We start from the raw sequence: 60,948 nt of genomic DNA, 5'->3' as shown, positions 1-60,948 counted from the left end.
ATATTCCAAATAAACCTTGTCACCAATTAAAAGGAAGGTGGAATATTCCAATTCCTAATAAAATTTTTAAAAAATGATGTCACTTTTAACGCAAAGCTAATAAAAATGACTTGTTCTCCTTGGCCTTTTAGCCAAGATCAAAGTGTAGTATCTGTTCCGGCAGATACTGCACTTAAGATAATTTGTACCAGTCAATGGAGGGGAAACCCTCTATACTGGGACAATTATTATTTTTGGTAACCAGAGTGCCCCCTTTTTGCCTACTTTTAGGGGAGCTGGTTTTTACCTCACATTAAAAACGGCCTTGTGCCTAATTTGCTCAGTGGGGGAGCAAATAAATACCATCTGTTCTTCAGATGCTACATTTCAATTTCTCGTTCTCTCTCAGTGGAGGTGAAATCCTTCACGATTGAGACAATTTTCTGTTCATTTGTTCCACATTAAAAAACGACCCTGTTGTCTAAATCTGTTCTATGGGGAGGCATTGTGAATAGGTACTATATTTAATGCAACAAAGTTTTAATATTACAAAAGTAACTGTGAAAAGAAATTTCTGATTTAATTACAAAATACCCTGGAAATATCTTTTATGATTAGTTATAAAATGCCCTGGAAATGTCCCTTCTGATTAATTATAAGATTCCCTGGAAATGTCCCTCTCATTATTTTTTTTTGTTTGTTTACTTGCCTCCCCATGAGGGCAGAGTTAGATATGAGGTCGGTTTTAAATTTGGGGGGAGCTTCCCAATCTGATCAGTAATAAAAATAAAAATTGTATCAGTAATGAAGGATTTCTCCTCCATTAACCAAGACCAAAAAGGGGGGATTAAATCACTGATACTACACTCAGAAATTCATGTGGAAGTAATGGTTGCCTAATCCCTAATCTTGTTAATGTTTTTATGTATTAATTTCGAAAAGCTGCTAAAACAGTTTATAATTTAAACATTACTTTATTTCAAGTATATTTTTAACAGTAGGGTGGGGGGGATATGAAATCAGTCCCGGAAATGGCCGAAACAGTTCCCGATTTAAACATTACTTTATTTCATGTATATTTTTACAGTGGGGTTGGGAATATGACGTCAGTCTCAGAAATGTCTGATACAGTTTACCATTTAGATATTACATTTTTTCATGTATATTTTTAACAATGGGTTGGGGATATAAAGTCAGCCCCGGAAATGGTTGAAACAGTTTACAATTTAAACATTACTTTTTTTCATGTATATATTAAACAGTGGGGTGGTGGACATGAAGTCAGTTCTGGGATTAGATAAGTGCAAATATATACTAGCAGAATGGTCACCCAGGATTGAATGTGGAAAACATATAGTCGCAGAATACCCAGAGTCGCCCAGGATCGAATGAGTATATCCATAATTTGGAACTTATGGGTATTCGTTGAGATTGTTTCCTTTTCTCCTATTCCCCATACAATTTTATTTATTTTTTTTACCCTCGCTAATAATCTATGGTCTCTTGACCACGTTTTTAAAATATGTTTTCTCCCCCGTTGCCAACGTTAATCTTTAAAAGCGTTGGCTGAAAGACGTCTCAATAGGTTTTTTTCTGTCCCACCCTTTATTTACCGCTTTTATCTAATTGTATTAGAGATTAGTAGAAATATACTTCTTCTTTAATGGTTTATGTGATAACTATAGGAAAAAAATATAAATAAAAAAATAAACCCTCAACAATTAATAATGTCACTACGTTCGGTGTTATCAAATGTTATATATATATATATATATATATATATATATATATATAACATTTGACTTTAACTTTCTTGAAGTTTTACATTTGGATTTTACCGTCACTGGATTTTTTATCTTCCACCAGACTATCCATTCATGTGTAATCACCTTTTTCTTCACCATATTCCCTCTGCTTAATTTATTTTGTTTTCAAGTAAGATCTTTGACTTACTTGTTGTTTCATCAAATAATTCCGCATGCAAAATCCGATCCCGCATTTTGCTAATTCCTACCCTCTGATGAGAAGGAGAGTATTTCTTCGAAACTCCGCGGATTAAGGACTATCCATTTATCTAGTGTTTCCTTTTCAGATTAAATATGTTTTTAACTCATTTCAAAGTGTTTTTTAACATATTTTATTAGCTGTTTGCTCATATATATATATATATATATATATATATATATATATATATATATATATATATATATATATATATATATATAAAACAAAAAATTTGTTGAGGGTTTATTTTTTATTTATATTTTTTTCCTATAGTTTAAACATAAACCATTAAAGAACTGAACAAAACGTAAGTATAGGTGTTTGAATTATATGATTTTAAAAATTATAATTGTAATGATTAATAGGATTGATTATAATAGCTAACAGAATTGAATTATGTATGCTTTTCAATTCAAATTAATTGATTAGTTATGATAACTGACCGTAATGATCAATCATTTTTTTTTTTTTTTTTTTTTTTTAGCTTAGTTTAGTTTCGTATATACAAACAAGTATAATAGTTTATAATTTGTTGATATTATTTTCATAAGTATGTTTTCACAAATTAGAATTAATAAATTTGCTAATTATAAAATAGAACATTTTGGTAGAAGATTCATAAATTAAATAAAATTGTTAGTAAGAATAGTTGAGTTTAATGATTTTGATAAAAATTCAATATGGTGTAATGGAAAAATAAAAAGGTATTTGCAGTCTCTCGTCCAATTTTTGGATTTTAATCATGTCAAATCACACTTCGATTCCTTTTGCCGGATTGATTGTTGCTATTTCTTCTGATGAGTTTAGGGCATAATAGATTCATTGATTGCTATAATAATTATGTGATTGATTTTGCGCTACGAAACAGATACTGTTAAGAATTGTATAAGTCAACTGAATTAAATTAATAAATTGGTCAATATCATGAATTTTGGAATATAACTTTTTATCATTTATTCTCTCTCTCTCTCTCTCTCTCTCTCTCTCTCTCTTTCTCTCTCTCTCTCTCTCTCTCTCTCTCTCTATATATATATATATATATATATATATATATATATATATATCAGTAAACAGCATATTTATACTGATCGTAATTTTGTTCACATATGTTTGTTCGGTTTATAAATGCTATAATTAAAAGCAGGTTTAGAGGCGCGGATATTGTAGGAGGACACGTGCTGGCATGAAGTTTTTATTTAACATCTGTCAAGTGAACCTACTCATCCGCTTGTTACATCATTGTTTATGAGATTTGTTCTTTTTTCTCACACTGTGGTGCCTTTTTTTTAAATGAAAATTCTTTAAGATCAGATGAGATCAGAATCTTGTGAAAAATGGATAATAATTTCGAATGGGCTTTTCTTCTAATATTAGAAAAGTTTTCTTCTAATACTAGAAAAGTTTTCTTCTAATACTAGAAAAGTTTTCTTCTAATACTAGAAAAATTTTCTTCTAATACTAGAAAAGTTTTCTTCTAATACTAGAAAAGTTTTCTTCTAATACTAGAAAAGTTTTCTTCTAATACTAGAAAAGTTTTCTTCTAATACTAGAAAAATTTTCTTCTAATACTAGAAAAGTTTTCTTCTAATACTAGAAAAGTTTTCTTCTAATACTAGAAAAGTTTTCTTCTAATACTAGAAAAGTTTTCTTCTAATACTAGAAAAGTTTCTTTGGCAATAAATTTTTGTTTGTTTCAATTTTTTGTTTCATCGTCATTTTTGTGATCGGATGTAAATCCTTCATTGCATTCTCCTCTTTCTACTCCTTCTTCATTTACTGCAGGGCTGTCTTTTTTGCAAGTGATTCTCCAACAAACAATCTGCATAAATAACGCAATGCCACAAACGGTCATGCTGGCCAATCCGAGAATGCGAATACTGGAATCAAATGAATGAGTCGCTTCACCAACAGAACCTGAAATATACAATCATTACAGATTACAAAAGAAAGGTTTTCTATGGGATTATTTTCAGCAGTGAATCGAGAGGGGGCTGTGGAATTTTAAATAGACCCTGGTTATTCCCACCTTTATCATTACACTTTTATACTATTTGATATATGGTTTGTAGTTAGAATGATAATTTCTTATTATCGAGGAAAATACTATTTGCAAATGTTTTGATTTAGTTGTATTTTATTCTAATAAAAATATATTATATTTCGAAAATCATTTATTTAACTTGTGTATATCAACAATAAAAACACAATGTAGTCTGCAGAGTTTAATCAATCGTGTTGTCTCGGTCATGTGTCTTTGGAACAAGTTTGAATTAATTTTTGAAAAATATAAACCATTTCAAATATTTCAACCGTGCCAATACTCTATTTACTTCCAATTTCTTCTTTTTCAGGTTTTTAGGTGCTTTGACAATTATTGATATTACAGTGGATTCATGTTTCATATTCCCTTCAGCTCTCTGGCAAGCTCCATCTATTTGCTTAATTTTTCTTCAGAAACAACAAAATCTAATTTTTACAGGTTTATTTCCTTCTTGTGGACTATTATCACTTACCTGTTCGCATGACTATTTGTATAGCACCGTTAGGATTTAAAACCTTACATTTTCAAATACTTGTGTGTATTACTACGATTATACATTTCACAATCTATCTATACATACATAAAGTTGAGTTGTTTGTCGCACTGACATTGATATTAAAAGCCCATTTTTTCTATTTTAAAAGTGAATACAACTTATTTACTTAGTCATGAATATACCAGCGACTTCAAAAAAGGTAACTGAATTACATATGCCTTTAAAAACGAACTTTTATTAATTTATCATGCCATTAGAGAGCTAAATGTTTTATTAATTTATCATGCCATTAGAGAGCTAAATGTTTTATTAATTTATCATGCCATTAGAGAGCTAAATGTTTTATTAATTTATCATGCCATTAGAGAGCTAAATGTTTTATTAATTTATCATGCCATTAGAGAGCTAAATGTTTTATTAATTTATCACGCCATTAGAGAGCTAAATGTTTTGGCCTCAGTTATAGCTGATGACACCTAAGGTATATTTTTAAAAACTTTGGAAATCATTACTATATAATACAATATATAATACAATATACAACACAATCATTACTATATAATACAATATATAATACAATATACAACACAATCATTACTATATAATACAATATACAACACAATCATTACTATATAATACAATATATAATACAATATACAACACAGTCATTACTATATAATACAATATACAACACAATCATTACTATATAATACAATATACAACACAATAATCTATAGAGAATTGAGTATGTAATAATGAATACATAACATACATGAATTAAAATATCACATTTAAGTGTATTTTACGGCCGGGCAACGCCGGGCAGCCTGCTAATAATTTAATAATTTCATTTTACTATTTTTTTACTTGCTCTTATTCATCCCAAACAGAACATTTTAATGTAAGGGGCTATTGTTTTTAATAATATCTAAGAAGGGACTGTTGTTCACATTACATTTAAACTTCAGCAGATTAATACAGTCAAGGAAGCAGGAAACAGGGTCGAAAAGAGTCTAGCAGTTTGATGGAAGAAACTATTAGAATAGAAGGCTTTCCGGCTCCTAGGGAGCTCAACAGTGAAGGGGTGGGATTTTGCTGCTTGTAAATTTAGTCAGAATTTTGTACGTCGAAGGGGCACAAGTGCTATGAGTTCATCAGTATTAAAAAGTATTTTGAATTTCCTATAAAATGAATACATATCGTATGTTAAAATATATATTATTTTTTTATAAAGAATATTAATGCAATGAACTCACCTACGACTGCTCCCAGAATAATGTTTCCAATGCCGCACATCGTTTCAGCAAAGCCCATAGCAGTCGCATATTTCTCTGATCCAATAATATCAAGTACAACCAAATTATAAATGGATAAGATAATTCCCGCTGTAATGCCTATGAAACAGGTGCCCGAATACAAGGAGATGCGACCAGTGAGACTTGGGAAGAGAATTAGTGAGGCTGCGAAAAAAATGCTGGCTGCATAAAATAAGATCTGGCTTGTCAATCGTTGAATGCAGACTGAGCAAAAAAAAAAAAAAATAATAATCAGGTTAAAAAAAAATAATAATAATCAGATTTAAAAAAAAAATAAATAAATAAATCATCATCATCATCATCATCATCATCATCATCAGGTTTAAAAAACAAATTATTCAATAGAGATTCTCGCATTTTCGCTTCATGGACCAATTAAAGCAGTAATCAATTTGACAGTGCAATTGTGACACGTGTAACAAAATTATTCGTTTCATCATTCTGTAGTTATACACTTTTTTGTCATTCTGTAGTTATACACTTTTTTGTCCTTAAATTAAAAAATGAGTTTCAAATCTGAAAATGCCTTTCTTGCATAAGTAACCAATGAGAAGTCAGCCTCTTCCTGAGCAATTGTTACTGATTGACTAATAATTTGTCTATGTCTACAACAGTAACTATTTTTTTAAATGCTGACTTAAATATATGATGAGTTTGTATGTAATGATCATATTGGAATTGTGAATGAGCCATTCAGAATTATAAATGAGTAACGCTAACTAGCAGTAACGATCATGATTGAAGCATGAAAAGGAGTAAAAATGGATGAAAAGAAGGAATCACCTGTTAATGATGACGAAAGAAAACTGGTTATTGCTATTGTTATTAAGCAAATCGGACTTCTGCATATGAAAATCGTTTCTAAGGATTATCTGGTCTGCATGAAGTCTCCCTTGCTAGTCACAAAATTGATTCATGTGTTACATGTATTACATATCTTTGCTTGCCACATGCAGTGACAAAGACAGCAAGAGAACGGTGGATTCTGATGCCGACTCTACCTTGATTTTCATAACATTTTAATATGAAATTCAGCTTTTGTCAATTTTAAATTAGTTTTTTTTTTTTTGAAGTTGGGTTTTTAATTTGAAGGTAAAATGGTGCAGAAATCCAGAATCGATTATTCATTTTCCCTTGAAATTATGATTTTGAAGCAATGAACTTCTCTTCCTCCTTTAAATATCACATCAAAATAATTTAAACAAATGCCGCGTTAACCACCGAACGTTCTATTGAAAGATTTACTTGTAATTTGAATAAGGGACACCCACGATCCTGTGACAGTTGCATTCATAGCCTTTGTTTGATATGAGCTGTGTGTTTCTCTATAAATATTGTCAGCATTATTCATTTGACGTGTTTTCCTCTTGCATTTATCTCTATCTGCTAACCACGTGATCATTTATTGTTTTTTTAACTTTTAAAACACATGTGTGTTAAGTTTCTCTTTAAAGAATAAATGTGTTTCTTTGTGCCAGATAACATATTCAGAAATGTTTTAAGATTGCTTATATTGCTGAATATTCTATTTCTTAGAGGTGCTAAATTGTCTCTTTCAAGGTCCAGATGATTTGATCCTTAAACTGTATTTTATTCATTTAAATAAATAAAACTACTTCCTCAACTAAAAGTTCTTTCTAAATACATAGTACATAAATAGTGTCTTTCTAAATAAATGCATAGTACTATAAATAGTGTCTTGGTGTGTCCTTATTTTTCAGGATCTTACTTGACGTTCGAATTCAGATACAAAATTGTTATACATAATAATAATAACAAAATATAAACTTAATATAATACAATTTACTATTAGTATTCAATCACATAGTGCACAATACAATTTCTGTGGCGCTGTAAAGTATGTTTTAATTGAAACTAATGCAAGCAAAATTTGATACAAAATCTCGAACCTGACAAATATGAGATTGAACACATGGTTGCATCTGCTTATCAGCTTACATTATGTACTTCATATGCGTATACATATAGTGGCAGGTAGTTGGCTGCTTAGATGTGTTCTATCATTTGGATTTCAAGTCTCGACATCTATGCACTTGCGATGCCTATCCACACTGATGAGTCGTAAAAGACGAATCAGCTGTCTGCGAATATCTATCTATCTATCTATCTATCTATCTCTCTCTCTCTCTCTCTATATATATATATATATATATATATATATATATATATATATATATATATATATATATATATGGGGTTTTTGTGTGTGTATTGATATTTATATTAAAACCCCTTTTTTCTGTTTATTAAAAAAAATATATAACTTTGTTATATATGGGTTGTGGAATTGCATTCATCTGCAAAAGATCTAGCTAATTTGCATATTCTTTTAACATTCATTTTAATTAATTCCCTATTGTTTTTTCGGTTTTCTTATGGGATGATCATCTTTAGTTAACTATTACGTGTGATTATATTTATGCGTAAAAAGCTTATGATAAACACAAACCTCTTTCTATATATATTTATGTATGCGTACATATATTTGCTTATAAAATTTTGCCTACTCTGTTAGCTTTTGGTCTACAAACACGAAACGTAATATATAGGGTATTCAAACCCATGTGGAACTTTATATTTAGGTTTTAGCCAGTGAAACTCGGTGCAAAAGTGTGAAAATTAAGGAAATGGAATTTGCCAGATGACGGTCGAACGACGGCATAACAAATATGTACATGTAACGTAATAGCTATTGTATTGTGTATCTTAAAGCCGAAGTAGATATAGCAAAGTAGAATATTTTTATTAATGTCATAATCTGATGTTGCTGCTTTGATAATTATTTAAAAATATTTCCATTTTAATAATCTTCCTGGCCGGAATAAGTGATTTTGAATTATACTAAATAGATATTCGATTGTTTATTGTTAAGAAGATGGTGCAAGGCTAAAAAAATGAACTAATTAGAATCAAATGTCGATTTGTCAGATTCCATATTACTATATGAATAAATAAATTATATGAATAAATAAATTATATGAATAAATAAATTATATGAATAAATAAATTATATGAATAAATAAATTATATGAATAAAAAAAAAATGCCGGAAATTATTCTCTAGAGTAGATAAACTTAGGACTTTATAAAAAAAAAAACTAGAATTTTTTTTTTTTTTTTAACAAAAAAAAAATGTAAATTAGATATTGTTTACACATAGAAACGTTACGATTTTTATTCTATAGATAGGCACTCGATCAAGTCATCCGGAAATAGAAATCTCCTGTCACTCTAGTAAGCCATGCTAGCTAACAGTTGATAAAAAACCGCTGGCGGAATCTCTAGTGCAAAAACGTTAAGTATTTTTATTTATTTTTTTTTTTCTAAACTAATCCTAAATGTTTTGTTACATTGTTTTAAATTTGCTTTTCGTGTTTTATGTATTTTGTCTGTATTTCTCCTGTCTTTTTGTCTGTATTCCGTATTATCCGTCCAGCCCTCCTGCTACAAAGCTGAACGTTTTAAAACAAACAAAATGCCGGCAACTAACGATAAAAAAAAAAAAATAAAAAATAAAAAAAAAAATGCCGGAAATTATTCTCTAGAGTAGATAAACTTAGGACTTTATTTAAGTAGTATACTTAATATATACTATTACTGCAAGCTTGCCTGTATTGAAAATATTTTCTTCTAGTTTTCGAATCCTACCTTATATAGTTAGCCTTATGTTCAAGTACATTCGAAATATAATACAGCGCAAAGAAAGTCACTCATGAAAACGGACCTCCTAAATTAAAACCTTGAAAAATAATTTAAACTCTAATGTAAATTAATATTAAGCAGTCTTTACAAATTGATAATAGTTAATTATTGGATTTTAATTAATTATAAGATGAAACTTTTATGATTCAAACTAGATAGATAACGACAAACTTCCACCCATTAATATGGGAGGGGAGATTATCACCAAAATGCCATGAATTATTAAGTTCGCACCGGACTTACTACTTAGATATAAGTCACTTGTACCCATTCTCCTTTCTCCCCCCCCCCTTTTTTTTTTTTTTTAAATGGAGAGTAGATAATACAGTGGATGTGTTATCGGCAGCTCCAGTAACTCTCGCTTCTCCTATTTTGTCATTCAGTCCTCATTCAATGAGTGATGTTTCTGACAAAGGGTGAAGAAAAAGCTGCTTAAAGGTCGGTACTACTCGGTGACCAGTAGTCTGAGATGTCGGATATTTTTCTGTCTTTGTCTGTCCTTGTTGCCATGTCACTAGTAAGGGTGCTGGAGGTAAACGTTTTGTCTGGGCTGACGTTATCCACCTGATAGTCAGGGACCCGAACCTTGGATTAACCACTAAGGAGGCTGTCCTATCAGCAGGCGCAAAGTACTGGGACTGCTGTATTGCCATTTGGTGAGTGGATCTGGACCATGCAGTAGTCTCTGGTGGGGCCTCTCGATGCCATACTAGTGGGTAATTGTTACGGCTTTGCCTTTTCGTGTGCTACAAATAAAAAAAAAAAAAAATTTTCCTGTCTTTTTCTCTCTTACTTTCCCTCTCTGTACTGCTCTAACCAAGTATGCCGACCTATTCCACAAATCCCCAAACCTCAACATGAAATATCACCAGAATAAAAACTCGATTAAACCTAGAACCCCATCTTCCAGCGTAGACCCCTACTACCAGGTCTCCTTCCCCAATATCAGGGGTCTACGTTCCAACCTTCCAGAGGTTGAAACCCAATTACAGGAGACGAAACCGGACATGTTATTTCTATGTGAAACTGGAATAGGGCCGACCACTTCCCTAGATGAGTTCATAATTAATGGATACTCCAATTTAACAGCTAAATCTGACTCCCAAGATCGCCATGGGCATGGAATATGTGCCTACATTAAGGATGGCTTCCCATGTGGCAGGGATATCTCTAGAGAAGATCCTAATTTACCCTATATGTGCTTCAGGGTTGCACTTGCTAACACCACTGCATTTATATTTGCCCTCTATAGGTCCCACAACAGCGGAGTTACTATCTTTAAGAGCATATCTGAGAAAATAGACCACATACTGTCTTCACATCCCTCGGCTAACATCCACATCTGTGGTGACTTCAACGTCCATAACGTGGAATGGCTGACCCATTCAAATAAGACAGATGATGAGGGGAGGTTTTGTCATGATTTTGCCATTGCTTATGACCTCACTCAGATTGTTCGCGAACCCACCCGTGTGCCCGATACACCCAATCAATATGCAAGCCTCTTAGACCTTTTTCTTTCAACTTCCCCTGAGCTATGTTCATGTACCGTTCATTCTCCTTTAGGATCCTCTGACCACTCCGTCGTATCAGTTAAGATAAAAACAAAATGTAAGAAGCCATCAGACGTACCCCTCCACCGTACTGTATACCGATACTCTATGGCTGACTGGGATAGCTTCCGTACATTCATATCTGATTTACCTCTGCACTCCATGTTTAAAAAGGAAGTGTCCTCTATAGTATCAGATTTGACCGAATGGTTAATTGTAGGCATAGACCAATTCATACCATCAAAAAAATTCCAACAAAAACCTAACAGCCAGCCATGGTTCTCCCCAGAATGTGCTGCTGCTATCGCGCACAGAAATCACTTTTTCCATAACTACCAACGTAATAGATGCACTGAGACTAAAGCTGCTTTCAGGACTGCCAGCAACCACTGTAAAAGAGTAATAAAAAATGCAAGAGAGCTATATGCCCAGTCTGTTAAATCCAAGGTAGCTGATCAGCGGCTTGGTTCCCACCAGTTTTGGCAAATAACAAATAGGATCCTGAACAGAAGTGTGCGTTCTATCCCAACCATTATCAATGGACCAGAGGTTATCTCGTCAGCGTCAGACAAGGCCAAACTATTTGCAAAGAACTTTGCAGCTAATTCTACCCTATGCGACGAAGGCCATCAACTCCCCATATTTCCTCCTATAACACAGAACAAGCTAGGTAATATACAAATATCCGTGCATGAGGTCGCCAAGCTAATAAAAAACCTAGATTCCAGTAAAGCAACTGGCCCTGATGGCATCCCAATTATAGTGTTAAAAAAGCTTCAACCAGAACTTGCTCCCATACTTACGAAACTATTTAAGCACTGCCTTAAGGAGAAGTGCTTTCCGACCCCCTGGAAGACCTCATCAGTTTGCCCTGTATCTAAGAATTCAGGTGATAAGTCATCTCCCTCTCAATACAGACCAATAAGTCTTCTCTGTGTTATGAGTAAGTTACTGGAATCAATATTAAATAGAGAAATAGTCAACCACCTCAGCAGAAACAACCTTCTTAGTGACACACAATATGGTTTCCGCTCTGCAAGATCTACCGCAGATGTGCTGACGGTTATATCCCACAGGATTAGTGAATCTCTTGACAAAGGCTTCCTTTCTAGGGCAATTGCTCTTGACATATCAAAGGCCTTTGACAAAGTATGGCATAAGGGTCTACTTCACAAGATTTCCAGCTACGGTATAACTGGAAATGTTTTCTCAATCATTAAATCATTTCTCTCCGATAGGCTCATAAGAGTAGTGGTAGATGGACAAAAATCGGAGGCCTGCAATATAAATGCTGGAGTCCCTCAGGGGTCAATCCTCGGCCCAACTCTCTTCCTGATCTACATCAATGACCTCCCTAAACACATACTTAAATCATTCGTTGACATCTATGCTGATGACACGACCATCTACGGCAACACATCAAAGGCTGTAAATGACGAAGTTCTCTCGGATTCTCTCTCCTCTGATCTCGAGCGCGCGGTTCAGTGGGGGAAGATGTGGCTAGTTACCTTTAATGCATCTAAAACCAAACTCCTATCCTTACATCATCAACGCTCTGATCCCCAGCTGGCATCAATTGTGATGGATGGCTCTCGTCTGGGTGAGGCCCCGTGTTTTGACAAGCTTCTGGGTTTGACCTTTACTCCTGATCTGAAATGGAACACGTACATCAAGTCTGTTGCCAAGGTCGCAGGAAAGATGGTGGGATCCTTCTACCGCTCCAGAAGATATCTCACTACTGATGCAATTCTCTATCTATATAAAAGCCAAGTACGGCCAAGGATGGAATACTGTTGCCATATCTGGGCAGGAGCTGCCAAAAACAGCCTATCATGCCTTGACAGAGTACAAAATAGACTTCGTGGTTTAGTGGGGGATGCCCTTTTCTCTACCCTGCAACCCCTCTCCCACAGAAGAGACGTTGCGAGCCTATCCTTGTTTTATCGTTATTTTCATGGCAGGTGCTCGTCTGAACTCCAATCCCTGGTCCCCCCTCGCCAAACTTTCACGAAAAACACCCGTCTAGCTGAATCCACTGTGAAAAATTCCCCCCACTCTATATCTGTGCCTAAATCAAAACGCGGATTTCATGAGCAAAGCTTCTTTCTTAGAACTGCACGCCTGTGGAACTCTGTTCCGTCTGCCTGCTTCCCTCCGGACTACAACTTGGATGTCTTCAAGTCTAATGTTAACAAATTCCTAATGAACCGCCCCCCTAATTAAACACTTCATAAAATCTCCTCACTAACGTGATGTACTTGCAATAACCCTTATCCCTGAGTGGCTTCCTTATCCCTGAGTGGTGATCACTGTGTAAAAAAAAATAAAAATAAAAATAAAAAAAAAATAAAAATTATATGAATAAATAAATTATATGAATAAATAAATTATATGAATAAATAAATTATTGAATAAATGAATTATATGAATAAATAAGTAAATAAATAAATATACAACCTGGCACTAAAATTCGACCAACTATATCTGCTATGCTTTCCACAGAAAGGAAAAACGCTGCATTTTGGGATGTATAACCTCGCGTTCTGATTATATCGGGTAAGGTAATTAAAGCGGACGTTGCAGATCCACTTATGACGCATAAAACCACCACATAGAGGATGTAGGTTTTGGATCTGTATTAAAGAAAGATAAAAACAAATAAGTAAACAACATTGAGGATGTTTAGCAATTGATCATGTGACCACAAAAAGGAATAGCAATGGAAACGAATAATATAAAATTTAATGCTAATGTTAAGCATGCTATATTATCCCAAAGTTGAGTAAATTTACGTTTGTTTCCCAAAGGTTTATTTCCTATATATTTTAATTGAACAAAATACTTTTAAAAATCTGATCGTAAAACTCTTGGATGGGAATATCTATTAAACTATAGAAAGGCAAGAGATAGGGTTAGAAATAGATACCGGTAGAGAGAGAGAGAGAGAGAGAGAGAGAGAGAGAGAGAGAGAGAGAGAGAGAGAGAGAGAGAGAGGTGTATAAGAAGATGTAGAGAGGTGTAAAAGTAGCAGAGGAATAAAGATAATAAGAGGGGGGATGGTAAATAGAACAGTAGTACAGGTTTGATCAGTTTTTAATAAGAAAATGTTGTAGATGGAGATATATAGTGTAAACATTGAAATATTGTTGTTGAGTAAGAAATGTGAGATAAAAACAAATAAAAAAGTTTGAAAACTTATACTATAAATTATTTTTAACAAAAACATAATTTTGATATAATGAAACATCATTTGAGGCCACTAGTTGTTTAAATATTTTAGATGATTTTAGATTTGAGAGACTTAGAAAAACACGTGTAATGTAGTTATAGATTATGCCATTATCGTTTTGCCTAGATATGTCCACCAAGAACTTGTAATTCCCCTCTCCCACTAATTAAAACCTTAAGTAAAAATCTTATTAAATTAATTGGTGCTGAAACATTGTATTTCTTCATTGTATCAAATGCAGTTGTTTGAATATTTCTTATTAAGAATCGTTGTCTTGACTAGGAAATTTTCATTAGAGTGTTCAATAGAAAGAATTTTTATTTACTCTTTGGGTTTAGGAAAATCATCATCATCATCATCATCATCATCATCATCATCATCATCATCATCATCATCATCGATTTAACATTCGTCTTACATACAAGTATGTGTTAGACGGCTTTTAGAAAGTGACTTCCAAACTCGCTTATCCCCCTTATCTCAGCTTATCTCTCTTTCTCTCCATTCCATCTTTTTCATTTTATATTTGCCTCTGTCAGCTGATCCTATTTCTACAAATAATTCAAATCTTTCATTGTTACTATGCACATAAAGTCTTTCATGTTCTGCGCATATCTCTCTATACTGTCCAGATTTAATCTTCCATTAGATTAGATCTTTTCACGTGTCCATTGTATCATTCTCATATCATTTCTCTCCATGCAATCCATGTCAACAACCTTCACATGCCTGATAGCCTTTTCCCTTGGTCAACACTAGTAATTATCTGCTGGACAGCATTAACAGGAGTTCTCTGAACTTACTTTGCCCACATGAGATCCGAAAATAAAGCATTCTTCATCAGTCATACTCTTGTTCCTCATTTTTGGATTCGTGCTACAATTACATATATATTTTTTTATTTTGTCTGATGTAGATAATGCATATTTTATTGCGATAAATTACTAATTAGATATCAGACATAAGTGATTTAAATACATAGCAAATTAATTAAATATTGACAAAAACCAATGTCACAAAACCAATCGCAAAAATCCCATCAGATTAAAACGTTCCTTACTGCATCTGCAGATTATAATTTTGAAATCGAATACACTAAAAGCAAACTAATGCAAGTTGTTAACACATGCACCCGCACGACACAGAAATACAATACATCAGAAATGTCCAACAAGGAAATTAACTATTTTGTACACTCCGTAATGTTCTCAATACTCATCACTGATAAAAGTCGATAACTGCTGATGATGAAACATTGCAATAGCTACAACAGCAAATTATGGTCGGATTGCCAGATCACCGACATAGCCTCAATGCCAGTTTTCATCCTTATCGAGATGATCGTTCATGCCAGAAGAGGCTAATATTAAAAGTACAACAAATTGCTGTACTAACCAAAATGTGAGCAAAAATATGTAGGATCTTGCACAGGCACATCTTGGAATTGAAAAAACTAATTCCAATGCCAGGCAGGCTCTTTTTTTTTTTTCTTTTTTGGCCGAACATGAACAAAGAAATAGATTAAAAAAAAAAAAAAAACTATGATTAATGTCAGCACTGCAGCAATCAACAAAGTTCAGAGCCACTGATGACGCATGATATACCAGACCAAACTTGCTATAAGGTTGAAACAGACATCTTCAGACTGCAGGGGAAGATTATGTAATGGTAGTGGATTACTACTCAAAATATTTGAATTCATCCAACTTAATGACACAACCACGTTTAAGTCCCATGATTACAACAAATTTGTGACAAAATGGGATTTTCCCCCTGTTACAAGCAGCTGAGATCCACAATCTAATGACCTAGTGAAAGGGCAATTCAAACAGTGAAAAAAAATTGTATAAATGCTTCCAGAATGTAGATGATCTACACCTTGCATTGCTAACTTTGCATACAACACCTGGCAAATACAACTCTACTTCCTCATTGATCAAATGGATGACCCGTAAACTAAGAATATTGCTATTAATCATGATACTAGCAACCCATCCTCAAGTATAAGACAAAAAAGTGAAACTGCATAACAGCAATCAATGATAGCTAGTTCCACTGAGGATTGGGGACTATGTTCGAAAAATTGGTCCAGGATAGGCTTCCAACCAAGATCATACATGGTGCTGATGGATAATGACAACAGAATATGTTGAAACCGCCAACACTTACTGCCAGTAGCTTCTCCAAAGATACCAGCATCACAATCTTACTCTGACACAATACTCAGTTTACCCAAGCAGGTTCATCAACCAAATCTAGAAGCAGCAAATCCAACAACTCCAGAACAAGGAGTCAGATCCAAATCAGGACATACGTCAACTAAGATGGATGAAAGATTAAACACACTAAAGATAATTTGAATCTTCAATATCAAAGACTCAAATAATATCAAAGATCAGTATCAATGCATTATATACTATAATATCAAATATCAGTATATATATATATATATATATATATATATATATATATATATATATATATATAACTACTTCATTTATTCGCATAAATTTAATATATGAAAGTATAGATTTATGCGTAAACTTTAAGTATTTACTTCAAAAGTGCTCAATACGTAGGTAGAGCTAGTTAGTAATTTATAAAATATATATGGCGATTAAGCTTAATCGCCATATATATTTTATAAATTACTATATATATATATATATATATATATATATATATATATATATAGAGAGAGAGAGAGAGAGAGAGAGATAGATAGATAGATAGATAGATAGATAGATAGATAGATGTGTGTGTGTGTGTGTGTGTGTGTGTGTGTGTGTGTGTGTGTGTGTGTGTGTGTGTGTGTGTGTGTGTGTGTGTGTGTGTGTGGAAAAACATTTACTACAAGGTTGTGATCAGTAACTTCTGATTCCTTGGGGTTTCTTGTAATGGTGTGAATAAAGACATGTATAGAATACTGCTATTCTTTATCTCTCCAGTTCTTTACTGTTACAGAACATCACAATTTCATCTTAAGTTTCTTAATATTTATGATCTTCTTATACGATAAGACTATATTATTTTTTTATCAATATGTCTGTCACAAATGATATTATAATCACGTGTATGCGAAGATAAAACACTGTTGAACAATTTAAGGAATCAATGAAAACAAGATTTTTATCCTATCTACATGATAAACGCTTGTTTATGTCTAATTTCGAAGGTCAAGGTTTCGAAATTAAAGTTTCAAAATGACACGGAAAACACCATTAATAATTGGATTCTACATATTTTACATTCTACTGATGATAATAAAGCAGAATCAGGATATACTTATTCAAGCTCTGTTGATGTTCAAGAAAGTCAAAGAGAAAGTAAAACTATATCTCTTTCAAGCCTGTTTGATGAATTAGCTTTAAGTAAGTCTACAACAACAAATCCAAATTTAGAGCAGATAGCGGCTGAGTTAAACCTGGAAACTGCAACTACAACAGAAATACAAGAATCACAATTTAAACTCAAACGAAGTAAATCCCTTATTCATAAGTGCACAAAAGAACTTGATCATTGTGTAACTTTACCACTGATCGCTAGGGGTGATGATCTATTTTAATGGTGCAAAATACACAGGAGACTTTACCACTGCTGAGTGGTATGAGGAACCGGCTGTATCCTAAGTATGGAGAAGCTGTAATGTTTCTACATTACAACTTAAGAGTATTTAACTTTAAATGCTGATGAGATTAAGAATGCAGAGGAAACAGGTCACAAGAATAGAAGAGGAAGTAGAGCAGAGGTAATCACCATAGCATACTCGAGTGGAAGCAAATCTTCAACTTATAGTTATTCACTTAATAATTGCAATTTATACTTTGTAGTTTGTGATATCTTTTTTCTTATCTAGTTGTTTTATTATATTATTCAAGAATTAGAAATTGTACTTTGTATGTTGTAATTTCATTTGATAAAGCAAAAGCAGACAAAAACCGTCATAGAAGCCACACAATTAACAAATGTCAAGTTAAATTGGCAGTTAGTTTTGGCATTGATGAAATGGTTTCAATTTAATAGGACAAAGAAAAGTAATTAATTGGCGAATTAACCGATGGAGCAGCATAAGTGGCTGATAAGGCTGATTACCTGCCGATTAATCAGTGCACTCCTATTCACAAGTGTCACAAAAAAAGTTTCAACCAAATTTCTTTTCACAAACTAAACAGATGAAATTTCCTCTTTCTAGAAGGTTCCAATATTACAACCACTGATCATCATTTTGGTAACATTCACTTTCAGAACTTTACTTTCTATAACATTCCTCCAAGTCTTTCAGTTAATAAGTAAACCTTCCATAGCAAATACTAAATCATCAACACATCTTTTCCAGATATGCCATACGAAACTCTCTATTTCTAAGACACAAATGAAAATCACCAAACTCAATATAGAACTCTGATATACTCACATTTTAACATTAAAACTCTCACTAAATGTGCTGCCAATTCTAAACGACTTTGAGCATTTCTATACATTGAACAGCTTTCATTTAATTTACACAAACCTCTCAACATCTCTGGCCACTTATATTATTTGGATTCTTGTTCTCGTGTGGAGTTTTCACACACCTTTTGGACCTTCAATTTGGGTGACTAAAATTACAATTGCGAATTACTAGGACTTCTATACAGTCATAGCTGATGGAACGAGAGTATATTATCCCCGTGAAGTAAATAAAGGGTTCTATTCGAAATTCCGTGCAGATTTCTGAGTTCGACAGAAAAATTACTGAGTTCGAAAAGATACACATGAAGAAGGTCGGAGTTTACACCAATCGAAATGTTATGAAACTTGCACTCAAGATGAGAACAGTAGCCCAAAGAATCCAAATAATACGGATAATCAATCTTCATCTCCAAAATTCAGAAACGTAATCTCTGGCATTTCTATCAAAGGATTTCTTAAAATCTACAAACGTAAAATATGAGTTCTTTTTAGTAAAATACTTCTCTTGCATTTGTCTCAAGAAAAATATAATATCAATGGTATTTTGCCATTTGTCATAAAACCAAGTGTTATTCCATTTAAGATTGTCTTACTTTCTATTTGTTGCACAATTATTCTCTCAATTACTTTTGGGGCCTGATTCATCGACCTTAAGCGTCTGTGATTTCTTCTGTCATTTTAAATTCCATTAAATGAAGTGCAGTGGTTGATATGAATATGCTAAGCTTTATCTCCAGTTTTAATCTATTTAAACGGCATCTTTACGTTAGAGCGCTTGTGTTGTTAAAATCGGATAGGCTTTTTCAGGACTAAAAAGATCGGATAGCTTTTTAAATGATCGCATGTGTTTCAAAAAGAAAATCAAAAATGTAATGGGATGGACGAAAGAAGTAAACGAAAGAAATGAAAAAAGAAAAATCTCTCACCGAAAAATTGTAAAGTCGAACCATGTGTTTCCTTTTTTTTCTTCTGTTTCAGTTTTGTGCATTTGAACTGTTGATTCAGGTGGTGTCATCAGAAGAGTAAATACAAACGAATTTAAACAAATCCCACTTAGAATCATGAGAGCTCCACGCCAGCCAAAATATGCGATGCATTCTGTGAAAACTGGGGGAAAAATCATAATTCCAACAGGTGATCCCATTGTGGCAAACACAAGAACTGTGTTATTATCACCCGGGAAGTATTTGCCCAGCGTTACCAAAGCCGACACATATACCAATGAGTATCCCAATCCTAAAATATCATAAAAATCATACAGTTAGAAACACGTCAAATCAAAGAACATTTTCTTGCCAATATGAATTTAACGGTTGTTGCCAAATTTTGGTAGAACATATCAAAAAGGGTTAACATTGGTAATACGTTGTCTATTTTATTTGCCAGATCATTTCATTTTCCTAATTTTCGTAATTTTCCTTTTGGTAAAATTTTGACGACTTGCACACACGCTCGCGCGTGAGCGCGCGCACACACACACACACAAACACATACACATACAGAGAGAACGGTTTTTAATCTGGTAGCAAAAATTAAATGATCTATGACTTTGACACACACTAAACTTTACGGATTACCTCCTAATATCGATGAACCTCATAAGACCAGTGAACAGTCAACTCTAACCCAACTGATTTAGGGATTATTCTTCTTGCCACCACCATATATAAATTTATTCACATAAATATTATATGACTTTCTTTGTTTGCAGATTTTATTCTTACAACAACGTCGAAACACAGCATGTATAAATTTCTTTCCAGTAAATAAAATTAGCATTTGAACATTTATCAAGTCGTCATTTCGTTGCTGTGTTTCTTTTTATTGTTTATTATTATTATTATTTGTATTAGCCTATTATCCCAATGTGCTCTATGATCGTATTCAAATGTACTATATGTTCATGTTCAAAACTTGTTATTTTGGAAAGTAGTCGAATTGGAATTGAATGTTTGTCATTCCACATCTGGTAACAATGTAATTTGATTAGACAAAAAATCGACAATAAGTTTCTACTTATTCAACACAAACTGCATTCTAATAGGCACACTTTTTTATGGCACAAGAAGAGAAAGTAGAAACCCTAGTTTAAGTCAATGTATCTAACTAAATACTAAGATTTTATGTGCGACATGAAAAGAAACTAGAATCTTAAGAAGATCTCAATCATTCCGGTAATCATAAGAGCAATCGGATGCATGAAAAAATTTTTCAAAAACTACCAGGGAATCTTGCTTATTTCCTGTGACTATAAATCAAATTCAATGCAAATCTAAAATATTTGAATTTTCAAATGGAAGTTTCTACTCATATTCTGCTATCTTAAACCCCTCAAACACTCCAATGATACCAACATTTTAGGAATATTTATTAATTAATGTTTAATAGCCATTGTTAAAATTTCACAAAATTTTCACTTTCTTTTTACTTTCTTTGTATAAAAGAAAATTAAACTAAATATAGCCAACATTACGACCCCTTACCATTAGCAGCTGCGTTCCAAAATTAGTAAAAATCGGTTGATTAGTTTAGGGGTGCATCCTGTGCATGCAGCTGTATATAAAAATATGCACATATCTAAGTTTATGTAGATAAAGATATATCGATAGTTTTATGCAAAATAGTGTTCATTCAATCCATATGACGTTTCAGATATGTAACAACTGATAGTAAGATATTATAAATTCAGTGAACGTTTATTATAAAACGAATTAGGTGCAAATAAGAAGGAGCTAAGGTAACTAAAAATGAGCACACGTGAGCGAGAAAATATATGGTGGGTAATAAAACAAGAGACACCTTTTTTTTAATTTGCAGATTGGAAAAAGATGATAGAAAAAAAATATATCATGATATTTTGGGGGAGAGAGGAACAAAATTTTGATATTGCAATAGTGAAGGAAAGACTTTTTTATATTCATGATTAAAAGAGAAGAATAAAAAGGATCAGCTTACCGGTTTTGTCCTAACTCCTAGAGAGATGAATCAAGGAATTTTATTTATGATTAAAAGAGAAAAATAGAAGGGAAACTATACATACTAAAAAAATGCAGTGTTATATTCTATTTAACGGGAAGGAAAAAAAACAGGGAGACACTATATATCAAAAATTAAAACTGTGTTATTAACTATGTACACTGCTGACATCTCCTAGAGGCTAATTATGTTCTAACCTAAAAGACATTATATCTGTTTACAGAGAGAAAGTTTCTTCAAACGAACTTGAATAGTCTACAAGATCTTTGGATGAAAATTATATATATATATATATATATATATATATATATATATATATATATATATATATATATATATAATTTTCATCCATCCATTTCATTCATCTTTGGATGAAAATTATATATATATAAATATATATATATATATATATATATATATATATATATATATATAATTTTCACCCAAAGATCTTGTGGATTATATATATATGTGTGTGTGTGTGTGTGTGTGTGTGTGTGTGTGTGTGTGTGTGTGTGTGTGTGTGTGTGTGTGTGTGTGTGTGTGTGTGTGTCCAGCGAAACGACGAGGACCATCTGATCATCCTGTGGGGTAGAGTGGGGAGGGGGAAGTATCATCGGTGAGTACGGATATGAAGCCCAATCTTTGTTGCAGTGGGAACAGGGAATCATAGTAGATGTCGAGGGTTTCAAAACATTGTCCTTCCTGTCCTTTCTGCGCTTCTCTGCAGTAACCTTTCGGTAGCTTTCATATTTGCAGGCACCGTCATGAACAGCAGCCCACCACTTGGCTCTATCTAAACCTGTCTGCTCTCATGATGACGGATCAACGTTGAAGGCCTTCAGTGATGCTTTCAGAGTGTTTTTGAATCGTTTTCTTTGGCTGCCATGGGAGCGCTTGCCATGTTGGACCTCAGCAAACCGAAGATTCTTGGGTAGTCTGTAATCTGGCATGTGGGCCACATGACCAGCTCTTCTGTGTCTGGTATCCTTTCCTACAAGCCTATGTCAAGCAGTCTGGTGGTGCGGAAGTTATTTAATTTTCTAGCATGTCGTTGGCAGACAGTTCACCACTCACATTAATAGAGTAAGGTGGTGAGTATGACAGCTTTATAGACTTTGATCTTTGTCATAGAGGTGATGTCTCATACATTTTTGTGGTGTCTGCCAAACGCAGCGCTTGCTTTAGCAAGTCTGATGTTGATTTCATCATCAATGACTACATTGCGGGAGAACGTACTACCAAGGTAGGTAAACTTGTCAACTGCATTGAGTCTTTGTCCCCCGATTGAAATGTTGGTTTCTGCATATGGTTTTCCTGGAGTAGCCTGATGCATCACCACAGTCTTCTTGGTATTGATTGTGAGACCAAAATTTTCACAAGCCTCTGAGAATATGTTTGCACTATGATGTATGCCTGCCTCAGAGGTAGCGTTAAGGGCACAATCATCAGCAAACAGAAGATCATTTACAGTGTCTGGTGCAACCCTAGATTTAGCTTTTAGCCTCCTGAGGTTGAAGATTGATCCGTCAAATCTGTACCTGATTCCAATGTCCACATCAGTGTCTCCGAAGGCATCTGTCAGCATTGCAGAGAACAGGCTGGGAGCCAAAACACACCTCTGTTTCACTCCATTTGTAACTTCAAAAGGGTCAGAGGTCTCCCCACGATCTTGCACTCTGGCTATCATTCGATCATGAAACTGACGTATGATGGCAATGAATTTTCTAGGACATCCATACTTTGCCATTATTCTCCAGAGACCTTTCTCTGCTTACAATGTCAAAAGCTTTGGTCAAATCAACATAGGGGGAGTAAAGGTCTATATTTTGTCCTTGGCACTTTTCTTGGAACTGCCTGGCAGCAAACACGATATCAGTAGTACCATGATCCACATTTGCTCTCCGGCAAGATGTCTTTTTCCAGATGAACTATGAGCCTTTTCAGCATTACTCTGGCCAGTACCTTGCCTGCAATGCATAGCAGTGATATTCCCCGGTGGTTGTCGCAGGCCTGGTGGTTACCTTTATGCTTGTATAGATGTATGATGGAGGCACCTTTGAAGTCTTGGGAAAGTACCTCCTTCTGCCAGATCATGTGGAAAAGCTGATGGAGTTTTTCAGTCAGGGTCTGGATAGAATCTGAGCCAGGCGCTTTCCCAGTGGACAGCAGGCGGATAAGACTGAAAAAGCAATATATATATATATATATATATATATATATATATATATATATATATATATATATATATATATAGTGGCGCCATAAAAGTTTATATTCCAAATTCCAAGATGCTGTTCATCTTACCATTTATTTCTTTCAGTATGTTTAAATGTGTACGCCACAATCACATTGACACACTGGTTCTCACCAGATCACCGAAGTTAAGCAACGTTGAGCCTGGCCAGTACCAGATGGGTGACTATTTGGGAAGGCTAGGCGCTGTATGTACCTTCTGGGAAGGTTGGGCGTGGGGCCAGCACCCTCCCCCTGAAAAAAAAAGAACTCAGTCGTTACAAAAGCATCTACAAAGTTGTCGATGGCCTATGCCCCTCCAGGGGCTCAAGGGCTATGGATGGATGTTTAAATGTTCAAATCTTGACAGCATATATATATATATATATATATATATATATATATATATATATATATATATATATATATCCCCAAAACCTCTGACCTAAATGGAGGGGAAACTAGAACTTGCTTCTATTGTTTCAATGATCTGAAATAACAGTAAGGGGAGACTTGATTCCAAATATTTCTCATATGTTATATCTCCTCTCTTTTGGAAATATGGTATGATTATGAATATCTCCAGTATCAAATAATCCTTATACACTGTGAAATTTACTTTATGTATGAAAACCAAATGAGAAATATTTGGAATCAAGTCTCCCCTTGCTGTTATTTCAGATCATTTAAAACCATAGCAGCAAGTTTTAGTCTCCCCTCCATCAAAGCCAGAGGTTTTGGGGAAATATCAGATATTTTGTAATTCATATGCAAAACTAGGAAAACAAATTACGATGATTGAAATATTGGTAAAGGTACAGTATCTTTCCACCCACAAAAAATCCTTTAAAATTATCACTAGTATAGGTTTTCAAGAATGCTTAAAAGGAAAATTAACAATAGCAACAATCAATCCGTCAAAAGGAAATAAATGGGAAATAAAGGAAAATTCAAAATAACATGGAAACATACTATAAGGTATTCACAGCTTCTCTTCCAGTTTTTGGAGTTTAATCATGTCAAAATGCACTTTATTTCCTTTTAACAGATTGATTGCTGCTATTTCTTCTGATGAGTTAAGGACAAAATAGATTCACTAATTGATATAATAATTAAGTCTACGAAGCAGATACTGTCAAGAATTGCAAATGTCAACTGAATTAAAGGAATAAATTATAAGATGGTCAACATCATGAACTTTGGAATATAGTCTTTTGTTATTTATTCACTATATTGCTCTGTAATACATTGAGCTTCTTTAATAAGGATTGGTAAATATTATAAGGAAATAAAATATATTTCCACAGAAATATATTTATAGACGACGAAACATGTGTCAGTGGATAATTATATTTTAAAAACAATATATATATGTGTGTGTGTGTGTGTGTGTGTGTGTGTGTGTGTGTGTGTGTGTGTGTGTGTGTGTGTGTGTGTGTCGCTCCCCATAGGGGGTATCAAATTGGTTAAATGGAAAATTATTCGCATTTAAGTAAAAGTGCACTTTCGTAAATAATTGAATTCATTCAAAACGTATCACAAAAACAAATAACAAATAACATCTTTATATATATATATATATATATATATATATATATATATATATATATATATATATATATATATATATATATATCCAATTATGACTACTTCATTTAATTACATAAATTAATATACGGAAGTATTATTTTATGCGTAAACTTTAAGTATTTGCTTCAACAGTGCTCAATACATAGGTAGAGCTAGGTAGTAAGTTATAAAAAAATATATAAATATATATATGGCAATTAAGCTACACAGAATATTCCACGTTTCATCCATGCTAGGATTCGTCAGGCTTATGCGATGAGTTGTGGTTGTCTCGCGTTTTTATATACACACCTTCTATTGAGTTTTTAGTTAGCCAATCAGAATCAGATTCCTAGTTTCCACCGATCCCTTCCTAATCAGCCAATGGGCAGGCACTTACAGGACAAAGGCCCAGTTGCCCTTGGGTTCACCTCTTCCTTTGTGTATGCTTTTTTAGTGGGAAGCATAGATATCTAGTGATTTGACTTATTTTAAACCTAAGTGTACTTAAATGTTTGTGCTTGTGTTTTTTTTATTATGTTAGTTTATATATTTATACATATATATATATATATATATATATATATATATATATATATATATATGTATGTATGTATGATAATTTATGTATATGTATGTTTATTTTATTTATTTATTTTCTATTGTTTTTGTCAATTTTAAAATTATTTTGTATCGCTATCCTAGAGTAAAGTTTATCCTGTGTACACAGTTGTTTCTTTGGGTTCCCAGTATTTGTTTGCTAGTGGTGTTTTCATTCGGTGTTTTTTTTTTAATTTGTGAACGTATTTTGTGGTCATAATATTGGGCTTTGAAATCTAAGGAAGTCATACCTACATAATATTTTTTGTTATTCGGGTTTCCTTTCGCAAATATTGTGGCCTAGTAAACTATGCTTTTGGTTAGACATTTATTTTGAAGTGGACCAAGTGTGCAAGATCTACAGTTGCATTTATCTTGTTCATTATTAGTATTTTTATTTTTATTTTTATTTTTATTTCTACCATGGTTGTCGTTGTCTGGAGTTGGTTTATTATTATTATTATTATTATTATTATTATTTTTATTATTATTATTATTATTATTATTATTATTATTATTATTATTATTATTATTATTATTTCTAGGATTTACATATGTGTTCTTTCTGTTTGTTTTATTTTTGTCATAATGTCCACTTTTTTATTGTTTATTTTGTTGTTTTCTACCTATGTATTGGGAACGACAACCATCTCTCTGGTGTTAGACATGATCAAATGATAGGGGGCAGTATGGCGTCGGCTATAATCGGCTGGCAGGTCTAGTCGTCGAGTCTTTCTTGCATCGTTACGGGTAGCATCCATCGTCGGCATTAAATGGCAGGGGCCGCTTCGCTTCTCTGTTGCTGAAAATTAACGCTTGTATAATAATTGTATTGTATAACAATTGTGTTGTATAATAACTGTATTGTATAATAAATGTATAATGTATTGAACGTTGTATTGAGTAAGTGGACACGACATATTTTATAAAAATAAAATTATTTTATATTAGAGGAGCATTTTTACTCGACCTGGCGTGTGTCGTCAATCTCTGCGTGCGTCACGGATGGAATTCAACCCTCGACTGTTTAAAACAATGCAATTATAATTCAATTCTTCTCTCTTTCTTCATTGAAAGAGAGAGAAAGGGAGTGAAAGAGAGAGAGAGAACGAGATATGCATGCATAACAGGCTCGGTGACTTGGTTGAGTTTTGACAAACAGCTGTCGATCTGATTACATAAACAATCTCAGGTCTCGCACGTCACCTGTGAAACTGAGTCAAACTGTTACGCACTGACATTTTGAAATATCACACAGCGCATGCATAAAAGTAGCGTGCTTCCTCACAATTACAGACCTATCCTGGCACAAGGTTGATTAATGTGGGGAGCTGTGGCTCCTCCGAAAGGGTTTATCACTCATTGTGCTATAGTGGCAGTGCCCACTAACATCCAGCTGCCAATTCCAGTGTCCGTCGACGTCCAAGTTCAAGTACTAGATCCCATCTACACGGCCTGGACCAAGCTGAGATATCATCATACCCCAGGGACGCCCGAACTTTAATTCCGTAATGCGCCCGTCCTCACCCCAAACCGATCCACATACACGATTTCCATTGCCTGCAACAGGTTTTTATCTGGTTCATCAGCATTTGCAAACGTTGCAATAGGTTTGGAAAAGCTGTAAAAATTTGGAACATTTTGAAAGGCTTCGTCACTTGACATATCTAAGGCCTTTGATAGGGTATGGCATAAAGGTTTACTTCACAAGATCTCTAGCTATGGTATAGCTGGAAATGTTTTCTCAATTATTAAATCATTTCTCTCTGATAGGTTCATAAGAGTAGTAGTTGAGGGGCAAAAATCAGAAGCTCACAGTATTAATGCTGGTGTCCCTCAGGGGTCCATCCTGGGCCGAACTCTTTTCCTGATCTACATTAATGATCTTCCAAATCACATCCTTACATCATTTGTAGACATTTATGCTGACGACACTACCATTTATGGTAGTACATCTAAGACAGTAAACGACCAAGTTTTCTCTGATTCTCTCTCCACTGATCTTGAGCACATGGTACAATGGGGAAAGGAGTGTCTGGTTACTTTTAATGCATCTAAAACCAAGCTTCTCTCTTTACATCATCAACGCTCTGATCCACATCTGGCATCAATTGAAATGAATGACTCTCGTCTTCAGGAGGCCTCAAGTTTTGACAAGTATTTCTAGGCTTGACAATTACTCCTGATCTTAAATGGAACACGTACATCAAATCTGTTGCCAGGGCTGCTGGAAAAATGGTGGGATCTTTCTATCGATCCAGTAGATATCTCACTGCTAATGCAATTCTCTATCTATATAAGAGCCAGGTACGTCCAAGGATGGAATACTGTTGCCACATCTGGGCAGGAGTAGCTAGAAAGAACTTGTCCTGCCTTGATAGAGTTCAAAATAGACTTTGTAGCCTCGTAGGAGATGTCCTTTTCTCTTCCCTGCAACCTCTATCTTACAGAAGAGATGCTGCGAGCTTGTCTCTGATGTATCGTTATTTTCATGGAAAGTGTTCGACTGAGCTTCAGTCTATGGTCACCCCTCGCCAAACTTTCACAAGAAACACTCGTCTAGCTGAAAACACTATCAATAATTCCCCCCACTCTTTATCTGTGCCTAAACCTAAACGTAGATTCCATGAACAAAGCTTCTTTCTTAGAACTGCACGCCTATGGAATTTTCTTCCGTTTTCCTGCTTTCCAGCTGAGTACAAGATGGTTGTCTTCAAGTCTAACGTAAATAAGTTCTTGATGAGCCGTTCCATATAAGTTAACAAATATACCGAATTTTCATTACTAATGATTACTATATTGTCCAATTTCTACTGCACACACTTATCCTTGAGTGGCCTCTTGACCTTGATAATGTGGTTATGCCTGTGTAAAAAAAAAGTTCAATTAGGTATAAATGAATTCGCAGATTTAAAAAAATTTCACGTCTATGTGTGAAAAGTTGACACTTTGACGTCAGTTCTTCTTTAGTTTTGAGTTTTCATGTCTGCGAACTAGTTGCATTTTTTAAATTTTATCTAAAAAAACAAAAAACAAAAAAAACGAGTGAATGATACTTAGATATTGTTATACCGGCCTTCCTTGAACACAGAAATTTACACCGATTAGCACTATAAATAGCGCTAGTAGTTTCAACACTGGTGAGGGAGATGCGACTGCACTTCAACTGCTAGCCGAGTGCCCAGCAGATATACACGCTTTCCTATCTTTGTACGTTATTGTTAATACACTTGTTCCTTAACCGAATCTCGACTTGATTGTTCTTATTTTCACTGTTGTTCCACGACACAACAGATTGGCGACAAGGAATCGAAACGACCATCATTGCAGAGAATCGCCAAAAGTGATTGAAATAAAGATTTGCAAAATCTTTACGGCAGAACACCTTCGTCATTTCAACAGATATTTGGATACACAAGGATTAACGGTGAATTAATTACTACAATAGTAATTTGGCGATGGGAAAAATTTGCTACCAAAATCTACAGCGAAAAACGTGAATGTTGTGATTATTTCATAATTGAACACACTTACCACGTGTTTTAGAAAAGGAAAAGGGGTTCATTTTTTCTTCACCAGAAGCCATTTTTCCTACGGTAAGAATTTTCTTCTGCAAAGTTAAATGTAAAAAAACAACTAGCAAATACCGTGTAAGCTTATCGTTATTTCGATAACATCTGGGATTTGAAAAAAAAACACGCTTGACTTTGTCAAGAGAAAAAGAGACAGACCGTGAAAAATAATTATTCGCGTGTCATTTGTGCTTAGCAAACACGTAAAGAATCAAGTCATGTTTTGCAAAAGGCAAAGAGGGTAAAAAAAAAAACACTAAAAATTTCCCATACGAATTCCTCTGATATTTAAAACGACGGATTTTATTTTTGCTACGTAAAAACGCGTGCAAATAAAAAAAAAATTTAAACAAATGTTATTTTGCTGGATTGTTTCTAGTAAGACTAGAAATATAGCGTTCAACAAATTAAGTTACAAAAGGACTGCTTATCTGTTGTTCTTCAAACAAAAGAATTGGGACAGAAAACTTGGTTGATTTTTTTTTACTAATGAATATTTATTTAATACAAAGGAAAATTGTAAACTGAATTCGTATGATGGATGCGAAATTCAAAGATTCACTGTTGGAATTGTTTCAATTCCAGGCAGAGCAAAATCTCGCGTTGCAAAATCAGCAAATTCAACAGCAAGTAGAAAGAGCAGAAGGATTTAAACAAACATTCGAAGAAGAAATGCTTCAACAACAGAAACGCTTCGGGAAAATATTGATGAAAACACAGGAGGGACAAAGAAAAATTCTGGAAGCGACATAGTGAACTAAAACGGACGATTAATCATAACGAATTTTCTCAAACAGCTGTGTGGGCCGCAATTGAAAATTTCAGTTATAATCCAGAAGACGATGTCACTTTCGTCCAGTACTATAGACGATATTAGGATATTTTTTATATCGGATTGTGGTACCTGGTCAGACACGAAAATAGTTCGGCTTTTACTAAGGAAATTGGGAACAGCCGAGCATATAAATTCATGAATTTTATTCTCCCAAAAAAGACCAGTGAGTTGAGCTTCCAAGAAACAGTTATGCTACTTACAGAACTGTTTTCTGCAAAAACATCTCTTTTCCATAGGCGATATAAATGTATGAATGTTACTAGAAGAGAGAAAGACGACTACACTACTTATGCAAGTATAGTGAACAAGCATTGCAATGATTTTAAACTGGAGGAATTATCATCAGATAATTTTAAATGTTTAATATTTGTGCAAGGGCTGGTCTTAAATACAGACGCTGAAAGCAGGCGTCGTATTTTAAATAAACTCGAAAACGAACTGAATTTAAAACTACAAAACTTAGCGGAAGACTGTGAACGGTTTATTGCGTTGAAACAAGACAGTCGTAACATAGAGGAAAGCGGAGTGTCGCATATTAAAAAGATCCATCAAAAGAAAAATTCGACTTCAAAAAATAACCAGAGAAAGAAACAGGGAAAAGATCCACCTGGACTATGATGGAGGTGTGGAAATAAACATTGGTACAATGAGTGTCCCTATAAATTTAAAAAATGTGACAACTGCCAACCAGAAAGGGCATAAAGCATCGCATTGTAGAAAAAAAATCTGGTAGAAAGACATCCTTTATTAAACTTACGAAAATTGAACCTGAGGAACAAAATATCCGGAAATATGTACAGGTCAAAATGTTTAAAAAGAAAGTAAGGCTACAGCTTGATAGTGGGTCTGACATTTCCATTATTAATGTACAGACATGGAAGAGGCTTGGGAGACCCACTATGATTAAATCACATAAAACGGCGAGAAGCGTCAGTGGCGGAAAAATTACCTTCGAAGGAGAATTATTGACGAATAAATTTTTCCAGAACAGGGCCGAAAAAGCAAAAATTTTTGTCATGCGAAAATCAAACAACCTCTTTGGAACTGCTCTGTTCGAGAAGTTTAGACTATGGGATCTGCCTTTAAGCTCATTTTGACAAAAGGTTGAGGATTCGAATGTGGAGGCAAAAAAAACTTAAGAGGGAGTTAAAAGAGAATTTCCCAGACGTATTTTAAAGCGGTTTGGGAAGGTGTACTGTGGTGTAAATGAAGAAAAAGAGAAACAAGAACGACCGACCGCGTTTTTGTGTGGCTTACCTCGTGTTCATAATGAAGAAGAAAGAAACAAAAATGGCTGCCCTGTTTCTTTATATGCCTACAGGGTGACCACGAGGTATGCAAATGAGATGCTCCTGATTGGAAATAAAAGAGGAGTGATTTGGGGAAGGAGGGCATTCTGAAGTTTGATTGTGAGCAGAGAAGGTGTATTTGCAGAAGAGAAAAGCTAAAGTTGCAGAAGTTCGTTTTGGAGTGGAGAGAAGACGCGTCAAGTGGGAATGGGGAAGGTGAAAGTTCGGACAGCAGTGTCACTCAATCGACAAGCTATTTCGGCATATCAAGCAATTAACATGGCTGAGTGGAGACTGAGCACTCAGATGTTGAGACCCTTTACTGGGGAGGGCGACCTGATTAAGTGGCTGGAGAAATTAAAAATGGTGGCGAAGCTGCAAAAGATAGAAGATGTGGTCACCCTGCTGCCGCTATACTTAGAGGGGGAAGCCCTCACGATTTACCAGCAGATGCGAGATGAAGACAAGGAAGACCTTGCCTTAGTGGAGCAAAGGCTGAAATTGGCCTTCGCGGAGGGCCCATTTGAAGCACTTGGCAAGCTGTCAAGTTTGAGGTGGACCGGCGAGTCCGTTGACGTCTTTGCGGCAGAGATCAGGAGACTGGCAGGGTTGGCTGGTTACGTGGGGAGGAGCCTGGAGATGACGGTAAAGCTGTACCTAGTGAATGGCTTCCCAGAGGAAATCTCTGCGAACATGCAGAGAATCACGGGGATCCATTCTATGGAAGTGGACGATCTCTTGGTCCACGCCAGAGTCCTAGTGAAAAATGTTAAAAGCCCAATCGTGGCTGCAGCTGTGAGTGGAAATATGTGCATGAGGCCTCACTTGAATGAGAGGCAGCCGGCGAGGCGACAGGAGGGGAGACCTGCCATCAAGTGTTTCCGGTGCCAGGGTCCTCATCTGATCAAGGACTGCAAAGAGCCGAGACCGGGGATCACGTGCTACCGATGTGGACAAGTGGGGCATATTAGCCGCTATTGTGTTGCTGCACGGGACCAGGGAAACGAGTAAAGGGGAGCTATTGCGCCAGTGGTTACCCCTTCTGTGTGGAAATGGCGCATGATGGAACATCGCCTCGGTTACCGGTGGTAGTCAATGGGAAGAGAGCCATAGCCCTTGTCGACACAGGCTGCACTACAACGCTGTTAGCAAGGAATGTCGCGAGGTCATGGAGCGGAACCAGGATTATTAGGACCGTGGATGGCAGGGATGTGAAATGCCTAGGAGAGACGACAGCGGAAGTAATGGTGCAAAGGGTGCCCATTGAACTGTAAGCCCTAGTGTTGAATCATCTGGTCGGTGGTGTCGACGTGATTATAGGTATGAGTGCAATTAACCGACTGGGGGGCGCTACGTTAAGAGGGGGCCAAGTGACGTTTGGACGTCTTAGCGCAGTGGGAATGGCAGGAGTGGAAGGTGATAGAACTGTCAGAACCCCAAAACCGGAGGTTTGCTGCATTGAGGACAAAGATTTCCTGGCGAAGTTTGATGGCGTGAGGTGGACGGTGGAATGGAAATGGATCTCCGGGCCCCCAGAACTACAGAATAAGGTGGGCTGCTACGAAAACACCCTGCGAGGAGAAATAAGAAAAGGATTCGAGGAAGAAGTGGAGAGGTGGATAAAAGAAGGAATTCTGAAACCGTGGACAGGGGAAGAAAAAGGAGTGTTGCCACTACTGGCGGTTGTTCAGCCTACCAAAAACAAGATTAGGCCCGTGCTGGATTTTAGGGAATTGAACAGACACGTAGCCTGCCACACTGGAACGGGGATCGACGTATGTGAGGATGTCATGAGGAAATGGAGAAGAATGGGGCGGGCCACTAAGATTGTCAATCTGAAATCGGCATATCTGCAGATCCATGTAGATGAAAAACTCTGGCAGTACCAACTGGTCCGGTACAAGGGGCGGGTGTATTGTCTGACGAGGTTAGGCTTTGGGCTGAGTTCAGCCCCCAAAATTATGACTTCCGTACTGAAGACAGTGCTGAGCAAAGACTGTACAGTGGAGGAGGCCACTAGTTCGTACATTGATGACATCCTGGTGGAGGAGGCAGAGGTGACAGCAGAGAAAGTAAGAAGCCATGTCGAGAAGTATGGGTTAACCGCAAAACCGGCGGAGGCCCTAGATGGAGGAGCGGTGCTGGGGTTGAAACTAAGGCGAGATGGAAAAGACAGCCTTGTCTTCAAACGAGGGAATGCAATACCCGAAGTCGGATCTGAGCTGACGAGGCGAGAACTCTTCTCAGTCTGCGGGAGGCTGGTCGGGCACTATCCTATCGCTGGCTGGCTCAGGATAGCATGCAGCTTTATTAAACGACAAACAGGCACTGATGACTGGGAAGGCCGTGTGACGAAGGAGGTCACGAACATGCTGCAAGAAGTCATTGCGAGAGTGAGGAATGAGGACCCAGTGAAAGGGAAATGGTATGTCAGCGGCGAAGACGCGGGTGTGGTTTGGTGCGATGCCAGTAACCTGGCGTTGGGCGTCGTACTAGAGATAGGAGGTGTAACTGTGGAGGATGCGGCGTGGCTAAGAAAAAACAACGACTTCTCCCATATCAATGTAGCAGAACTAGATGCCGCTATAAAAGGAATCAATCTGGCCCTGAAATGGGGATTGAAAATAATTGAAGTCAAAACCGATTCGGCAACGGTAGCGTCGTGGATTCGGTCGGCAGTAACTGGCGATAAGAGAGTTAAGACAAGGGGTGCTGCGGAAATGCTGATCAGCGCAGACTCGGAGCGCTCACCGACCTGATAGCGGAATTCCAGTTGAGAGTATCTGTTGCGTTGGTCCCGTCAGAAAAAACAAGGCGGATTCAATGACACGCGTGAAGAAGGCCTGGCTGCAGGAGGGAAAGGAGGTCTCCTGGGTATGCTGTGCAGGGGAAGAAGTCAAAGAGTCACACGAAATGCACCACTTTGGTCGAGAACGAACGTTATTCCTAGCCAGAGAGGTTTACCCGGAGACCACCGAGGAGGAGGTTAGGGGGGGTGGAGAACTGTCGAGAGTGCCAATCAATTGACCCTGGACCGTCCAGACACGAAGCAGGAGAGCTACACGTTGCGGAGGACTGGAAGCGATTGGCCATTGACGTGACACACTATCGCCACAAATTGTATCTGTCAATGGTCGACTGTGGACCGGGAAGGTTTGCCATCTGGAGAGAGATCAGGGCAGAAGCTGCATGGGCGATCGGAGGGGTCATCGAGGAGATATTTTTGGAGAGAGGGCCGGTTGAGGAACTCTTAATGGACAATGGCCCCGCTTTCCGATCAGAAGCCTTTAAAGGGGTGTGCGATAAGTGGGGAGTAAGGCAATTTTTCAGAGCAGCGTATCGGCCGAGTGGCAACGGAATAGTGGAGAGGAATCATCGCACCATTAAAGCCGCTGCGGAAAAAAGCAACGTATCACCCATAGAGGCGGTGTTTTGGTATAACATCTCGCCGAAGACCAAACAAGATGAGACAACTGTGCCTCATAGGGCCGTTTTCACATATAAGTGGCGGCATCCGTGCAACAAAACAGCAGGAATGAAGAGTGAAGAAGCCACTATCAAAGTAGGTGAAGAGGTGTGGGTGAAACCCCCCAATGCACAGTGTACCACTCGTTGGAAAAGAGGGGTCATAACAGGATTGCAGTCGAAGAACAATGTGATGGTGAATGGCGTTCCCCGGCATATCTTAGACCTGCGTCGTGTGACATTGCCGGTATGCAGTGAGGGCAGTGAAGAAGAAGAAATCGAGGGCTACCGAGAAGCAAATGATGCTGCTCAACCTGACTTAGGCCCGCGTTGTAGTGAACCTGAAAACGTTAACCCCCGAGAAGTTGTCCCCCAGAGGCCTCGACGAGAGAGGAGGCGGCCTGCTTGGATGGAGGATTACGAAGTATCCTATTGATCAGGGGGGCGTGTGGTGTAAATGAAGAAAAAGAGAAACAAGAACGACCGACCGCGTTTTTGTGTGGCTTACCTCGTGTTCATAATGAAGAAGAAAGAAACAAAAATGGCTGCCCTGTTTCTTTATATGCCTACAGGGTGACCACGAGGTATGCAAATGAGATGCTCCTGATTGGAGATAAAAGAGGAGTGATTTATGGAAGGAGGGCATTCTGAAGTTTGATTGCGAGCAGAGAAGGTGTATTTGCAGAAGAGAAAAGCTAAAGTTGCAGAAGTTCGTTTTGGAGTGGAGAGAAGACGCGTCAAGTGGGAACGGGAAGGTGAAAGTTCGGACAGCAGTGTCACTCAAGCGACATGTACAAAAGCGGTAGCAAAATTTGACGTAAAAGTAAATGAACAGCCAGTGTTCAGAAAGAAAACAAATGTTTCATACGCCGCTATAGAACAGATAGACGGTTAATTAGAAAGACTCGAAAACATGGGTGTCATCGGAAAAGTTGACCACACTGAATGGACTACACCAACGGGTTACATCAAAAAGAAGAGTAAGGAGATTCGGGTTTGCGCCGACTTCGCGACAGGCTTAAACAGGGCATTACAAGATCACCATTATCCTCTTCCGAGCCCTGAAGAGATATTTACGAAACTGAGTGGAGGCAAATATTTTTCTAAAATCGACCTCAGTGACGCGTACTTACAAGTTCCAGTCGATGAGGAGTGTTCAAAGCTGCTATGTAAGGGATTGTAAAAGTTTAACAGACTTCCCTTTGGGGTTAAAGTCGCCCCTGCGATTTTTCAGCAAATTATGGACATTATGTTAAATGGGTTGGATTTCGCAGTAGGGTACCTGGACGATGTATTAATGAAAATCGCTAGAACAACACAAAGCTCATGTAAACCAAGTATTTAAAAAGACCCAGGATTATGGATTTAAAGTAAAACAGGAAAAATGTACATTTTTAATGGAGAAAATAAAACACTTGGGGCAAATCATCGATAAACATGGAAGAAGGCCGGGTCCAGATAGATCGAGTGCAATAAAGAATATGCCTGCTCCAGAAAATATTGCGTCTTTACAAAGTTTCTTAGGTTTGGCAAATTACTACAATGTATTTGTGCCAAATATGTATAAACTAAGGTCGTCTTTAAATGAACTATTAAGGAAAGACCAAAAATGGGTCTGGACGCAAGAATGCGAAGAAGCATTTCAGGAAATTAAAGAGACTTTAACGTCTGACTTGTTTCTAGCACATTATAATCCCAAGCGTGAAATTATAGTTGCAAGCGAGGCCAGCACCTATGCATAGGAGCATGCATTTTACACAAAATTGATGATGGAAAAATGAAAGAACTACTCACAAATTGAAAAAGAGGCGCTAAGCATTATATTCGCGATAAAGAAATTCCATCGTTTCCTGCACGGTAGGCAATTTCTGTTACACACAGACCACAAACCATTATTAACGATTTTCGGATCGAAAAAGGGACTACCACAGCATACGGCGAATAGACTCCAAAGATGGGGTGCCATATTTCTGAATTACAATTTTCAAATGGAGTATGTACCATCTAAAAAATTTGGTCATGCAGACAGGTTATCGAGGTTAATACCTAAGCAGACAGAACTATTTGAGGATATGGTAATAGCAGCCATTCAAGCGGAAGTTTAAGTAAAAAATACGTTATGTGACACAATAAGAGAACTTCCAGTAACGCTTGATGAGGTTAAGAATAAGGCAGAGGTGGACAGATTTATTATAGGCACGAAAGAAAGGATCAACAATAACGAACTGGATGAAGAAATTTATTCAATTTGCGATAACATCCTGTTATATAGCGACAGGGTCGTAATTCCTGCGACATTACAGAAAAGAATGCTCAAGGACATCCAGGTATATCAAGAATGAAAAGCCTTATGCGCTCTTTCGTTTATTGGCCAAACATGGATAAGGATATAGAAGGAAAATCAGGGAATGCAGAGGATGCGCATTAGCTATGAAAGCTCCTCCGACTCAATTCGGATCGTGGGCAAAACCGAACCGACCTTGGTTTAGGATTCATTTAGATTTTGCAGGACCGCTAGATGGGTTCTACTATCTCATTGTTGTAGATAGCCTATCTAAATGGTCGGAAGTATCAAAATGTAAGAATCCCACATCCGCGGTAACTATCAACTTCCTGCATGAACTATTTGCTAGGTTTGGAGTAGTAGACTGCATTGTTACAGACAATGGAACGCAATTTACGTCTACCGAATTTAAACATTTTTGCGAGGATACATCTAATCGAGCATACAACCATTCCGCCATACCACCAAAGAAGTAATGAGCAATTCGTTGACACAGTCAAGAGAGCTCTGAAAAAAGCTAGTGGGTCGCCGACGGATAAGTCAATCTAACAGTTTTTACAAGTCTACAGAGTCACTTTGAATGCAAACATCGAAATGTCGAAGACACCTGCTGAGGTTATGGACGCAAGGTTAGATCGTTTTTTCACAAGTTTTTACCAAACCAGGATTGGCCAAACCTAAAAAAAAAAACAACAACAATAAACGGTATAAAGTTGGCGAAAGAATCTTCTACAAGATTCATAAAAATAATAAGACTTTCTGGGAGTCCGGCGTTCTTGAGAAACAAATAGGCAACATGGTCTACATAATTAAGGGACCAGACTTCGTGCACAAACATCACACTAACAAAATTCGGAAAAGATACTCGAACAGTGAGGTGACCAGATCGCCCGAGGAGGACATCATGGACACAGTGTTTGATACTTTTCAGGTGCCCATACCAGAGACAGCTCCGGAGAACAGAAGATCAAGCAGAAAACGGAAATCAACAGAATTGATTAGATTGAACCCAAAACAAAAATGTTATTAATCACAGACGGGATATTTTCAAAGGGAAGGAGGTTATACTGGCCTTCCTTGAACAGAGGAATTTACACCGATTAGCACTATAAATAGCGCTAGTAATTCCAACATCGGTGAGAGAGATGCGACTGCACTTCAACTGCTAGCCGAGTGCCCAGCAGATATACACGCTTTACTATCTTTGTACATTATTGTTAATACACTTGTTTCTTAACCGAACCTCGACTTAATTGTTCTTATTTTCACTGTTGTTCCACGACAAACAGATATCTGTCTCTAAAAAGAGATTCTAACGACTTTATTCAGAATTTAAAAGAAAGTATTAGTAAAGTTTCCAAGCAAGTGGATTTGTGTATTTTCAATATTTTTTTATACATATGCTACTTTTTTATTAATTTATAACATAAGACTAAAATGAAATTAGAATTGTACAGAAAGTTTCATTATAAATCATTTGCATAATTCAATTGTGATTTTCCAATTCGTAATTATTAAAGTTGGAATTATCTTACCTGGACACCACAAATGTTAAGATTATAAACAAGTAAAACCTTATCTGTTTAATATTTAGAAGTCTGTTCACTATATAAGCTTGGCCTAAATTGACACCCAAGGTGATATGAGGTGACATTCTCTCGTATAGGTGGTCAATTTATGTTAAACTAACGTAGCGAATTGCACCCACCCTGTCACCTCTCTAAAAATTAACGCGTAAGATTTTTTAAAAACTTTTTTAAATCGAGGGTATCATGAAAAATATGTAATGTGCGCACCTATGTAATGGCCGTGTGTAATTTTCCGCATAAAATTTGTTAAAAAAAAAGAATTCGCACATTGACAATATCAGAAATAAGTAGCTTTCATCTTATTTGTGTTCAGCACAATTTCAATTAGTTACGAATTTTCATTAAGTAAAAATTCAATATAATTTATGAGACATACATTTCAGTATTTTATTAGAAAGTAAGGCAGCAGATGTGTAATTTGAATGTGTCCTTAATGTAGACACCACACTACACCCACAAGTTCTTGTTAGACATGAGACTCATAGCCATATTCTTTGTAATCTTCAAAGACAAAAATAAGAAACAATGATGAACTATTGCAAATCGGTTTTGTTTTAAAAGAGAAAGAAATCATGAATTTCTACTTTCAATCAATTATTCAAACTATATGGAAATTATTACACGCTAAGCTGAAAATTAATAAACAACAACAACAAGAACAACTAATCATTTAGAAAGTGAAAATGAATCTTAATTAATGTTTTATCAGAATCCGAAAAATATTGAAATCGTTGCATCACTATTAATACTTACATAAAATTGAACATTTTATTACCGAAAGATAAAATTATTTTCCTATCGAAAGGAAAATCGTAAATATACTGACAAATCCAAGGACATATTCCTTTTTAAAAGCTTATCGAACCCATAGTATTGCCGCCACACTACAATAATACATCTTTTTTACTGACCTGAAAATATATTTTAATGTTTTCATTTCAATGTTGTCTTATTAAACTTGATGATACTCACAAAATTAAGTTGGTTGAAAACAAGTTAAAAATCATCAAACTTTGTGTCGAATACAAATATGATATGAAATACATACCAGTTACGATACCCAGCGTTACAATCAAGAATGGAATTCCGGTTGCAAATCCACTGACAAAAGTTCCACATGACCCTAAAAGTCCTCCAATGAGCAATGTCATTCTCAGGCCGCATTTATTAATAATAATTCCAACAAGAGCGCCTACAACAAAAAAGTGACGTAATTAAACAATACAGCATTTGTAACAATATCTATGCGAGCAATTGCTGAACAATCATGTAGACATTATTAGATTTGCAGGCGACAATTATTTATGTTATTAATCAATCCTTGGACGTGACAATACGTTTTCAATTTTTTACTCGTATGCTAAAATAAATGTCACGAAAAAATATCTGAAAAGAAACCAGTGATGTTCATTATTTCAATTAAAAAATATTTTTTTCATTTTCTTCCTTTGAAGATTGTAACGTTGGGTATAGGGCAGGCAAACCAGCTGCCAACATTGCCCTGCTTTTTATTTAAATCAACCGAGAGCTCTTTTTATTATCCTCGTTGTTCTCTTAAGTGCAATTGTCTGGATCTCTTTTGTACTTGGTTCACCAGGAATATTAGTTAAATAGTACTTCTCCTTCATAAGCCCTGTGGCACCTATAATAACTGATATGATTGATATCTCCCTAAGATTCCAGTTTCTTTTCATATCATACACGAGAGCTTGATATTTGGTCTGTTTCTCCCTTTCAGCTCTGTGTCCCCTTTCCATGTAAATAAGAAGAATATTAGATAAGTGAAAATGAGATTAGGATAAGCCTAGAATTGAATCCTGTAGGCAAAGTTAAGAAATGGAATGTTAGAAATTAAGTCTATTGTTAATTCTTTTAGAAATTTGAATATTAAATATGTCAGTAAAAGAATGAACAATGCAAATTAAATTATATTGTTTAAAAATAGGTTAGATTAGAATTGAGGATTTTTTTTTCGCCAGGGGTGTGTTTGGACAAACATATGTAAAGCCACGTGAAATTGGTCACGTTTGAAAAACATACTTCTGACGTCATAGACAAAGGGATATTATCAATATAGGAATATAGGATCTAAGAGCAAGTCAGTCAGGGAAATAAGTTGAGATCGGAGAGTTGAGAGTCAGTCAGTTGGAGTTGATCCCTTGGAAGCGAAAGGAGAACATTTAGACTATGTAGATCCAAATTTGAATTCCTAATGTCATCGACCGGCCGATTCTTGTGTCATCCTTCATCACGAACGAAAGGTAATTGTGTTTTATCATCAATTATAATGAACTTTGTGTAACCCTTCGAAGATTATGTATCTCCCCTCCTGTGAACTGTGCATCATATCACCTTCTCCTCAGTATATGTTAAGAAGAACATTCCCCTGTCTGATATAAATGTCATTATCATTCTATCTGTGTCATAAGAACTGTTAATAAGAAGTCCCAAGAAATATAAGAACTGTATAAATGTCTCCCTCATCATCGTTATATATGTCCCCGTCATATTTTTATATGTACCCCTATTTATGGAAAACAATAATACAACATCTGTACAGACCTCCATCATTAGGGACAACATTGGTTGCTACTTTCTCTCTTACTTATTCCATATAACTATGTCAGGTTTGACAGCAGCATTTTCAGTGTATGTGACTGTAGGGATTAGATGTTCGTAATGTATGGTATATAAGTCATTTCCAACTGTTTTTCAGGTTGATGTTCTCAGGATTTGTTGCTACATTGTTTAATTCTTTACAGATAGTCCAGTGGAGGTACTTACACACTCCATCATGTCTCGCTGTGTAGTAGCCACCCCCAAAATAACCTTGCAACTTGATACTAGATACACACACTTTCCAATTCCGTGTGGCAGAATCTGCATTTGTTATCATTACTGAGACCTGCCATCTTCTTGAATGCATTGGTCATCAATCCCTGGTCTTGAGCAGCCATTATAACCCTTCCCTGGTTCGTGGGGGGGGGGGGGGCTACCTTCTTGAGCCAGTCCAAGGAACTTTCTTTGTCTGTGTATTCATGGGAGAGTTCCCACAGAAAATACTTTGCACGCTGATGTTGGTCCCACTCTTCAAGGTTCCTCTTTTGGAAGGTTTCGGTATATTTCTGCCGGCTCTTTCATACTATTTCTGTGGCAGTGTTGTTTAGTGTTTCAGTCTCATCTATGAGACAGCCCTGACCAAAATGTTTGGCCAGCTGGGTGACTGATGTTGTTCTGCTGGCTCTTATCTCTTGATGTTCATAAACCACTGAGAGGGTGTGGTTCTGGGAGCTTCTCTGATACTGGCCTATACTCACTATTTGGTCCTATGTTGGTGGTTGATCTTTGACAGCCCTAGTCCTCCTTCTCCCCTGGACAAATACAGTCTTGGTAAACACTGATTTCGATATATTATTTTATGAAGCGTTAGTAGCTTCCGTGTCTTTACATCTAACCGGTTGATGTATTTTTGTAGCCAGTCAATGATACCAAAACTATATGTTATTACTGGCATGCAAGCTCATTGATGGCAGTTATTTTATTTTTATTTGTAAGCTGTGTTTTGCAGATCTAATTGTCTCCCTCATGTTGCATGTTGTCATTTTCTTCAATGCCAAGGTACTCATAAGGCTCGTGCTCTTATAGATCCCTGATGTCGATGTCTCCATTTAGCTGCATATTTTCTGTGTGGGTCTTCTTCCCAGCTCTGAGTGTACACTTGGCACATTTATCCAGGCCAAACTTCATCCCGAATCCCAATGCAGAATGTAACATCTCTCTCTCTCTCTCTCTCTCTCTCTCTCTCTCTCTCTCTCTCTCTCTCTCTCTCTCTCTCTCTCTCTCTCTCTCTTTGTCTAAATGCCTTGCTTAGAAACATCGCGCCCCCTTCGCAGAATGCGCCTTGCGTTTTTTGCTGTTGTTTTTTTTTTACCTGCAAAGGGCAACTTGCGCCCTCTACCCCCAACATACTTAACCCAAAATAAATGGTACGTTAAAAGAATTTACAAAAATTAAACCCAAATTTCAAAGTATTTTGCTACAGAAAGTTTGATAAACTGCCAAAAATTAGACTTTATGAGTTTATTTGTAAAATAGCGAGGGATTGTCAGAAAATGTTGGTATAGAGAGATGAAATAAAAAGAATTAAATTGAACCAGCATTAGTAGTAGTAACGGAATATTGCTAAAAGTAACTAAGTCATTAAAATATGTCACGTTGTAGGAGAAAGTCATGACGTGTTAAAAAACATCTACAGCCTCACTAAGATGTGATGAATACAAACTTTATTGATTCGTAATGTTTTTCGATGGATGCAATCTTAAATCATCCCCAAAACCAACAAAATTATCTCATACTGATTATCTAATTCAAATATTTCAAAGATTTTAGCACTGCAAGTTTCTAGTAACAGATTCGTTAAATAATGTGATTATTTCACAAATCCATTAACAAAAACAAATTACACGATCTAATGTATCAGTGACGAGAAAGCAGAAAAAAAAAGAAACAAACATAAATGAAAACTACTCAAAACATTTGTCGATTCAAATTAAGATAATTTCGTCCTTTAAAGATAAACATGGAATTTATTTGAATAGTAAATAATGAAAAAGACAAACAGGTCTTTTTAGGTGCGTGTTAATTTGTATTCCCTAGGATGGTAAATATAAAAGCAGATAAAAGTATTTTTATGTATATTATATATTAATTTGTATGTGTGTTATGTACTGAAATGCGTGTGAGTCCTTAAATGAACATTTTTTGTCATGAACATTTTTTAAGTCTGTGAAAATTTTACCGATAAAAATGTTATTTCAATCATTTAATCAAAAGCATGAGACAAACTTAACATCTTACACAACCTAACTTCACAACTGTATCACTACAATATTAATATTAATATATAGATCACTGCCGTGCCAGGTCAATGTAATTAGGATCGGGCCTTATTAGAAGTGTCATGTTTTTTCAAAATCTCAAATTGCTTGGCGCTAAAGTTGATCGTTCTCGTTATAAACTAGGCAGTCGCTAGATTTTCTTAAATATTTCATGACATCCTGAAAGTTTGAACATGCATGTTATGATCTTGTATCTTAAAACAGATATCTATCATCCATTTCTCTCTCACGTTCATTTTGTTTTATTTACAAATGATTTGCAGCATAATCGCCCCCTCAAAGACTTCTATCAGACATTATATCTACTATTATATAAAAGGAAGTTTTTCTATGTGTCGGTGTGTTTGTTCCATATACTCGAAAACGGCTGGGTCGATTTTCATGAAATTTAACATGAAGGTAGTTTATGTATCTGACAGTGTTCTTATATAGGTTTGGTATCGAAATGTCTTCGATAAGTATCGATAATCGAAATCATCTGATGAAAAAAAGGCACAGACGATTTTGACCAAAGTTTACATCTTACACAGCTTAACATCACAAGTGCATATATATATATATATATATATATATATATATATATATATATATATATATATATATATATATGTATGTATATGTATATATGCACATATATAAACACACATATATATACACACACAAATATATATATATATATATATATATATATATATATATATATATATATATATATATATATATATATATATATATATATATATATATATATATACTACCATTTCAGCCCGCCTCGGCGTTGCCTGCGTGTTTGGAGGTGTATGTTGAGCAAACAAATAAAAAGCGGTCAATTTTTTTAACTTTGACCCCTATTATGACCCCTTAACATTTATTATTTTGGGCTCAAATCAAGTTATTAAGTTAGATCCATGTCCAAGGAACCTATATTTAAATTTCAAATGTTTAGACCCAAAATTGTCGGAGGAGTTTGGTAAAGTTCTCAAATCGTTGAACTTTGACCCCTTAACAGCCAAAGTTCTGGCCAAAAACGGATCACACAGATTTTCCCAAATCTCAGTACCCTGTATATCAAATTTCGAGTCTGTAGACTTAAAATTGAGAAAGTTATTGTGTAGGGAAATGTACACAGACAGGCAAACACACACACAGACACACAGACACGTTCACTTTTATAGATAGATAGATAGATAGATAGATAGATAGATAGATAGATAGATAGATAGATAGATTAAACAAAAATATATACGTATACATAAATATATATGGAAACAATTTTGTGTTTACTGTAAACTTTTTACGCAAATATTATACAAGTATAAATCATGTAGAATATCTGCATGAATATAATTACACGTAATAGTTAACTATAGATGATCATCCCATAAGAAAACCGAAAAAACTAATAGGGAATTAATTAAAATGAATGTTTAATAGAATATGCAAATTAGCTAGATCTTTTGCTGATAAATGAATTGCATTTTCTTTTTAAATAAATAGAAAAGAGGGTTTTTAATACGAATATCAATGCACACAAAAGAAAAACGAATTGATAGGAGTATAGATAGATATGCAACCAATTCAGCCCGGCTTTGAAATTCGTTTTTATTAATTTAAAGAATACTAGCAGTTCAGCCCGGCTTTGCTGTTCATAACTTGCCCTACGTGTGAATACACTTTATGTAAGCTTTCCCCTATTTAGACCAAAAATTGTCTGAGTAATTTCGTAGAGACCGCAGAGGTAATTTTCTTTATAAATTGGACGCCAATTTTGACCCCTTAACATTAATTAGTTTTGTCTCTAATCAAAATATGAAGTTTTACCTATGTCCAAGTTACCTACATCTAAAATTTCAAGTCTTTAGACCCAAAATTGGCGGAGAAATTTTTTAGAATCGGCAAAGGTCAACTCTTTCAACTTTGACATTTTGGCAGCCAAATTTTCGCCACCAAACTGATTAAAATGCTTGCCGCCTGTCTGAATACCCATTATGTGTAAATTTTAAATGATTATACCCAAAAAATATACCGCAACGGTCAAATCTTTTGAACTTTGACCTCTCGGAAGCTTACATTTTCAGCCCAAAACGATTAAAAAGCTTGCATTATCTCTGAATACCCTTTATGTAAAATTTCAAATGTTTAGACCAGAAATTGTATGAATAATTTGGTAGAGACCGCAGAGGTCAAAATTTTTTAACTTTGACCCCTATTATGACCCCTTAACATTTATTGTTTTGGGCTCAAATCAAGTTATTAATTTAGATCCATGTCAAAGAAACTTATATCTAAAATTTCAATTGTTTATACCCAAAATTGTCGGAGGAGTTTGGTAGAGTTCTCAAAGGTCAAACCGTTCAACTTTGACCCCCTTAATAGCCAAATTTCTGGCCGAAAACGGATTACAAAGAGTTTTCCAAATCTCAGTATCCTGTTTCTCAAATTTCGAGTAAGTAGACTTAAAATTGACAGAGTTATTGCTTAGGGAAATGTACACACACACACACACACACACAGATACACACACAGACACACACACACACACACACAGATACACACACAGATACACACACAGATACGTTCACTTTTATAGATATACTAGCATTTCAGCCCGGCGTTACCCGGGTGTTTGGATGTGTCTGCTGAGCAAAAAAATAATTTTAAAAAGTGGTTGTAGGAAGGCAAGCTCGAACCCGTACCGCGAAGGAGGAAAAGAACGGGGAAAAACCTGACGTCTATGCTGTTACGACCACCGCCAAACCGGAAGTTGCACGTTTTCAAATTAAGGCTAGACAATCGAAAGGAGAGGATGACTTTCAAAAATATCGGCGAAAAAAGCGCCCCCCCCCCGTAGAAAAGTTTCCAGTTGAAGGTGAAGATATTAATGTTTTTAGCCAATTTTTCGATATTTATCGTCTGAAAGGTCGGACTTTAAAACGATACTTATCTGGGTAAAATCCGCTGCCTTTGTCGAAAGTTTTAGGTAGACATGCAAACATGCATACATACATACATACATTTATATATTGATAACTAAAAAATTTTGACCCAAACCGGTTAAAAAGCTTGCCCTATCTCTGAATAGACCAGAAATTGTCTGAGTAATTTGGTAGAGACCACAGAGGTCAATTTTTTTTTTAACTTTGACCCCTATTATGACCCCTTAACATTTATTGTTTTGGGCTCAATCAAGTTATTAAGTTAGATCCATGTCCAAAGAACCTATATCTAAAATTTCAAGTGTTTAGACCCAAATTTAGCGGAGAAGTTTGGTAGAGTTCTCAAAGGTCAAATCATTGAACTTTGACCCCTTAACAGCCAAAGTTCTGGCCAAAAACGGATTACAAAAAGTTTTCCAAATCTCAGTATCCTGTATATCAAATTTCGAGTCTGTAGACTTAAAATTGAGAGAGTTATTGCGTAGGTAAATGTACACAGATACACAGACAGACACACAGACAGACATCTTCTCATCAGAACTATCACCGAAAAACACAATTACTGCCATCAATCAATTGGCAATACCCGTTGTCTCTTATGGATTTGGCATAATCAATTGGCCACAGCACTGCATCAATAACCTTGACGTAAAAACTCGAAAAACGCTAGCCCTTCATAAAGTCATTTACAAACATCACTGCATGGACAGGCTGTATTTACCCGGAGAGAAGGTGGTTTAGGCCTCACTGAAATAAACCACGTATATCGAGCTTCAATGGTAAGCATAGGCCAATATATAAAATGTTCTTCTGACCCCAAAATAAAAATGTTGAATGAACATCACACCAAATGTTTGCCCCAGCAGACGTCAACTACAAAGCTCGGTGAAAATTTCAGTGGTTACACACTGGATAACACAATAGAAGAATATGACAGCAACCCTAATCGCCCGAAAGAAGAGAGAGGAGTATACAAAAAGGGAACTGAAGACAAGACTAGAAGGATGGCAACAACATAAGAGAGCAGGCAGGTTCATGGAAGAACTGAGCCAGAACTACATTGACAAGGAGGCCTCAATACAATGGCTAAAAATTGACAAATTTCCATTTAATGAAGAACAATTAATTATAGCTGCACAAGACCAAGGCTTACTCACAAATGGATTTAAGAAAATGGCTGGTCTACAAAAAAAAAACGCCCAATGCAGATTCTGTCACTCGGCTGTTGACAGCCCAAGCCACCTAATGTCTGGATGCAAGATCCTTCTAACCGATGGTCATTACACTGTCCGCCACAACAAAGTTATGTAGATACTTACACTGGAAGATTTGTGGAGAGATGCAACTAGACAGATCGTCGAACGTCTGGGAACATGAACCACTACCGATAGCATCAAATGGAAAAGTGACAGTGTTCTACGACAAAGACATACAGGCGGGCAGATACATAAAAGACAAGGCCATCAAGCCAGATATAGTAATATGGAACAAGCCCGAAAAGACTGCACTCATTGTCGATGTCACAGTTCCAAACGACTTTGGCCTTAATAGAGCAGAACGGGAAAAGATAATAAAATATCAGGACCTAAAAAATGATCTAAAACAACATGGTCTCTGAAATAAATAAGCATTATACCAGCTGTGACGGGAGCAACTGGCCTAATAAAAAAGAACCTTCAGAAATACTTAGAAGCAATCCCTGGAAAACCAAGCTGTACGGAAATACAGATAGCAGCCATAAAGGGAACAGTGTCTATTCTTAAAAGAGCCCTCGGATATAAATTTAAACTGCAATAGAATCAAGTGTTAGCCACAGGAAGGAGCCCCTTGATCTCTTCAAACTAACAAAAGTAAAATTAAAAAAAACAGACACGCAGACACACAGATACACAGACACGTTCAGTTTTATAGATATATAGATAGATATTTCAGCCCGGCGTTGCCAGGGTGTTTGGGGGTATATGTTGAGCAAAATAAAGTGGTAGTGGGAAGGCATGCTCGAACCCGTACCGGGAAGGAGGAAAAGACCGGGGAAAAAAACCCTGACGTCTTTGCTGTTACGACCACCGCCAAACCGGAAGTGACTTATGTTTAAATTAAACTATACAATGGAAAGTAGAGAATGACTTTCAAAAATATCGACGAAAAAGTGACCCTGTAGAAAAGTGCTCAGTTTAAGGTGAAGATATTAACGTTTTTAGCTACTTTTTCGATATTTGTCGTGTGAAAGGTTGAACTTCGAAACAATACTGATCTTGGTCAAATCCGTCGCCTTTGTCGAAAGTTTTAGGCAGACATGCAAACATACATACATACATACATTTATATATTGGTAACTAAATATTTTCGACCCAAACCGATTAAAAAAACGATTATGTAAAGTAATGCCTTTCTATATAACAGTCTTCCTTAACTACCATAAAGAAAACAGACATACATTTTCACTTTTATAAATATATAGATTGATGCATAGATAGATAGATAGATTGGATTCAATATATAGTAATGATTTAAAAAGTATACAAAAAAACTCATGCGCCACCACTGAGAATCGAAACCAAAAAGACCAGCTCACGATTTATTTTTCCCCTGCCGTAAATGACTGGGCTATGAAAACATGTTTACTGCAAGGCTAAAAATTAAATTATAAACCAATATCTAATACGTTATGCATTCGTAATGCAGGCGTTCGACCGTCACCTGGCAAATTTCTTTTCTTTTTTTTTTAATTTTCACACTTTTGAACCGATTTTTCCGGGCTAAAATCCAAATATAAAGTTTTGCATGGATTCAAATATATTCAAATGGATTCAAAAATATGAAGTTTCATGTCTTTAGACCAAAAACTCTAGGAGGAGTTTGGTAAGCAAAATTTGTTAAACAAAAATATATACGTATACATAAATATATATGGAAACAAGTTTGTGTTTACTATAAACTTTTTACGCAAATATTATGCAAGTTTAATCATGTAGAATACCTGCATTAATATAATTACACGTAATAGTTAACTAAAGATTATTATCCCATTAGAAAACCGAAGCAACTACTTGGCCTTTTGGCCAAATCTGATCGCTTTCTTTAAACACCAACTACGGGTGAAGATCAGATGTGATAAAAGAAGGCTGCATCACGCAGCATTTGACAGAAGATGGATACAGGTAGCAAGTCTGTGTGTACGAAGAGGAGCCAAATTTTAATACGTGTTCCCCGCCTAGGTGTGGAACGCGCAGTTCCATAAAGTAAAATTTAACAAATAGCCTCTCAGCTAGCTGAGTGTGTGTTCCATCCCTCTCTGATTAGGAAGCCTCCAAGATCCCCACCCCATCCTTCTTGTAATTTTTGTTTTCACCCCCTCCTCTAAATTTCACCCATCTTGGAGAGAAAGAAATACAAACTAACCCCCATTCCTTACCCACAAAATTTTCTTTTCTCCATTCACCCCCATCTAGAGGGCATCCCCACTTAGAGACTGACCCGCAGAAGCGAGGTTCCTTTTACAAACCTAGTGGAACGGGCAGTCTATCAACTAGATGGGGTTGGGAGGGTCCTACTAATCACATCCTTACACACACACACACACACACACACACACACACACACACACACACACACACTACCCCCGCCCTCGACACAAATGAATTATTGTACCATTTTATTGTTATCTTTTTTGTTTTTACACGTCAATAAAAAATGTTTTAAAAATTGGGAATTAAGTAGGACGTCCCCCAGTATGAAAGGGTGAATGCGGTATTATGGTGAAAGATACTAGCTGGGAGAAACTTTTGATTTTGTTTAGTTCTGGAGTGACAAGGATGACCAACGACACCCACAATCCCCCCCCCTTTTGAGTTGGCCATGTGCCTAAGTATTTTTGTTCAGTGTTGATTTTCAATGTATTTTTAACATGAATAAAGGATTTAATATCTCAAAGTGTAGTATCTGTTCTTCAGATGCTGCACTTCCATTTCTTGTTCTCTTTTAGTGCAGGAACAGTCCTTCACGACTGAGACAATTTTTTTATTTTTGTACCTTTTCTCTACGTTAAAAAATGACCCTGGTGTCTAACTCTGTCCCGTGGGGAGGCATTGTAAATAGGAACTAATATGGAATTAAAATAAATGTTTAAAAGAATATGCAAATTAGCTAGATTTTTTGTTAGTGAACGCAATTCCACAACCCATATCAAAGAAAATTGTATTTTCTTTTTAAATAAGTAGAAAAGAGAGTTTACCATGAAACACTGTTTCGGGGATTTAAAAACAAAACAGTATATTACATCATGGCTCCCCAGCAGTGTTGATCAAACACCACCACCCTTAATCTTAGGAAGAAGACATGTTACAAACATTTGATCCAATTTCCTATTCTTAATTGCAATTACTAACCTTTTCATACTATAAAAATGAATTTCTTACCTGTGCGATTCATCAATTTCCACATTTAAAATGGATAATATTTATTTTATTTGATAAAATAAAATCATACAAATAAAAATGTGGCACAAGGCCGAAAAAGGGGGGTGGGGGTTAATGTTGTCCTAACTAACATAACGTTAACTTAACTAGACTCTTTCACCAAAATACCAGAATCACTCTGTGGACATCCTACTTTAAACCCGAAAATATATAAACATGATGTGGGGGGTTGGGGATAAAAATCTAAAAAGTTTTGTCAGTCGAAAAGATGTAGGTCCCACGAAAACTAACTTTATTCAAACACAAAAAATGGCCTACATCTCTGGCAAAACAGTTTATCCGTCACCTAAGGGGCCGGGATTGGGGGTTATCGAACCAAAAGTGGGAGGAAAAAAAAAAAAAAAAAAAAAAAAGGGGACGCTGGGACAGGGAAAACCAAAAAAGGGGATTGGGGGCGATGACAACATGCATACTCTAGCTAAGTTAAAAATCGAACAAAAATGCCTAACTAGCCTACTCTAGGAGGTCCGATGCATGTCTATGTTTGATCAGGTTACCCAATATCCTTAAAAAACCTAAGCCACTCAAAAAAGAAATCCAAGATTAGCTCCATTCACTTTACACAGTCGCGAAACTTTCACCCACCTGTCGTTGAAATTCACAGGAGCGAGTTTCACCTTCTCCAGCTTAATTCGCATTTTCAATCGATATTTGAAAATGAGGACAAGCTGGGGAGCAGTGAAGGTCTCATCTCCGTAAACCTCCTTCTGTCGCGTCGTCCAAATCACGGCTCTCATAACTGCTAGTAAACACAGAAAAACATAGCGTTCTTCTTTCTTCATGGTCGGTGCCCAGTTGCAGCACGGGGAAACCGACTCCAGCACAAAAAAACGCTCGCTCAGCATGCGAACCGTGAAGCCTTCAACTAACTCACACAACGGTCGAACGATGGCGCAGTGGAAGAAAGCATGATCAAGGTCTTCCTCCCATTCTCCACATCGGACACAATTGGGTGTCTCCGTAAAACCCGCTGCGTAAAGTCTTTTGCCGACCCAGAGGGCATTTCGTATTACCAGCCAGGTGAGTGATGCCTCGTAATTATCGAAGCAGCTCGACCCAGGCGCCCAAGGCCATATTAAGCGGCGCTCCTCCTTCGTAAAACCGAACTCCTCAATCTTTTCGTCTCAAACGGATCCCCTCACTAAGGCCCGATATAGCGCCTTGCGAGACAACAGCTGGGTGTCAGAGAGGCTTTCTTGGACCCGTAGAAGAAATCTCAAGGCCTGCCGACACTCGCGATAGAAAGGGCACTCGTTTCGGGGCAACTTGTGTGCCTCCCCCTCAGCCGAATGCACACTCTCCAAAGCCTGAAAGGCTTTCTTAGTGTCTTCTATCCAGAAGACACCGTTTCCCTCACTTGGTGTACACATTCGATCCAGGTATATCAGCCTAAGAGTGTGTCTACGTATTTGCACACTAGGCATACCCAGACCGCCTTCAGACGGATGCAGGTAACAGACCTCCCGAGTAACCATGGCTTGCTTTCCGCACCATAAGAATGCAAAAAGAGCACGCACCAGATCAACTAGTGTGGTCTCCGGGAGTGGAAGTACTGATAGACGGTAAAGGATCAGGGGGTAGATATGAGAATTGCATACCTCCGCCCGACCCTTCAAAGACAGATTTCTCAAGGCCCACAAATGAGATGCGACCTTGACCGCTTCCAATACCTCCGACCAATTTTTCTCCAGCTGGAGACCGGGGCCAAACCAGACGCCGAGTAGCTTGCATGGCCCATCAGTCCAACCAAAGGGTCCCTGAAGGGGCATACCCCTCCAGGCACCGATACGTAAGCCAATAGACTTAACGTAGTTAATTATGGCCCCTGTGACCTTGGCATACCGACTTGTTTCTATGTCAACGACTCTAATCTCGGCACTGCTCATTACAAGCACAGTCACGTCGTCAGCATAGGCAGTATACTTTACCGGGGTAGAGCCACCTGGCAAAGTAATCCCGCGAAGGACCGGATTCACCCGAAGCTGGCGCAAATATGGCTCAAGCGCCAGCACATATAACATTGGGGATAACGGACAACCTTGACGGATCGATCTTGTTAACATGAAGGGTTTCGACCTCACCCCATTCACTTCTACCATAGCACCGGGGTTGGCATACAAGAGGCAAATCCAAGAGCGAAACTGGGGACCAAACCCAGCCGAGCGAAGAACAGCCCCTAGGTAACGATGGTCTACTCTGTCGAATGCTTTGGACTGATCTAAGTTGATCAGCGCGGCTTCTGTGTCGACTTTTTCTACGATCAAGCGTATCGTGTGCAAATTGTCTTGAATCGTCCGGCCCTTAACAGAACAAGTCTGTTCGGGACTTATTAGACGGTGTAAGACAATCTGCAGACGATTTGCTAAGATCTTGGCCAAAATCTTTAACTCTGTGTTTAACATCGTTAAGGGCCGGAAATTACCTATCCGATCCCCTCCATTTTTATCTTTGCGTAACAATTTAATGATCCCCCTGGTAAAGTACTGAGGTATGCACCCGTTCCTAAACCAGGAGTTAAAAAGTACGGTCAGCAAAGGGATAAAAATGGGCGACAGCCTCAAATACACCTCGTAGGGCAGACCATCTATCCCAGGGGTCCTGTCTAGCCCGACCTGTTTCAAGGCCTCAATGACTTCTTCCTCTTTTATGCTACCTTCACACCTAGCTGCTTCGGTCGCCTCCAGGCGAGAAAAGTCAGCTAAATAGGTGTCAAACTGTTCAATAGTCAGACCGGGCTCCTTGGTAAAAAGATCCTGAAAATGAGTCCGAAAACCCTCCAAGATTCCGTCGTTTGAAGTTACGGTTCGTCCGTCCGGCAATGTGACACTGGCGATGTGTCGATCTGCAAATCGTCGAAACTCCTCCGCACGCAGTGACGCGGCCATGTTTGTTGCCTCGTTTGGTGCTCTTTTTAATCTAGCCCTAACTAATACTCCCTGGTCCTCCCTGTTATCCAAGGAGTCCAGTTCAGCCTTAACTACAGTATAGCTAGCACTATCCCCCTCCTCCACCGCCCTTTCTAATCTATCTTCTAGCGCCACTTTCGCTGCTCTAGAACTACGGTTGAGCCGGCGACTAAAATCAGCAGCGAAGGACCTAATGACTTTTTTAAGGTTGCCCCACCACTTATTCCCGATGATAGCCCCCGTCAATTCCCTCTGTATTGTTAGTAGAAGCTGTTCCCGGAAGTCCTTCACATCGAACAACGATGTGTTGAACTTCCAGTAACTAGCCATCCTAGGTTTAACACTATCTAAGTTTACTCGAACCCGGACAAGCCTGTGGTCCGAATAAACTATACTATGAAAACTTGGACAGTCTAAAAGCCCTAAGTCGACTCTCCTAACTAAGAACCGATCGATGTAACTCGAAAGTTGCACCGAATCGGAGTCGCGTCTACCTGTCCAAGTCCATGCTAAATCCCCGGGTTTTTCGTTCCGAAATTTATCGACAAGATCAAACTTGTCGACAAAGTTTCGAAACGCTTTAGCATCCCGGTTCTGATTAGTATCCCTTGTGGTATTAACCCCGCGATCTAACTCGGGATCCAGGACCGCGTTCCAGTCTCCCGCTAAAACTAACCGATGAGACAAATTCATGAAAGGCTCGATTCGCCGAAAAAAGGAAACTAGCTCAGTATGGTTATTGGGCGCATAAACCCCAATAAAACGAAATGCCACATCCTTTACGGTAACATCCAGAACGAGCAATCTTCCCTCTGGATCTGCATAAATAGGGTCACACGACGCATCAAGAATGCGCTTAACTAGCCAGGTAACCCCCCTTGCATGGGTATCATAATGTGCTGAATAGAGCTGAAAGTCTCTAAGGAGCACACCCTGATAATCACTTGGAATGAAGTGAGTTTCCTGTATACAACAAATATCCACACCAAGGCGTTGAAGGTCGCGTGCAACTCGAAGTTTACGAGAGGCGTCCCTCAACCCTCGGAAATTTAAACTAGCTAATCTTAAGGAAGCCATCTTGAGTTACTTAGGGTTGAGAAACCTAATCAAAGATAGACGGTGTCAAGACACCGACAGCTGTCCCCAATGATCCAGTGGTCATCTCAGTGGTGATAGACCCGTCAGGGGACAGACCGCCGATGTCTAGGAGGAAGGTTAGTTTAACTGCCCTATAAAGTGAAGGATGGAGTTTGATGGGGACCCGTCCAACACATCGTTTTCTAATCTCGTTTAAATCGTTGTCGTTGAAATAGGCTGCTAGAGGATAAAGATTGAAAGCAGAGTTTGCTTCCTCCAGCATAGTCCATAGTCCTTTGGCCTCCTCGCGTTTCCTGACAACTGTTAGTATACGGTTTGTTTTAAAATTTTCAGGGTTAGTAATGTCTTTTTTTTTTGGCATGATTTGAAAGCGAGGAGGTTTCTGTATTCTTTCCTGCTATGGGATTTCATTATGTTTTCTACTTCCGCCGTGATCTTGCATACATCCTTCCCATTAAAGAAGGGTTGGTTTTTTTTCTGGATTCAGTCTCTACAGAGGGGCTTCTATGTCTTTTCTTGTCTGAGGGGGGAGGAGGGGGCATGTCTGTTTTCATTGGAGAAGGGGGAGGTGTGTTCTTGGGCGTGTTGTTTGGCGAGCAAAATGGTGACGGTTTGGGGGTCTTTTTGGAGGGAGAACCTAGAGATGTCATTTTGGTGTCTCTATGGGGCAGAGAAGCTTTAGTAAGGGGGGGGGGGCTTTGCGAGGGGTTTGCTTTTCTATTGAGGTCGAGGTAGGTTTTTCCGGGAAAAGGGATTCAGGGAACTCTTTCTCCTCAGATTTTTTCCTTTTCTCATCAAGTGTCTCTTTAAGTTTTAATAGGGTTTTATATTTATTGCCCCCTGGATCCTTACTTGGTCTTATTTCAATTTTCTCTTCTTTAGAGAGGGACTTAGCGTAAGTCTTGGGTGGGGATTTTTTTGAAAAAGGGATGAGTGTCCAGTTGTCTTTCTTTTTGGGGGATTGTTTCTCTGAGTTAAAAGTCTTTTCAAACTCTTCAGGTGTGATCTCGTTTTTCTCCTCTGCTGGTGTCTGGGGATTGTCCTTAGGTTCTACATAACCTATTTTCCGGTCATTTGTAGGGATAGCTTTTGCAGCTGGCTTCCTTTTGGGGCATGTGTAGGTGAGATGGCCGACTTCCCCACATATCCAACATGCTGGTCTTCTGCCTGCGACCACGATTGGCAGCTTCTCTACACCAGCCTCCAGGTAGTATGGTATACGTAAAAAGGCTTCCGCGTTAAGAAGAATGTCGAAGGTCCATACTCCATTGTAATGGTCCTCCTCTATTCCGGTTATGTCCCCAAACTTAAGTAAGAAAGCGGCTAGGTATTCCCCGGGGACAGCACCTGGAACTTCGAAAATGGACACTGTAGTTCTACGCCTTCCTAAATATTTCATCCTCAGAACGTACTCATTGGTGATTATTTCTTTTTTCGTCATAGCTATGCATTCGTCTTCTGTCTTAAAAAGGGCTGCCCATGTGTTGTATCCTTTACATTTTGTAATTCGTTCAGCTCTTAAACCTGCTGATGCAATTAATTTTGTGACAACGTCTTTCGTTGATCTTATTAATTTTTTTGTTTTGCGGTCTATTACAAATAGAGAAATAGTCCTCTTAGCAAACTCCTGTATCCGCGGTTGTTCCAGCTTAATTCCAGTTTCCGTCGTAAGTTCAACGCATTTCTTTGCGTCTTCGACAAATTTTTCCACGTCAATTTTTACTTTTGGTGGTTTTGTCCATCCAACTGATGCCTCATCTTCCTTCACCTCAACCGTCGGCACACAGCTGGCAGATGCCATGGCCGGCGTATAACAAGAGGAGAGAAAGATAACAGTCCAAAAAAAAAATAAAAAAAAGAGTCCGGTAATTGAAAAAGTAGTGCCGGGGGAAGAAGAAGATAAGCAATAACAAATTTAACAAGGTGATAACAAAATATTAACAATGTAACGCGCAGAATAACAATATACGAACCAACAAATTTTTAACCATGTACACTCGAACGAAATCACATTTAAAATGGATACATTTTTTTAATTTTTTTATTTATCAGTCTTGTATTTATAAGATTAGGATGAATCCATTTAACTACTTATCACCCCCACTATGATTAGTATTTAGTATATTTACATTCTTATTTAAAATTAGATATATAAAGGTTAAAAATATTTTTACATATATACATTTTTTTTTAATATAAATTTATTATATGTAATTATAAATACATTTTATACATTGCTAATATAGTTTTGGATTTCCTTTATTAATATAGTCTGGTTTATCTTAAACGATTCAAAAGCATCAGGATAACGAACAAATGCTTTATTTAACTGTTTAAATATTTTATTTTTATCCCCACCTTGTTTTATCATCCTTATTACTAAGCTAGAAACTGTTAGTTTTAAAGTAACGCTAGCTATTCTCAAAAACTCTGACATAATGGTTCCATAAAACATAAAAACATGGCAGGTGCTATCTTTATGGGGCATACGTACTATTTTAAAGGAGAAAGCGTTTCTTTTATCAAATATTTTATAAAGAAAAATCGCATCCTCAATTTTTATATCTAAATCCAGAAATGTAGCCTGTTGTCCTCTATGTTCACAATTCAATTTTAATTCGTTTGGATACATAAGATGTTTATTTTTTTCGAATTCACCATTATCGTTTATACATATAAGGTCATCCATATATATATATATATATATATATATATATATATATATATATATATATATATATATATATACTAGCAGTTCCGCCCGGCTTTGCCCGGGTCCTATGTACTGTTCATAAAATTATGTGCATATATATATATATATATATATATATATATATATATATATATATATATATATATATATATATATATTAAAAAGTGTGAATATGTAAAGTAATGCCTTTCTGTATAATAGTCTTCCTTAACTACCATAGAGAAAACACATACAGACATTTTCACTTTTATAGATATAGATAGATAGATTGAATGCAATATATTAAAAAGTATAAAAAAAAATTCATACGCCACCACCGAGAATCGAAACCAAAACGTTCAGCTCAGGATTTATGTTGCCTCTGCCGTCAGTGACTGGGCTATGAAAACATATTTACTGCAAGGCTAAAAATTAAAACATGAAACAATAGCTACTACGTTATGCATTCGTAATTCCGGTGTTCGACCTTCACCTGGCAAATTTTATTTTTATTATTATTATTATTATTTTTTTTTTTTTTTTGATTTGCACACTTTTGCACCGATTTTTTCGGGTTAAAACCCAAATATAAAGTTTTGCATGGATTCAAATACCTTATATATGAAGTTTCATGTCTGTAGATCAAAAACTCTAGGAGGAGTTTGGTAGGCAAAATTTGTTAAACAAAAAGTATATACGTATACATAAATATATATGGAAACAATTTTGTGTTTACTATAAACTTTTTACGCTAATTTTATGCAAGTATAAATCATGTAGAATATCTGCATGAATATAATTACACGTAATAGTTAACTAAAGATGATTATCCCATTAGAAAACCGAAGCAATTAATAGGGAATAAATTAAAATGATTATTTAAAAGAATATGCAAATTAGCTAGATCCTTTGCTAGTGAGTGCAATTCCACAACCCATATATAAGAAAATTGTATTTTCTTTTTAAATAAATAGAAAAGAAGGTTTTTAATATGAATATCATTACACACAAAAGAAAAACGAATTTATAGGAGTATAGAAGATAGATAGATATAGAAGATAGATAGAAGATATATATATATATTTATATATATATATATATATATATAGTGGTGCCAAAAAGAAAGTCCGTACTTGGCATTTTTTTGCAAAACAGTAAATTTAAACTAAATTGAATGAAGTTGTTTAAAAAATATATACCTCATGTGATTCGTTTTTTAATCTTGTATAATTTTACCTGTTCTTATTAGGAACATTATAGGTGTACCAATATTGATCGATGGTATGGACTACGTTATTTATGGGGCAGACGGCGACAAGAATTTGTTGATATCGGATTTGAAGACTACCAAGTTGTAATCAACAGGGAAGCAGTCTTGCGATAATGTGTTCCACAATCGTAAAGTTCTTGCAAATAAGCACTGTTCGTGTTTCGCTTGTTCACATGGAGGGAAAAGGAAAATACTTTTTTCGTTTTTGCATGTTAATATCTTAAAGCCAGAACTAATAAATAAATCCAGTCGAGCATCTCCCATAGAAATAGCGATAGAGTAGAAAGAAAGAGAAAGAAATATGTTTAGACATTTTTTATCAAAAAATATTGAAGGTTCACATTGCTTCGTACACTATGATGATTAAATGTCGACATAATGTTTTTTATACAGTCACTGTTACAGTAATGTCGACATTATTCTCTCTCTCTCTCTCTCTCTCTCTCTCTCTCTCTCTCTCTCACACACACACACACACACACACACACACACACACACACACACACACACACACTATCTAGCTAGCTAGCTAGCTAGCTAGCTAGCTAGCTAGCTAAAAAACAAAATAAAATATACCAGAACCAAGTTTTATATAAATCGCAAACCACGCCAAAAAGGAGAATAATGTGTGCAAAGTGAGTCTTACCTGCGGCACTCAGGATCCCAGTGCATAATGCAATTACCATGGTGACGTCTATGCGGCCCACGTTGAACGTGTACATCAAATCATCGTAGAGGACACCTAGTGAGTATGGACAGCCGATAGAGATAAATATGTTTAAAAAAGACCCGCAAGCAACTGCAATGCTCTTCCATGGTGGAATATTGAACTTGGCTCGTTCACTGCTATTAAAACATCAAAAGAGGGGAAGATTAAGAAAATGGATTGAAACCTAAATAATCGTGAAATCTTTTTTTTTTTTTTTTAGGAATTGTTTAGACATGTTTAGACATCTATTTAAGGGGCTCTGTCCATTGGTCGTCGTCGTTAAATAGTTACAATCGGTGACCATTTCAGCTATAAAAAAAGTTCATATGAAATGGAGACGATTTAAAAATATTGATTAGGCTTAAGTTTGAAATATCATTTTCGTTGGTGTGTCACGTTTCAGTTTGAAATAGTATTTTTATTACGCAGTTTCAAATAGTGCGTTTTGTTGACAACGAATAGGTATAACGTAAAAAAGGGCAAAATCAAAATGCTTGTTTTTCACAAATGAGCATTACATTTAAACACCGTTAGGAGATGGTTTAAAAAATATAGAAAAGCAACATTTTTTTTTTAATTACCTTTGATTTTATGCATAGGCTAGCAGGTACTCTGACGTTGTCCTGAACGCATTCAGCATTCAGCCACGGATTATCTTTTTATGCGTTTTTTTTTTTTTTTTTCATTTCTATTTTTAAATTATATTCAATATAAAACCAAATGTATTAAGACACCGCCGTTAATGTTTATACAT

The 60,948-nt window shown here is 36.5% G+C and overlaps 1 protein-coding gene across 1 annotated transcript; it reads right to left on the bottom strand.

Annotated features, from left to right (window-relative positions):
- Nucleotides 1–3,544: 3,544 nt before the first annotated feature.
- Nucleotides 3,545–40,370, bottom strand: LOC145277099 (monocarboxylate transporter 4-like). The gene is made up of 5 exons (XM_080128764.1): nt 40,256–40,370; nt 19,720–20,029; nt 13,570–13,745; nt 5,777–6,040; nt 3,545–3,897 (listed from the first exon to the last, which is right to left on the bottom strand). The coding sequence occupies exons 1-5, from the start codon at nt 40,356–40,358 to the stop codon at nt 3,677–3,679; spliced, it is 1,074 nt and encodes a 357-aa protein (XP_079984890.1). The 5' UTR covers nt 40,359–40,370; the 3' UTR covers nt 3,545–3,676.
- Nucleotides 40,371–60,948: the final 20,578 nt, after the last annotated feature.

This window comes from Euprymna scolopes, chromosome 5, assembly GCF_053919585.1.
Source record: "Euprymna scolopes isolate OS-2025 chromosome 5, ASM5391958v1, whole genome shotgun sequence".
Taxonomy (NCBI): domain Eukaryota; kingdom Metazoa; phylum Mollusca; class Cephalopoda; order Sepiida; family Sepiolidae; genus Euprymna; species Euprymna scolopes.
The sequence above is the reverse complement of the archived record's forward strand: the minus strand, read 5'-3'. Positions and strand labels throughout refer to the sequence as shown.

Excerpts from the sequence above, each read along its gene's own strand:
- LOC145277099 (XM_080128764.1), bottom strand. The coding sequence starts at position 40,358 with ATGACATTGCTCATTGGAGGACTTTTAGGGTCATGTGGAACTTTTGTC. Across the intron at positions 20,030-40,255 it reads AACGCTGGGTATCGTAACTG|GATTGGGATACTCATTGGTA; the intron begins GTATGTATTTCA and ends ATGATATTTTAG. Across the intron at positions 3,898-5,776 it reads TATTCTGGGAGCAGTCGTAG|GTTCTGTTGGTGAAGCGACT; the intron begins GTGAGTTCATTG and ends TGTATATTTCAG.